This window comes from Ruditapes philippinarum, unplaced genomic scaffold, assembly GCF_026571515.1.
Source record: "Ruditapes philippinarum isolate M1 unplaced genomic scaffold, ASM2657151v2 ctg546_1_1_1_1, whole genome shotgun sequence".
Lineage (NCBI taxonomy): Eukaryota > Metazoa > Mollusca > Bivalvia > Venerida > Veneridae > Ruditapes > Ruditapes philippinarum.
The window spans coordinates 374,225-446,313 of NW_026852301.1; the positions used below are offsets into that span (position 1 = coordinate 374,225).

At 31.6% G+C, this 72,089-nt stretch overlaps 4 protein-coding genes across 6 annotated transcripts in view; 3 read left to right on the plus strand and 1 right to left on the minus strand.

Annotated features, from left to right (window-relative positions):
* Positions 1 to 23,231: 23,231 nt before the first annotated feature.
* On the plus strand, positions 23,232 to 40,202 carry LOC132755600 (macrophage scavenger receptor types I and II-like). Of its 2 annotated transcripts, XM_060746500.1 has the most exons (4): positions 23,236 to 24,017; positions 26,610 to 26,752; positions 29,393 to 29,417; positions 31,110 to 32,433. In XM_060746500.1, the coding sequence occupies exons 1-4, from the start codon at positions 23,414 to 23,416 to the stop codon at positions 31,517 to 31,519; spliced, it is 1,182 nt and encodes a 393-aa protein (XP_060602483.1). In that variant the 5' UTR covers positions 23,236 to 23,413; the 3' UTR covers positions 31,520 to 32,433. The 2 variants fall into 2 exon arrangements, with proteins under 2 accessions (XP_060602475.1, XP_060602483.1); XM_060746492.1 differs by lacking the exons at positions 29,393 to 29,417; positions 31,110 to 32,433 and adding an exon at positions 39,485 to 40,202 and having other exon boundaries at positions 23,232 to 24,017.
* A 2,371-nt stretch (positions 40,203 to 42,573) lies between these two features.
* LOC132755617 (uncharacterized) lies at positions 42,574 to 51,008 on the plus strand. Of its 2 annotated transcripts, XR_009629233.1 has the most exons (3): positions 42,574 to 42,788; positions 44,300 to 48,172; positions 50,244 to 51,008. XR_009629233.1 is itself a non-coding variant. In XM_060746516.1 (2 exons), exons 1-2 carry the CDS (start codon positions 48,140 to 48,142, stop codon positions 50,901 to 50,903), a joined length of 693 nt encoding a protein of 230 aa, XP_060602499.1. In that variant the 5' UTR covers positions 47,934 to 48,139; the 3' UTR covers positions 50,904 to 51,008. The 2 variants fall into 2 exon arrangements, 1 of the variants encoding a protein (XP_060602499.1); XM_060746516.1 differs by lacking the exon at positions 42,574 to 42,788 and having other exon boundaries at positions 47,934 to 48,172.
* Positions 51,009 to 54,300: 3,292 nt separating this feature from the next.
* LOC132755523 (uncharacterized) lies at positions 54,301 to 57,738 on the plus strand. The gene is made up of 2 exons (XM_060746402.1): positions 54,301 to 55,216; positions 56,870 to 57,738. The coding sequence occupies exons 1-2, from the start codon at positions 55,166 to 55,168 to the stop codon at positions 57,530 to 57,532; spliced, it is 714 nt and encodes a 237-aa protein (XP_060602385.1). The 5' UTR covers positions 54,301 to 55,165; the 3' UTR covers positions 57,533 to 57,738.
* A 1,586-nt stretch (positions 57,739 to 59,324) lies between these two features.
* LOC132755630 (glutamate--cysteine ligase regulatory subunit-like) overlaps positions 59,325 to 72,089 on the minus strand; it is a 16,290-nt gene continuing 3,525 nt past the window's right edge. Inside the window, exons 2-7 of the mRNA XM_060746526.1 lie at positions 70,027 to 70,092; positions 69,014 to 69,095; positions 68,286 to 68,351; positions 66,176 to 66,375; positions 64,129 to 64,243; positions 59,325 to 62,232 (exon numbers count right to left, since the gene is read on the minus strand). Of these exons, the coding sequence (XP_060602509.1) occupies positions 62,054 to 62,232; positions 64,129 to 64,243; positions 66,176 to 66,375; positions 68,286 to 68,351; positions 69,014 to 69,095; positions 70,027 to 70,092 (708 nt within the window). The 3' untranslated portion in view covers positions 59,325 to 62,053. The remainder of the gene's footprint in view (positions 62,233 to 64,128; positions 64,244 to 66,175; positions 66,376 to 68,285; positions 68,352 to 69,013; positions 69,096 to 70,026; positions 70,093 to 72,089) is intronic.

Here is a 72,089-nt window from a genome sequence, read left to right on the forward strand (position 1 = left end):
ATTTTTGTTGTTGTTGTTGTTGTTGATAAATATTGTGTGTTCCTTACCGACAATAAGGTACGAACCGGAACAGCCTAATAACAAAATCGGCAGCGGAAATAATTTCCAATTGAACAGATAGCCTGTAAGTTTGTGATGTTCTTTATTTAGTCTTGTTATCATCAAAGTAATCACGGTCTGATCTGTGTTGATAGCCTACGCATCAAAGATTCAAACAACTTTACCACTGAGACCGATATTATTTCTGATATGGATAAAACACGTGGCGTTCGTGTATGCGTGGTATTTTTTAGCATCACATGACAAGAAACCATTATAAGAGCTAATAACATCAATTAAAACGTTATGTTTGTTGCTTTAAAAGGCTTTGTGGATCATGGATTGGAAAATAAATCAGCTGGATAAAAATTAAGTCCCTAACCAGTGTTTGATGACAGTTTAACACCGTTCTTTTCTTCTTTAAGTATAGTGACAAAACCAGGAGGCATGTTAGAATATTAGTTTGACGCTCATATTTAACAACACGATTTGAACACATACAACTTGAAAATGTGTATATTAATGGACGACTGTAGCTGCTTAAAACGTTGAGTCTTTTTAATCATTAATTTAAATGTCTTCGTAACCCATCACCTCACGTGCTTATGTGTCAAACATTTTGAGGACATTTACATAAATTAATTACATCTTTCGGAAAAATGCTTGAATTTCATGCATGTTTCTAGTCAATTTCCTATTATGAAATTGAGTAGTCTGGCCACTACACATTAAATAAGTCGTGAGAATCTTATTGTAAGATAGTGAGCAGAAATATTCCACACAATGAAAGTTGACAAAAAATAAGTTTATTTACTCATTGTATCTTTATGATTAAATAAGACATTTGTTGTTGCTTATAAGTGGCGAAAAATGCGCATATCGTCCTGATCCAAACATCATTTCAAAAGAAGTATGCGGTTCACGATTTATGGTGTTAAGTGTTCTTATTCCAGTGAATTATTTTGAATATTGGGGAGTCCGTGGCCAAGAGGTTCAGGTCGTTGACTTCAAACCACTTGTTCCAAATCGCTGTGGGTGTAGAGATTCAGGATCAAGCTAGCTTACGGAACGTGAAAAGTTGTGCACCTTACGTCTTTCTCCACCAGTAAAGCTGGAAAGTCGCCACATGACCTTTACAGTGTTATTGCGACGTTAAACACAACTAAAATGGCATTTGTAGTCATGGTGTACATGTCTGGAGAAATCAATTGTTTGTTTAGGTCCATACTACAGGTGTACTTAAAAAAACAACATGGAATGGGGCACCTTTTAGAGGGTTTCTGCCTTTTTCCCTTATGTTTCCCATTATTGTACAATGCGACATAATCATTCAACACAAAATTAAACGTACATAAACAGATCAAATGATTTCTTTAATGTTAATATTGTAGAATTTCTCTTTGCAGAACTTTAAAAATACAAATAGAGAGTTTCATGTTTTCTATGTATACATGTAAAACAACATGTTTACTTTAATGCTGAATAATGTGTGCAATACTGTTACGGGTATAACAATATGATTACGATATGGAATATTTATTATAAAAATGTGTATTAAGGGAAACAACTCAAACACATACATGCTATGCTTGTTTTGTTTAAACAACATGCATCATAATATTGCTTTTTTAAGATAGTTCTCCTGTTACACCTGGTACTATAAGTAATATAAACACATACCATACAAGTCACATCATATTTAAGATGTTTAATACAATACATCAATAAACATGACAAATAGATAAAAGAAATGCATATTTTATTGCATATCAACACTATCATTTCTCTTCTTCAAATCCGGAAAAAAACATTTTTGCAAGTTTTAATAGAACTGTTCTTTTGGGTGTTGTCATAAGCTTATTGAGTATATATTATGCCATATATATAAGATAAATGTAATTCTCTATTTAAAAGACACATTAACGAAAAAATGATACTCTGATTCAATTGATTAATTGTGTTACATCTTCTATACAGTTTCTCGCTTCTATTAATATTCCTATACCGATCTTCTTCAATCTCTTAGTTATGTGATTCACATGTAAAAGACTATTCCTGCTCAAACTGGCGTACTTATAACGATTAATTGGCTGCTAATGTTTGATAATCCCAATATTGACATTATTCACAAACTATGATAGATAATGAGGACACTCTTTTCCTATTACACTAAACATAAATGAATAAAATATTTCACTTAAATCATGCTTCATTTTCTTCTGTCAGTTCTCTTCATAAATTTTTTGCTGTTCAAATTGAAATGCTTTTTTGTACAGCAATGCAGAACAGAAATATTTCATTATAAATAGGTCTAAATATATTTTATTGCTAATTCATACATGTAGATGTACACAAACACAAGTTTTCGACATAAGAAGCAGCAAAAGGGTTGGGTTCAAGTTCTTACAAAATTAGCGATCGTCCGTCTCCCAATAATTCATTACACAATATGACTTGAACAGTTTCATGTGATCACATATAAACAGCATATAGTATGCAGCCAAAGTGAAAATTCGAAACATACAAATAATCTATTCATTCTATCAGTTATTTAATATATTTCTCATATTTTCCTTTTTGATATTAAAATAACTAAATGAGTCGGAATTTCACGGTTAGTTCAAGCAATAACCGGACACTGACAATAAATTAATAATGAATTCGACACGAGTGAATAGGTAAACAATCCTAACGCGATCTACTTTTTAAATCAGAAAATTGTCGCAAATGAAATTTTTAAATGTATTAAAAATTTAAATAATGGAAAGACAGCAAGCCCCTCCTTCGATAATAATTTACTCCAGACCTATCATTGCCTTGATACATACAACTTTTCAATGTTATTTTAGATACTGGTTTATCCCTAACTCTTGGTTAGAAGGATATATTATACCAATTAAAAACATAAGAGCGATTCTAAATGTTCTCAGAAGCCTGAATACTACCGCCTAATAACAATTATATGTACTCTTGAAAAATTATTAACTTCCGTATTGAAACATAGGATAACATAATATTTAGAAACCAGCTGTAATCTCCAGTCACACTATTAAAAAAAATGCGACTTTCATATTAAGTAAACCTTTTCAGTAATTTTGAGAGCAGATATTAGCAAATTTGGGTATTCTTCTGGTAGTCATCCGCCTCACTTTCAACTGATTCTTCAGAATCGTATGAGTTGACCCTTTTGATTTCCCTGCGATATGAGCTATCTTGGTAAGTGGAAGTTTGACATCTATGTCCATGATAAGCCTGACATAATGAATTTTTGCCAATAACTATGGAGCGTTTCCTATCAGACTTACTGGCGACTTTAATAGTCTCGTGCACAATGCACCTCGAAACAGTTGCATAAAGATGCCAGAAATATAACAAATGCACGAACTTTTATGTATGCAATTTTAAAAATCGTTTTCAACCCATATTTACATGAAGTTACTAATGTAAGGTATATGTATAATTAAATGTTAATAAAATTCTAAACCGGGTGACTACATATATGATTTTGGTACCCTTTGAATGCAGACGCTTTGAAGCACTGCAAAGAGTAAACAAACACAAGAATCACGAGTTAAATTAGAGAATAAACTTCATATTGTATTACATATTTACTCACCCTCGGAGTTGTGTTCTGTTATATACAACAGTCAAAAGGTTATTATCGCCATCTGCATTCACATGATGGAATCACGTGTCCAATATAACTTTTACCTTATATATATTGACGTCAATTCTACATAATTATATAGATATAAATAATAGACAAAGCGTCTGAGAGGACATTAGATCATTTTTATCTTTTTCTGTCTTTATTTATTTTATAAGTTTATATTACAAATCTTAGTGGAATACACCGGAAATTGTAAGTATTTGTTAGACTTTGTTAAAATATTCTTCAGTTATAACGTAATTATGAATTTATATATGATGAATAACCTTTTTCAAAAAGATTATTTCCTAATCCAATTCTTTTGCAACATACATGTAAGTCAAGAGTTCATAATGGAAGTAGTTCATTCATATAGTCGTAATTTTCTTTAAAGATCAAACAATATATAAATAGAATAATAAATAAGTTGTTAATTAAAGTAAATAATAAATAAGTATACTTAAGTAACTTTCAAGCAAAAAGTAAAAAAAAAACAGAACGAAACAGAAACTTAATCTTTAACGTGTAAAATATATATCGTCTTACAAATACATGTATAAAAATGACAATGAATGAATTTATAAATAAATCACAATAATCAAATGTAAACAGGATATTTTCACTTTGTCTGATATAAAGGTTAATTAAAGTGACACTATGCTTATATTTTCATAGTCAAATTGAGCTGAATTGACTTTATATTGTTAAAATGGTGTTTTATTAGAAAATGTTCAGGATAAAATTATAAGTCTGCCTAAATATAAAAAGACTACCCCACTCTTTTTATAAATCGAGCGTTATAGGTAAATTCTTATAGTTATTTAAAAAAATATTTGGAGTTTTGCATTATTTATTGTTTATGGGAAGTAAATTATTAAATTAAAAGGAATTATGGCAAAATGAAAAGTTATTTTGATATTCACCTGTTCACTCACTATATACCCTTGGATTGGCATAATGTCACTTTATTACAAAGATCATCGAAACACATCCTGTCGTCACAATTTGAAAACCCAGAAAAATGCAGCCAATCAGCGAGCATGCTTTATTTCTTCGAATCCGGACAGACAGTGTTGTAACTGGATTGCAGGTAACTATACCTGCATTCCAGTAAAAGCACTATGCATTTATTGCGTAACAATTTAACAATTTTATACGATTTTCAATAGAAATATTTCCAAACTATGATACAAATTATTAATATTGTAATGTTGACTTGATAACATCTAACGAATTGCTATGTTACTGTAAGTAACAAAGCATCTATTAATATATAACAGTTTATAAACGAGCGTATGACAACGTTTACCTGATGGTTAATGGGGAACACATTTATCACAAAAAATGTCACTGTTCAAACTTCAATGTATCATTATATGTATTTTTATAATTAAGTCATTTCTACAGTCAATTCTTGAATTCCAATCTCTAATTAAGTACGTCATACCTTAAATGTCAAAATTATAGATTATATAATCTCAAAGAGGTAAACAGTATATACTTCATACGCTGCATACGCTGGTTAACCTGCACACCATATGAACAATATATGTATACTTCTTTCTTTTACATTTTAAACGATTTAACAAGTTTAAGCCAATGATTGTATAATTTGCTTTTGAACAATGCTGATAATGCTAATACTACATTGTAAATAATCCACGTAACACCCCCACTCTATCTTTTGGCTCTTCTGTGTTTGAAATTTCTGTGAAAAACATGCTTTATGAAACAGGAAATATCAATATTGTTGGTTTAGTTGTCCAGGTCCAGAATAATAATGTCATACATTGTATTTGATAATAGTAACGTCGAATTCATTATAACCTTTATTTTTAATTTCCGTTAAAGAATTTATATCTCATTCGATCAAATTCAATTTATATCCCCGACGCTTTCTTACTTACGATCAATTTAAGGAATGTCATACGACAGCCAAGATTTTCTGCCTTGCTTCCATAATTTTCGGCAGATGTTCTCCTGTTGATCACATCTTCGGAAATTTGATCTAACATAGCGATTTTTACCCCTAAAGGCACCGCCTGGTTTCATAACTAGTTATCTCTTTTTAAACAAAAGCAAAATTCCAAGACATGCGTTTCTGCTATGATCCCTAATTTTGTGACTCTTTCAAATTACAAATCAGCGACAAAATCGCTGGAAATATTCATTTCGTCTGTGATAAAACTTCTGACTAGTTTCTCACAATCTACATTATTTCCTGTTGTGGCCTCGTCTATATAAATAAATATAAGGTTATTCCTCATTGATTTCATTTTTTTTTGGCATTATTTTGTTTTTTTTATTTTCAAGATCTGTTGTAATGGACAAAACAAAACCAGCATTAAAGTAATTGATTTCAAGCTTTTTTAAGACGATAGTTAATCTTGTGATTATATAGTCATTTGGATCCTTGATAATAATTAAATAATCATTTTTGTATTGAAAATTGTCGTTGTTAAAGTGTAATAGTGCTTAGTTATAATACTTTATTATCAAAGAAAAAATACACATTCTTAAGATTACAACAAATACAACCAAATCACGATATTTGTTATACAATACACAGATATTAACTTTTCGGGATTTTGCAGTTTTAAGACATTGCGGAAAAATACGATCGCGTTGCAACAAAAAAAGGTTTTCTCAATCACGTTTTCATACATTGTTAGAATGTTTATTGTCATATACGTATCAAATATTATAAAAAAACGTGTGCATTATTGACAAAAGACCTTTAATTATACATGTCACAGATCCTTGCAAATTACTGTCATCTTTTACTTAAATATAAAAGCATTTCTTGGGCATAGTGGTTCTAAATATAAGTTTCCATTTATCATTTGTGATATTGTGATCTGTTTATATGAATGAAAATCTATTTAATCTACATCATTATTACATGAACAAATGATCCCTTTCCTTCAACAGAAACAGATTATATGTTATTATTATAATTATTATTATCATATTATAAGTTCATATGAGAAACACGATCTAAAAAGGTGAAAGATTTAAAAATAAGTAATGACCAACAGAAAACGTATTTGGATTGTCATTTTTGTATTTCTAGGGAGTAAAGCAATCCAGGCATACTCGGATTAAAGACCACCTTGTGTACATGATGAATCATACAGAAGAATTTATGATAAACGTTTCGGTTTCCAATAACACCATAGCCATTTATGAGTCCTTGTATGAGAAGAAGCAATCTAATGTTTATACAATTACAATACAAACATTTATACCTGTATTATCAATTGTTATAATGATATGTGAAGTAATAGCCATTCGTTTATTGAGTCAGTGTAAAACAATGCCATACCAATGTTTGAAATTATCAATTAGTTACCTGCTGAGCGATATTATTGGTGCCTTATTTTACGTCATCCATTTTCTTTTCATTCATGTATTCAATTTCAAGACGGATCTTGTACAGAATTCACAGATTATTATTGTGTCAATATTGAACAACATTTCATCTGCGTCATTATCAGCAATCATTTTAGAGAGGGTTATTGCCTTAAATGCAAATCTTGATTATACATTGACATCGAAGCGTGTCAAAATTAATATAATTATCACAATCGTATGGTTTTTGCATTCGGCTATACCTTTGGGGGCCTTGACGGTAAGTTTTAGCCATCAATGCAACTTTCATATGCAGTTTTGTGATATTTGGCAAGTTAGCCGACCCGCTAAATTAATTTGTATTGCAATTCTGATTGTTTACGACATAGTTTTGATTACAGCAAACGCTTTTGTCTACAATATTGCAAAAATGCATGCTGCACAAATAGACTCTATGCAACATTTGTCTTTTAATGCAAACAGTAGAAAGGCAACACCAGTAAGTGAACGGCAATATGCCTCAATGAAAATATGTGTACAACTTGTTACGGTTTATGTTCTTTTGCAAATGCCAATGGTTATTTTGATGTTAATTAGTATGACATTGACAAACATAGCTGATGAGACTTTCATGAGGGTTCTTCGTTCCGTAGCATATATTTTAATCAAAGTAAACTCGGTGATCAATTTGTACTTATATGTTTGGAAATTTCAGGAATGCAAACTGTTTTGTTACTTATGGCTGGCAAAATACTTTAAAAAATATGGAAATATTGCGAATGAAAAACGCATTGAAGTGTATAATATAGTAGTTGTTTTCGATAGGAACGACAAAGTATCAAATAACACTAAATTTCGAGGAGAAACTGTGGAATCGCCTGCATAAGAACTGTTAACTACTATTATGCAACATTTAGTAAAACTATAAAGACGAAGAAGACAAATTAGGAGATTACAAGGAGATCAACTTGCTTCATTCAGACACGGAATTACTATAAAATAATCGATGATAAACTTTCAAATCACTTGTATTGGACTAAATATTGTAAATTATTTTAAAGGAAAAGTAAAATTATCACTTGTAACCTGATACCATGCCAAACACAAGAGCAGAAACTTATTTAGGAATTCTATTTCTGTAGCCATCGCTACGGTTCATGGGAAAATCAACTAGAAACTGAGATTTTCAACTTCAATATTATAATTAGCAAAACGTGATGAAATATTTTCGTATGAATGTTTCCTTTTGTTGTTGTGTTAAACAGCGTGGTTTTGTGAACAATGAATTTTGATTCGTATACTTAATGATGATATGCCTCGTATTGTTTCATTTTCTTTTAATTTATTTTTTATTTTTATTTCTTGTTGTTGTTGTTTTCTATGCTCGTGTTTATAATCAACTGCATTCGTTGATATTGAAATATAACAGGAAACTTGGAGACTCAGACTGATCATTTGAATGCATATATATGAAAGTAATTTGCTCAAACGAAAATAAATTATTTTCTCTTTAAAAGGTATTGAGCATAATTAACAACGAGACAAATTAAGGATAGGAAAATTGTATTGCTTTAATTATGCTGAAAAGAACTTGTAATAATATAAAGCAAAAATGATGCCAAAATGACGTCATATTAACAAAGGTAGGCTTCGAAGAATGATTAATCACACAATACAATCCAGTCTGACACGTTAGTTAAAATTGTCAACAAAAAAAAGATAAAATAATTATTGAATAATAAGGTTAAACTTTGTTTCTCATTATAACAGCGACAGGAGGGTGCGAAACAGAACAGCCTTATACGAATATCGGCAGCGGAAATAATTTCCGCTTGTGCAAATTGCCTTAGTGATTTTCCATATTTTGTCTTGTAAGAATCGAAATAATCACAGTTTGTGTAGTGTTTATCGGCTACGGTCTTCCTTGTTCATTCCTTCACATCAAAACTCTAAACCACTGTACATCGATATTATTAAGTTTTCTTAATTTTATCAACTGATATGGATCAAATTCGTGGCGTTCGTATATGTGTGGTGTCATTTTAGCATCATAAGACAAGAAAACATATAAGAGCTAAAATATTAACAAAATGCGTTATTAGTGTTGTCTTAAAATGCTTTTTAACCATTGATTGCGAAATAACAACCGCATATACATGTAGTCCCTAACCAGTGTTTGATAGCAGTTTAACATCTTTTTTCTTCTTTAATCAGGAGGCATGTTAGAATATTAGTTTGACGCTAATTTTAAAAAACACGATTTGAATATAAACAACTAGATAATGTGTATGTTAATGGACGACTGTAGCTGATTAAAATATTAAGACTTTTTAACCTTGCATTTAATGTCGTGTCTACGTAGGCCAGTCCCTCGCGTGCCTGTCAGCAGTGAAAGTCAATGAAAAAAATGTATTTCTCGTTGAAGACGAGACCATTTTATTTACCAACATTTCGTGGACATTCACATTAATCAATTGCACCTTCCGGATAAATGCTTAATATTTATGTGTGTTTTTGTCGATTTCCTATTATAGAGTAGACTGGTCACTACATGAAATAATTCGTGAGAAACTTTAAGTTAGAGAGAAGAATTATTGCACACAAAACAGTTTAGCTTATTTACTCATTGTATATGTACGTTTAAATAAGAAATTTGTTGTTATTGAACAATGACGAGAAATAAGGGATCAAAGTTGATTTATAATATTGATTTCATTGTTCCATAATATTTGATGTGTCTAACTCAGTATTGGCTATAAGGTATAAAGCTTAAAAGCAAGCTAAGAAAAAAAGAAAGGTCATGGAGATTGAGGTTATTTTATGTAGCTGTATTCAGAAATAAAACTAACAAAGTACCACGAACCGACAGACATGACTTGAAACTAATTTGGTTTGTTCAGAAAATGGTATTCAATGTGGATTAAGAAAATAATTAATAAAAATAATACATTAAATAATGCCCAGATATTCTGCAGAGAAAATCTGATTACTTAAATGAATATCAACATTATTCTTATTATTTAACAAATTATTAACTTCTTCCACATTACTCAAATACTAATAGCAAAACAAATATTGGTTCACATAAATGTCGTTACCGGTTAGTTACATGACAAAACTGACACGCACATACAAACATAGATAAATATTAGAAGTGCGGTGTCGATCAAAGTTTGATGTATTTTTAACAATCTGTCACATAACATTTACTGATGGCTATTTGCCACAAAAAGGCCTTGCATAATTAAATAAGGTGTTTTCTTATTTCAACAATATCAATCGCAATTAACTACAAATTGCTTAGCATAACAAAAGCTGAAAGTGCGGTCAATGACAAATATCATAAAACATATTGCCAGCTGTCTGATTTTTCTAACACCGTCTTACTTTACCTTTCGAATTGCATTGTCAGAATAATGCGGATATGTATATATAGTTACAGTTATACCATACGAGAATTGTGTCTGATAAAAGAAGATTTGCAACTGTCATTTTTACATTTTTTTACTTGCCCCCTCCCCTTGATTTATACCGGTGAAAATTTCAACACAATGGCAGTGACGCATATGACAGCACCATTGTTAATACTATGTATTCATGCAATGTTAAAGCCCCTGATCCCAAGCCCTCCCTTGCTTTTAGAACAGTTTCTTAAACAAATACACACATCGTGTTGATCCTAAATTTATTTCAAAAGCTGTATGCGGTTCATGATTTATGGTGTTTTGTGTTCTTATTTCAATGAATTGTTTTGAAAATTAGGGCGTCCGTGGCTAAGAGGTTCGTTGACTTCATACCATTTGTTACTCACCGCTGTTTGTGTAAAGACTCGGGATCTAGCTAGCTTACGGAACGTCAGTGGTTCTACTCAGGTGCCCGTTTGTTCACCTTACGTCTTTCTCCGCCAGTCAAGCTGGAAAGTCGCAATATGACCTTTACAGTGTTGATGCGACGTTAAACCCAACTGAAATGACATTTGAAGTCATTGTATACATGTCTGGAGCCATTAATTGTTTGTTAAGGTCTATCCTTAAGGTGTTCTTAAAATACAATTGTTTGGATTGTTTCTGTTTTTTTTTCTTTCTTTTTTCTATAATGTGTACAATGCGACTCATAATCATTCAACACGTAATTAAACATGTATAGACAAATCAAATTCTTTCTAATTTGTTTATATTGTAGAATTAAAATGTCAATGTGATTACAAACCGAAATTAGTTAATGTTTTGCTTCACCAGGATTGTCTTACAAATGTGCGTTATAACAGAGGATACAGTTTGAGCTGAAGAGGTAAAATTTAAGAAGGAATATATAGTAGTTTTGGAAATAAAAATTAATGACATAATTAAAAGTCATACAAGCTATTCATTAAAAATTTTTAAGTGGAAATAAATGAACATAATGTAATCGCAAGTTTATTTTCAAAGAAGGTATCTTCAACAATGAACTACATGTATACAATCATGTATATAGCTCCACTAATATTTAAAATTTTAATCGGCATATCTGACAAGAATGGAGCAACATTTGTCTTTGCAGGTCTCAAACAATAGATATATAGTCCATATGTATACATGTAAAACAATAACCTTTAATGCTGAAAAAGGAATGCAAAACTTTAACTGGTATAACTATACGTTTACGTTATGAAATCAATTAGTATTAAGGGAAACAACTCTAATACAGTACATGCTATGCTTGTTTTGGTTATATACCATGCATCATATATACAAGATACTACTCCAGTTACAACAGGTATCTGGTTTACAGTTTAAACCAGTAAAGACATCATTATAATGACGAGAACTTGCAATGTCATGTGGAATTCATTGATGCATATGTTCAAGATAGTTTTGTGGATTTGGTGTGATAAAGAGTTTTAACTTGCTTACTGACGGAACTGCTCGATTGTTACATGTTTACATTAATTAAACATTTCTATAATATCGCAAGTGAGAATTTAAAAGGTTCTCTTTTTGTTGCATTGCAGTAACCAATGGTTACAGAACATATATTTATATATATTTATATATTTAGTATTTCTTTGGAAATATGCCAGTACTAAGGTAAACATTTCTAATATTGTCGAAAAAGTACAGTTATCTAACGACGAATTTAAAATATTGAAGGATATGTTAGATAATAAATTGAAATGGAAATAATTCAAAATTGAAAGCATTTCTGCATTTGAAGCTTAAAATATTATGGATAAACTAGATGCAAATAAAGTCACTGGACTAGATGAACTTAAATAATAAAATCGTGTGGTGACTTTGTGACCCCAATGATTGCTAGCATAATTAATAACAGTATTAGAGAAGGAAAAATTTCCCGATGAATTAAAAAATGCCCGAGTTATTCCAATTTTCAAATCTGGACTGAAAGATGATCCGAGCAACTATCGACTTATTTCTATCTTGCCTACAATATCTAAGATTTTTTAAAGTTATATTCCTGGTTAAATTCATCAAAACAAATTGTCAAATTAACACCTTATTGTAATCAAATGCATTATTTAACTAGTATTGACAAAGTTTTCCAACTTAGAAACGCTCTCCGTAGCATTTCTGACCATTCTAAAAAATGCATTTTCTTATTTGACTGGGTTAGTCAAATAAGATTTATATTTTGGCGGGAAGCCCTTCGATTATTTTCGTAACTGTTCGGATCGGAGTCACGTGATTGATATATGAATAATTATCAAACCAAAATAATGGCGGACAATAGAGCGATAACAGTCAGTGAAGAGTTTCTTCCCTTACCGGATGTGACGTAAATGGGGGATAAAACTATGCATGCCGCATAGAAAGTAAGCTTATTGAAAAGTTAAATGCGTAAATACTAATCGTTCAATTATGATTATAACATGTAAAAATTTACGCATGCATACATAAATTCAATATCAAGACAATAGAAAAAAATACAAAAACAAAGATTGAGATTAATTCTCGCTACCACAGATTTATAAATCCGTGTCGCCTCGGAGTGAAGCAACGAAATTTCAAAGCGAATATATTTCTTAGATCTAGATTTTCTCAAATGCCAGGATAAAAATGTAGTAACTAAATCAAATTTTAATATTTTATAAACACCCATTTACACTGAAATTGCCTTTTATAAATTAAAATGGCCATTTTCTAGTTTTCTGTGTTATTTTCTGTCATTTAGAAAATTCCGGCGTATAAATATGTGACAAACTTGAAAATAAGATTGCCAATGTCTTTAAATGATTGTTTTTCAAGCTTTAATACGAGGGTTGATCAATATATTCATGGACACTATTAATAACTTAATAATTAATCAAGATATTAAAAAGATTTTTGCTCGTAGAACAATAACAGAATGCATTATGTCAATACTTACTGATTCATGATTTTTCATTATGCCGTATAAAAAATATTTCAAAGAACCAGTGAAGGATATAATTTTTAATCTATTCTTTAAAGACCTTTTCCCAGTAATTTATTTCATAGATAAATAGATGTGTATATATAAGCGCCACTGGGCCGTAACATATTAATTAACAGGGTACATATGTTGTATATACAAGCGGCACTTGGCTGTGATATCATAAATCACCAGGGTGCATTTTTTAGAGTTATAACATTACATCAGATTACGTCACTTTTGTTAGTTGTCAAAATATTTATGGTCCGAATTTTGTTATGGATCATCCTAGGGACTTTATTGGTCATGCCTTACTGATTTGATACTCGATCCAGAGTCCTACCAACTGGCACAGTCAAAAATACGTAAAATTATAATTCAGTTAATAACGAATTTCTGTGAACGTGTTTCACAACTTGTTTTTTTGTTTTTTTTTGTGATTTTTTTAAATATTTGATAAGCAGAGTATGAATTAAAAAGTATCAAGTTGAAAATATTACTTTACCAGCTTAAATATATTGGTGTGATGTACGATTTTTTGAGAGTGCATTTTTTGCCGACACAAATAGTATACAGTCATGTACATTCAAAAGAATTTTTACTTTTTATGCCTTTACATTTTTTTTTTGAAATTACATAGATTTATATTGTTGTTTTTCTTTGTCTTAGTAATGCTTAAATCAAAATGATTTTTAATAAACCAGTATCTTGCAATTAATTATTACGCAGCCGTTTTTTTTTTTTTTTTTTGAAACTACAGAATTCTTACTTTTTTGAAACTCAAAATGTCTTTTGGGTATTGTATATTAGCAGAGACATAGATACATTATCTATATCTCTGGTATTAGCAAGTTAGAACGATTTAACTGTCTGGTAAAATTTTCATTATTAAGAATCTAACGAAAATGGTAATCATGATCAGTTACCCAGAATTATGGTCTACTATTAAAACAAATCGTTAACCATATTATATAGTAAACATATTTATTCATTTCATCATCCTTTTTATGTAACATCTTATTCAATTACACAAAATTTTGGCAATTTCAATCTGCCAATCTTAAAAGAGAAAGGATTAAGATCTTTATATCCCTCTATTATTGTACTTAATCGTATCGGCATTGTCCACCGTATCCTCCAATGACGTCATCCAAGGGCGACAACTTGAATACGGTCTTAAATGAAAGGGTCTATACGTATGGTGTGAACTGTATACGAGAAAGAAAGTTTCAGATTCGGAAAGGAAAAGGCTAAAAGTGGATAGAAACCATGATTTAATTCAATCAAGGATAAACTTTGGCAGTGATTCAAGGCGATGAAAAGTTCTAAAAAGGGTAATTAAAGCCAAAAGCGACCGTGAAGTTGTTACCAGTTAATTGACAGGTGATTGGTCATCATTTCTGTTTGCGTTTTATTTTTTCTTGGTCTTAGATCTAATTATAAAAATAATTTCACCTATGAATATTTAAATATAGATATTGTGTTATAGTTCTTAGGATGGTATTGACTAAAGATAAAGTAATTAAGCTTGCAGATCCACGTCTGTGTGTTAAGTTTTGGTTCACTGTAATTTTCGTACCAATAAACTGTTAAACTTTTAAAAGGTCGACTGAGTCTGATCTATTATAAATAATTAATTTATGGCGCATGTTATAATCATTGTAATATCGTTGAAGATAGCCAATCACTATCTTTAAAGAATTATTTAATAAACAACATAAAATTATATTTTGAATAAATTTTATTTTCCAATCACATATAACAGAGTATAATTATTGTTTTGTACTGTTAGCTGTACAACTGGCATAGTAACTACACTGCTGCGTAGCTACATGTGTCTCAAAAAGAGTTAGAACTATTGACCAGCAGAACAGGCATTTCTTCAAAGCATGTTCAACTATCCAGGGTAGTCCTATAAAATAAATGTGACATTACTTTGATTTTGAGTTTGAGATATCACCTGAGATATTTTTGCTTTTGCGCAAGCTTGACCGACATAAACAATAACAAGCCCATAAGTCTGATATATTGATATACTATGCAGGGTTGTCAAATCTTCACAGAAAAAAGTAGAAAAAAGTCGACAGGAAAATCGCACAAAAATCAATAGTTTTGTCTCATTTGAATCATTTCCAGTTTCAGTTTCAGTTTTTATTAAACCAAGGCATATAATATGCAACTGGTTATAACAACAAACAAACAGAAAAATAACAGTCAAAAATCACTAGTATCACAATATAAAAATACAAATATGACTAGCTTAATAAACAAAAAGGAGATCATATTGTTCATTTCAAGTTCTGAATTCAATACAACATGTATTTTATATTGTAACAAATGAGAACGGAGAATGAGAAGTATTACTTATCTAAATTTTAACATAATGTTTTTACAAAATAAAGATAATTTTAGAAGAATATTTTTATCACAACTATTCATTAATGTGTCAAGTTTAAAAATATTGGGATGAGTGTAAAACCTGGGATGAAGAGATTTACGTCTTATGTCATTAAAGTACGAACATTCAAATAAGTAGTGAAATTCATCACCAATAGCTTGATACGGACATAAGGAACAGACCCTATTATTATGATCAATTGCCAAGTGTCTGCCTTTTTCGATTGGTAATAGGTGATTCATTGTTCTAAATTTACATAAATATTTGCCTATGTCAAAAGGAAGTACATCTAGATATTTTTCAAAACAATGAGTATTTTTATATGTACGATACACTAAACACTTAGAGGATGTATCAATAGTACTATGCCAATCTTGTAAAAATTGATCTTGTAGTCTAAGCTTCACAACATTTTTAAAGTGATTAATATTATCTACCTTCTGTAAATGAAAATATTCTGACATGCCAAGATTACTAAGTGTTTCTTTCACAAAATTTATCCATTTAGAATTAACAATATTCCTAGAGGACAAAGACAACATTGTTTTATAAAGAAGTTTACATATCTTATTTTCCTTAGCATTTATAATTTTACTCCAGAAACACAAAACTCTTGCTTTCACTTGTAAGGCTAATGGGAATATGCCTAACTCACCATAAACCATACAATTAGGTGTAGAAGCTTTTAAATTCAAAATAAATTTACAAAAATACAACTGAAATTTCTCTAGAATTTGAACTTGTTCGAATCCCCAAACTTCACTTCCATAAAGAAGAATAGGTACAACCATAGAGTTAAATAAATGTAGTTGCAAAGAAATTGGTAAACACAATTTACGTGACTTTTGGATCACAGAAAACATTGCTCTTCTAGCATTATCAACAAGAATTTTCTTTGATTTCAAAAATTTACCATTATAATTAAAAAGTACTCCAAGGTAAGTAAAGTTATCTACCAAATCAAGCTTTTTACCATTGTACATGAAATCAAAGTCATCCTTAGGTTTTGACTTACAAAAAACCACTACTTTAGTCTTAGCTTCATTTACAACAAGATTCCACATATTACAGTACTCACTCATAGCATTTAAGGCATCTTGCAAATCAGTTTTGCTTTCTGCTAAAAGCACTGTATCATCAGCATATAACAGAAGAAACAATTTAACATAAACATCAATGACATCGTCACTAAGACATTCCCGAGTTGCGTTAGAGATATTTACAAGTCCTGTATATTTATTAGATACAAATTCTGACAAATCGTTCAAAAAGATAGAAAACAAAATTGGTGAAAGATTTTCACCTTGACGTACACCGGTATAACTACTAAAGAAACTAGTCAACTCACAGTTTACTTTAACACAAGATTTAGCCTTACTGTACATATTGTGGATTATACCAAGACACTTACCATCAATATTATGTGACAAAAGTTTGTGCCATAAATGAAGTCGATTAACAGAATCAAATGCCTTCCTATAGTCAACAAATGCACAGTAAAGCTTTTTATTACAACTTAAATAATAATCAATTAACATCTTTAAGGAAAACATATGATCAGTAGTACCATATTGTGACCTGAACCCAGCTTGTTCTTCGTTAAGTAAATTGTGGCATTCCAAATACTCATTCAGTCTCTTATTTAGTATGTTGGTAAATAATTTGCCAAAACAACTTAAAATGGTAATCCCACTATAATTGTTGGGGTCAGATTTGTCACCCTTATTTTTATATATAGGATTAATAATACCCTGACTCCAAATATCAGGAAAAATACCTGAATCCAAAATAACATTAAACAATAAACAAATAACATTTAAAACAGATTCATTATTTACATTTTTTAGATATTCATTTAATATATTATCAAACACAGAAGGACTTTTATTATTTTTTAATTTTTTTACAACTTTTTTAATTTCCTCAATAGTTCAAAGTAAAATTGCAGAATTTTACCATTTTGAGTTTAACAATAATCATGGACAATAACCGTTATTGTGCTGTAAACGTTAAATGATTCTTAATGACAACCCTTCTTCCAAATAAGCAGTGCTGCAATTCACTTATTGTGCCCCCACTTTAGTGGCGGGCATTTAGATTTACCCTTGTCCGTCCGTCCGTCCGAGCAAACATTTTGGGTTTAGGGGCAGCAAACATTTTGGGTTTAGGGGCTATATAACAGTAAAGAGAAAAAAAGAGAACAATAGGTTCATTCCGTGATCAAAGGGTTTAGGGGCTAGTAGCCCTTAAGAAAACAAAGAAAATAATGGGGTTTGCTTGTGGATTTATTCAGTATTTGTAAAGTTCTTGCCCTTTACTTAGTAAAAGATCTCTAGTTTTCAAAAAATATTTGACCGAGAGTCATAAGATTGACAGAACATTGGCGCGGTGGGGGCACCCGTGTCCTATGGACACATTTCTAGTTTGATTTGATTTGAATAGTAAAGATTTTAGGCCATGGTACTAGTATGCTATATTTCCAATTACAGAAATAGATAAAATTCATCATCATCATGTGTTGCAAAACCAGGGACATCAAAGATGACCTCGACTTCAATGCAAATGCAGGGGAGAGTAATTACACTATTTTTGTCGGAAGTGTCTGGGAAGGAGTTAAGTGATCACAGGTTATAATTTACCCAATACCTTTCAAAATTATTATAAATATATAGGGGTTATAATTTTATGAATCATTTGGTTTGAAGAATCTTTGAGAATATCATTGGTTTGTATTACAGAAATGTATATCGCATCTGAAGCTGTCAAGTATTTTGCACAAGTAAAGCAATTATGATCATGAAATTCTGAAGGTTGAACTTATATGGCTAAACATTTCAACACATTTACTTTAATATCCTGAATTATATAAAAACTGATTAAGTTTAAATACTGCTGAATTCATGTTTTTTATTAGTATATTGAACTAATTAATGGATATACAAGTCAACATGTGATCCATGTATATCATGATCAGATATTCATACTATTAAACAATAATGAAATTTGTTTAAGTGTCATATAATACTCTATTAGAAGAAGAAGAAAAAACATACATTACATGGTTAATTAAGTTCAATTGAAAGTTTTTGGTGTCATCTTAAATGATGAATTTGATATTTGTATGATTCCATAATATAGGTAACTGTTCACTGAGGTGAGAAAAATAATAGAGGGTCATTATAGGTCTTTTATCCACTTGTGAATATGTATATATATGGTTTGGACAGGATTCTGTTATGTAGTCAGACCATACATTAGTATAAAACAAGATACATGAAGTTACAGTTTCCTCAAAAGTGGAGTATACTTTCTTAATTACAATCATGTTCATGAATTACTAATTTCTAGCTTGTCTGTTTCAAAGCTATTACATTCTATGCCAGATTGCTATGTCAGCGCACAAATGCTTTATTCAAATATTTTAAAATGTATCAACACGAAACTTGAAAGACTTGCTTATCAGGACAAGGTGTAATTGTTAAACAGGGGAGCAAAAGTTATACCCCTTTCAAACTAAGAATTTTTAACAGACAAGTGTTATCATTGCATGCAATGCTGCTGTATTTGTTGTTAATAACAAGGGCTGATTCGTGTCATTTTCTTTTATCTTGGTGAAGACTGAAAATATACAATTCTTATGTAGAATATTTTTGGCTAAAATGAAAAGGAATTTCACAATTGTTATTTTCTAAATCTTAAGCAAGTTATGGTTTAATCTTCAGGTAGCATTAAAGAAAGCCAATACAATCCTTTTGGAATAGAATTGAGACACAGCAATTCATTTCTGGTTTAGTTGTAAAACTGCCACAAACTATTAACTAGTCATGGTAAGTGAACAGTTATTATATATTTGATTTTGTTTGAATTTTGATATTTTTATATGATTATTCTGTTGCTCAATAATATTTAGATAAAATTCTAGATAGCAATACATAATTGTCATTTGTTGCAAGAAAATTAATGCATGCAAGATGTTTTGATGCATAATGTGGAATACTTCATAGGTTTATGGTAAGCATTTTATATGTAAAATAAATGTGAAATAATCAACACTTTCCTGTTAAAAGTTTTAAAATAAAATGCCTTTATATACATTTTATTTACGTAGAACTAATTAAAGTGAATTATACAATATGTTTAATATAATCTATTTTGGTATATTTGTAAATTTATGATGCTTCAAATAAATATAATCATATAGAGTTTATTGCTTCAAATTTGTTCTTTAGTAAATAAAATGCATCTACTTAGTTGTATAATTTTTACAGATTGGAGACGTATGACAGAAATTTAGACTTAAAGGGAGAAGTCATTCTGCTACCGGGCCATTAGCTCAGTTTTACATACTTTATTACATGTATAAAGGCAAGATGTACTTGTATGTGCATTAAAACGTGACATAATCATGATAATGTGTGTCTGAAATAATAAAATCTTCACATTATATATCTGTCTTTATTGTTAATGAGTATCAACTACGTATTGTATGATTCATGATATTCCATTCTAGTATGTCAAATCACTTTAATATTTTCTACAATCAAGCCAGTTTGTCAACAATTTAGAATCATGAAATATGTGACCCCTGTTTAATTATAGCTGCAGGAAGTTCTGATTTCAGAATTTTCAATTGCTTTGCAAATCCTATTACCCATTCCACATGTATCAGTTTTGATGCTATGCACCTGTCTCTGACTACAGGCAACAAGAAAATTACTATTACTATATAAAATATATATTATATAGTAAACGGGTGCTGGATAGTAATTTTGTTCTTGATAATCAAGGGGTGATTATTATTATTAATTATTATGACAATTTGATCATTTTTGCATGGCAAATGTGTGTGATCATAATTTCATTTTCTTTACTACTACTGTTCTTTAATATTTTGTCTTGTGGAAAATGAAACGCTCCAAACCCATTACAAAGTGGAACACAACAGTAATTTACCATTTCTAAGACTGCAGTGTTAATCAGTTTATTTTGAAATATAAACTTTAGCTTATTAATTAGATGAGTTGATTACATACTCTGCATTTTCCCATTGAAATTCAATGTAAACCAGCTATACACAGAGATAGCCAACATACAGGTGTATACCTCTTATTTGTCAGGGGCGCTGCAGAGATAACTCCTGCTGGATTATCCAGAAACTCTCCCAATGCCGATTTCAAATAACCACAGCAACCAGCATTTGTAATTTTATCAGAATGTTTATCTTCTTGTTTACAATACAGTGCAGTAACTCAGACTTTGTTCTTTTCCCAATTGTTTCGTAACGCGTAGTAGACAAAAACTAAAGATTGCAAAAGCATTAAATTTGAAAATTAACGACTCAACTCTTGTCAATGTAGAATCACAAAAACTGCTTAGTATTTATGTTGAAAGTACACGCAATTGGCACTGTCAGGTAAATGATGTGTGTAAAAAATTGAACTCTAAAGTTAATTTTTTTAGGCGTATAAAGTTCTTTTTAAATAAGGAATCTCTCATGCTTTTTTATAATGCATACCTTCTTCCTATTTTTGATTATTGTTGTAATATATGGGGGAAAGAAAGCAAAAAAATATATGCCAAATATACAAAATACAACACGAATTTGCAAAATTATTCTAGACCTTCTAATGAGAAAAAAATTTATACAAAAGATGAAAAATATTGCCTTTCAAGAAAAGAAGTATTTTTCACACCGGTGTCCAAGTATATAAAGCACTGAATAATATGTCCCCTCAATATATTCGAGACTTACTTACCATATCAAATAATCAAAAGTATAATGTAAGATCGATATCTCACGGAAATTTAATTTCGTCTTACAAACCACGTACTAATTATTTTAATGACATATTCCAAATTTAATGCCATTGTTATTTGGAATTCCATACCACTGACTATAAGAAGAAAAACAAAATTGTCAATATTTAAGAATAGTTTCAAGAAATACTTATTTAATCAACTTTAGCACGGTCCGTGTGTATTATATATACAAGATACGCTCTTTATATTCATACATGTGTTTTTATTATTATGTTTTCTAACAATGGGTGTCTCTCTTAGTTTCAAGTTTTTGACTGTGTAAATTTTGTAAGTTATTTTCACTTTTTAAATTGCAGATTGAAATGATGCACTGATGAAAGTATTATGTTTAATGATAAATAAAATGAATTGTATGAATGTTGAGGATATGTGTTAAGATATATGTTAAAATTGTGATAACCATTTAATCATTTCTTTTACATGTTATATTTTCTTTGAGTGATATGCGTTCTTTTGAGTGTGTGTTTTTGTGTTTTATTTTTTTTTTATTTTGGAAGGCCGCATTGTAAATAAGATGTTGCAATCTGTATATGTCTTTATGTGTTACCTTCGGTAAATAAAGTTATTATTATGATTATTATTATTATTATTATTATCATTATGATGGTACGTGAAAGAATGAGCGCTAAACTTTTTGTACTTAAGTTAAAAAGACCTTCTTTACGTGAAAGACTTGTCGGTAATACGGAATATGTTCTCTGACAGTCTCTTACAGGGAAGATAGAACCTCATTTATTTATTTATTTTTTTTTTTTATTTATTTATTATTTTTATTTTCTTTTTTTTGTCAACGTCTACCAACCGGTCGTTGTTTTGGAAATTTAAAAGAAACCAAGATACTCAAGACGCACGACATTGGATGACATACATATCAGCCCTACTTAATCACGAGATTGAAATGTAATCAGGTAAGGACGTTAATTGCTTTACAGTACGTGTCGTGTCCGAAATGAATATCGTACCGGGTATTTTGAATTTTCAAATTTTTATTGCGAATGCAAATTGCAGGTTTACTTAGAACTAAGACGATTTGTTTGTCTTTTATGTATAAGCGCTTTAGTGATATATATATATAAAAAAACGTTGCACCGATCTTGATGATAAAAGACTGTTACACGCTTCCATAAGAATAAAAGAAACTATTGCAGCTGCAAGAATTTATATTTATTCTGTGTGCACTCGTATTTTGTACTGTTTATCATCTGAAAATCATTACCTTTTTATCATATCATATTCCGCCATGTACGTTTTCTTTGAAACATTCTCAATAAAATGTGTGAAAATTTTCCAGGAATTGTAACTGAAAATGTTAACCAAGACTCTATCGAGTACTGTATACGTTTTACAAAGTTTGCTTATATAACTTCAAGAGGCACTCCAAGGGATTACAATTTATAGCATAGGCGTAATAAATGCTCTATATACTCTATAATACGAGTACGTAAAGCTTTACAAAATCTTAAAGTCCCTCATGCGATGATATATCTCTATTACATGATTGCGCACGGTGTAAAGCAGTCTAGGTAAAACAAAGATTTGTTTTTGTTTTTCTTGGAAATAGTGCTGCAAATATAGGTCAAGGTAATTTGATTTGTATAAAATGACTGCATTTCGGTGTATTTCGCAGTTTCGTATATGAAGCATTTTGGTTATCATGAATGGATTTATGAATTTCCAGTTTCACAACACAGGAAAGTTAAAAGTAAAAGAATACTAGATCGCTTTCTAGATACATATTCACACTTTTATTTCAAGCAAATAAAATTAACATGGAAAACAAGTTTTTGGTTTTATTTTTGTGTGTAGCTATTGCATGTTTTTGTTCAGCTGAATTCTCGGCTGATACGGTTTATGAAATTCTTACCAGTAAAATGGATATACTTTTCTTTAATATAAAGAATATGAAAAGTGACATTGATGAAATTAATGAAAAAGCAAGAAAAACAGGACGTGAACAATGTAAAGAGACGTGTTTGGAAGTAAAGCAAATGTTTGAGTCATACAAGGTAGAAATGAATGAGAAATTTACAAGTCTTGAAGAGAAAGTAACGGAAAGGGTAGATGAACTGGTTCAAGAAGTGCTTGTGTCGTTAACTGGCACAATAAACGGAAAACTCTCTGAGGCAGATAATGAAAGAAGCAAGGAAAGTAAACGACTAAAAACAAATATGCGCAGATTTGTGTCATCAGAAAAACGGGCATTAAGAATTTTAAATAACAATCTTGAAAATGATATCCGTAAGAATATAAAAAATATTTCAGAAAAGTCCGAGATTCGAATTCAAAATGCAGAACAAAGTGTTGCACTGTTCACAAAAAATTCTGCAATTCGAATGAAAGAGGTTGAAAACAAAATGTTCGCTTTCGAAAACGGTGAGTTAACTATGTACTATTTCAATTTAATGTATTGTCTTACGTTATATAAATTAATACTCATAATAATGATATTCAAAAAATAATTTTGGTATTTACAATATTGCCTGCAATCACATATGTGTACAAATAAGAAACAAGAAACATTTACGCATTTTAATTCTGAAATTCGAATGTAAGAGACTGAAAACAAAATTTTCACTTCCCTAAACGGTGAGTAAATTCGTGTGTGTTTACATACATATTGCAAATAAATACACTTCTTAATTAAAAAGAAACAAAAATTTGTACATATATATAATAAGCAGAAATCATTTAAATTGACAAACGAATGCAGTCATCAGATTTATTTAAAATTTAATTATAATGATAATTATTATTATTATTTATCTTTTTATATGTTTCTTAAATTGCATGAAGGGACTGGGAATCTTTTATAAGTAGATGTAAATCATTCAAAACTTGCATTGTTTTGAACATTAAAGTTCTTTTATTATAATAATATTTTTTTAGATATCATGTTTCTCTAAATACATAAGATTCATTTTCGAGAACACAAGGACATCTTAAATATTAGTATAAGACATCCTTGTATAGATTTAAAGACTTTTATTTTCTTTTTCGCTTTGTTTAAAGCAAAATAGATCATTTAATATCTTAGAAGTGTTATGAGACCTATAGTATAAAGAACATAAAAATGGGATGAAGCCATCGCAGAGTTTCAATATCATTTCCGCATCAAAAGAAACTATAACTTCATCTCTGCAGAAACTTAACCTCTTTAACTTTAGCCTGTAAAATAAACTATGACCTTATTATTATATATTATTATCTACGCGTTTCGATATCTACAATGAGCAACAACCCAGAAGCTTTACTGCCAATAAAGATAAAAAAAATTGCTTTTTCTAACATACAAATACAATAATTATATTTGCTTATCTAATAATAAATAGATATTTGCTAGTTTATGGCAAAACAAATTTTCTAACACTTACAACGGTGAAAGGGTTTTGTGGGTGGTCAGGACAAAACGATGCGAAATTCTCGAGTGGCGTATCTATCTGCCTTTCAATAACATGTGCGCTTTAAGGTCAGTGAGCACGAAAAATGTTCGTGTTAAACTATGACAAGTATGGGTAAGAGTTCGTATTAAGACGACCGTAGGGAGTCTTATCGGACTCTTACCCATATAACTGCAAATCGGCTCTTACAACTCGATATCAGATAAAAATATAGAAAGTGTCACCTCTTTAATTAAGCATAACATTATTTTTCCCCAGCAGTCACGTACAAACAAGGATGGGGTCCAATTACTTAATCTGGCATGTAAAACAATGAGTTTTCAACAATACCTAGTATTTTTGATGCAATTCATTCCTGTCATATGAAACAAAATAATGTTTTGCTTACTTTTTCTAGAAAATATAAAACAGTCAGCAATTAATAATTGACATTTTTCATAGAGTTTAAAGGATATCAAAAAGTTACTGTGTTCACATTTGTCTCTGCGAGCTGAGCTCCACGTGCATTATCTATGTAATAAATTTGAATGTATCCTCACATTGCTACAGTGTTATCAGCCTTTTTAGAAACACCTGACCTGGCTAATTAGAATATGCCAATCACAATTTTCAATATCAGCACTGGTTTCTTCATGAAATAGCGGCTACACTAATTACTGCCGAGTAAGAGCCGATTTGCAGTTATTTTAATTTAAGCATACAACTATAACTCTTAAACAACAATAAATATATACGTGCATCTATAATTAAAAAAAAAAGTTAACCAGAAATAATTCTAAACATTTTTTATTGGTTTACAAAATATAATTTATCTGTGTAGTGTGTTTCTGTTATACATTTACTATAAAAATCACTTTATTCACAGGTACATCCTATAAAACAACATTTTAAAGAAAATAAACATTTCTATCATTTCAGCTGTTTTGAAGTATGATAAAAGTTTGATTTTTTTTACTTTTAATTTTCTTCTATCTAACATTTTAAACTACCTTCAACATTCATAAGGCCTAAAAAAATGTTTCTTTCCGGTGTCCCTACCTACCCTTTTTTTGGCCACCGACTCTAAACTTTTTGAGGGAAAACAGGCCACATTTTTTGTTTGACGCTGCATAATAAACTTTGTGCCGCATATTCATATTTCCATCGCATACACTTGATATAAAAAATATTTAAAAAAAAATGCCTACGTACCCTATTTTTTAAAACGATGTCACTGGAAACAAACATTTTTTGTTAGGCCTAAGCGTAGTTGTTCAATGTGTTTTACATCAACGTGGGGAGCTTTAACTAAGTCAGATAATATAATCTTTGTAACACGTTTCTAAAATGCATTCACTGTTTTAATTCATTTTAATTACAATTACTCCATGGTATTAAAAACACTAATCGGAAAAAGATAAACTATATCGTTGTTAAACCTTTCTACCATTTAAGATGTTTAAAAGTACGATAAAAGTAGGATATAAGTTTTAAGAGGACAATTTTGTTTTAATATTCCTTCTATCTTAAACATTTTAAATTTCTTAAAAATTCTTTGGCTTAACTCTTCTTCTTTGTTCTTTTACAGCATCATGGAAAGGGGAACGTGGTGATATCGGTCCGACTGGTCCGAAGGGTGAACGAGGTATAAAAGGCGAACAGGGTTACGCTGGTGTTAAAGGAATTAAAGGCGAGATAGGTGTAGGAATCATAGGTCAAAAGGGAGAAAGGGTAAGTGATAGTTACTGGTCAACATTTTATGTGTTTTGAATAATGACACTGTCTTCAAGTGGTCAAATTTATAGGACAACAATAAAGGTGATAGAGCTTAAATGTTTTCTGATTTAATATCATTGGTGTTGATCAATGTATGTATTATCCATTGCACTGTCATATAAATGACCATTTTGTTGATTTGTATTTTTTCATTTTGTTGTATAAGATTCAAATCCATCCTTCCTTTCTTAATTCATTCTTCATTATTTTTCTTTTTGAACGATATTTTTGTTGCACATACAAAGTAGAGGTCATATGGCGACTTTTCAGGTTACTCGTGGCAGACCTTAGGTTTCCCTCGATGTATTATTTCAGACACAAATGGGTAAAATAACCGACGTTCTGAAAGCTAGTTCAATAGCTTCCACACATGATAGAATCCAAATTCGATGTCGGGATTTGAACCGAGGGCCACGAGGGGCAATTGGTTTGAAGTAAACGACCTTAATAAAACGGCCATACATTCATACTTTCACTCACTCACTCACTCACTCATCAACTCACTCACTCACCAACTCACTCACTCACTCATTCACTCACTCACTTCAGCACACTCATTAATTCTTATAAGAATATATCGACAGTCTATGTCTGATTATATATTGACTTTTCTGTTTAAAACGGTTTTTATTATAACATAGAAAAATAATGAATTATTTTTACTAGAAAGTCATAATTTACCCAATATAATCAAATAAATGATATTTATTATTTTGAATGTCCGCGTAATTGCCAATACGATGTATAATGTAATTAAAGACAGTTGCATTTACGTACATTTGGACTTAATGATATCTCATTGTTTTACTCAAGGCAAAAACGGTCAGGATGAAAAAATACAATTTGATAGCATTATGTTTAAAGCTATAGAGAATGCAATCGCCAGTGGCGGATTCAGGCCCGGGCTTCAGGGCTGCAGCCAGCCCAAAGATACGTTTACCAGCTGGACTGGATTATATTTTTGGCAGTTTTAAACTTTAATGGCTGTTGTGTACTCCCTTATCAAAACAGTGATTGCTGTCATCCAGTTGTTAATCTTCTGCTTGGGGGCTTGGCAGAGATCTTTATCTATCAACATGCTTCAATGACTTCAATGTTTAAACTTCTTAATTGATTGGTTTTAAAATGTGGTAGCTCTGTAAAATTAAATAGACTTGCAATTTTCTGTATTAAAGCTTTTAAGCAAAGGCAAAATAACCTTAATTATTTGTATTAGTAAACGTACATTTTATGTGCAAATATCTATAGTATAAACGAATATGTTAAAGTAAATGATTATACACCTAAATATGTATGCTGATATTCTCTGTTTTGGTACTGCATTTGTACACATGTATATATGATGTGTAAAGTAAATGATTGATAATATTATATTCACTCTCGCTATATTACATGCATGTACTTGTATATGTGAATGACGATGAACCGATGTGTTCAAGTCAATTTTGTTGAAAAAACTTCTGTTCTGTTCTGTTCTGTTCTGTTTATTACTTTGAAAGGGTCTAATAAAATTTATAGTCACAGTTAGTGGCAAATAGATGTGTTGTATTGTACATCATATTTTACTATATTTGTTTTTCCATTTCCTATAATTAAGAAAATAAAAAAAATTGAAAATTATTATTTGTAAATTAAAAAGATGGCAAGTTTTTTTTAAAGATAATAATAGATGAAATCGCGTTTTAATAACGTGTTTTACTAAGATTTTTATTAAGATGAAATAATTGGTTATATGCTTTTAATAATTTTTTGTGGCAGTTATATTTTCAAATAAATTTAAATTGTCCTGACCTCTTTAGTATCTAAAATGGATTCATTGATGGAAAAAATTCTAATTTGAATACTAGTGTTTGAAATTATTTTTGTTTGTACATTAGGAAGGTAGTATTTTAATACCACTTTACTTTGGAAAATCGTCTATTATTCACATGAGTAAATTGATCAAGTGTTTGAATTTATTTTTATCAACAGTTGTGCATACATTTATTAGTGTGCTGTTATTTAGTAAATACTCACTACTAAACACCAGGGGGAATTCTATTTGAAAGACCCTAGCCTGTAAACACTAACCTATACAAAATGCAGTGTTTTGTAAAACCATCCAAAGGTACCATAAACAACACTAGAAAGTCAAGGAAATAACACCATTTTCAACCTCATATTTCAAAATTTTCTCGGTCTATGGGAGGAGACACCCCTCTCAGGCCCACCCTAATTACATATATAGTTTTCTTAATTTCGTATCAACCAAATATTTACAAGAACATTAGTATACACATGTTTAAGCAAAGTACATTGCCGATCATAAGATGAGCTATTAACACATCAATTACATTTTTTGTTAAATGAACAAGATGCTGGCCCAATCTTCAATTTTCGCCCGTTGCATTTTTTTGTCAATTTCTCCCACCTATATGTCAGCCCCCCCCCCCAGGAAATCATGTTCTGTATCCGCCCCTGATCACAGTTTTGAAGTGTAATACATAATTGAAACACTTTTGAATTTCTACATTTTCTGATCACTGGTAAATTAAAAATATCATTATAAGGATTCGACTTGTTATAAATACGAATAACCTTTTTTTTATTGAATAGGGATATCCTGGGCAAGCCGAGTCACGTAAGTATAAAACGATTTCATATTCAAGACTTCAAGAGTCTTTTTCAAGAATTTGGCTGCTTAAGATAACTTATTAAGACACAATTATATGTTTGTCAATTAATTCTACATCGATTTATTTTATATTTTTGGAAATCATTTTCACATCTTCTCCGTTCACCTATTGGAAGATGCCTTTAATAAATTTCATATAAACAGAGATAGGGATATTTCATTAATAAATTGTGTTTCATAATGACTCTAGATCTTATTTTGGTGCAGAGACAACCAAAATGAGTTTATAAGCATAAAAATCTGCAAACTCATTAAATTGTGGCGAAATCGGAAGTACAAATTCTGTTTGCATGCCTTCGTACACAATTCGAATTCGCTATTCCTTTCATTATCTGTTTACATCAATATTAACATACAGGGGTGTCGGTAATTCTTATATAAAAGGATGCTATTTATAGCCTAAATCTTTGATCACCTGAACAATTACTCATATGTTATCAGTTCAGCGTAGTGGTTGGGTGTGGTTCGATTCCTGGAAAAAACATTTTTTTCTTTTATTATAGTTTTGTTGTTTTTAGATATTTTTAGTTGCTCGTGATTTTTTTTTCACACAATACTATTAGAGAACATTTAGTTTTACACACATTCGCTTTTAGCATGTTAAGTTAGAAACAACATAGTACGTCGTAATTGGAGTGATAACTGAGGAATGGAAGAAAATTAAATTACAAAAAAAATGTATATAAATATACAAATGAGCCGAAATTGTCAAAAATGTCGCAAATTAAATTCAGAGTTTTAAATATAATTAAATTGACATTACTATTCAGTCTGTTCAATGACTGTTAAATTCAAGTATATTCAATATTTCTAAACCGTTATATGTTTAACTTTAAATTGTACAAAATATGAAATAAATCACAACGTAAAAACCATACAGACACAACAAATATTGCATAATTGCAGATTTGAACTCGAAAAATAAATGATTTTCTTAAACATTAACTTTTTAAAATCTGAACTCTCTAACCACTACGCTTCTCGGATTTGCGTGCCGATAACCACTTTTATTTACTATATTAGAATAAAAATGCAAAATGTAATAACTGAATAACTTGCACAACCTATCATAATGGTACGACCGATTAATGTTAACGTTATCGTGTTCGACAATAAATCAACAAACATGGCTGGTTTTAAGTAGCAGTCTTGATTTAACAGTATATTTCAGTTTTGTAACGGATGTTTTCATACAAATAAAATATTTTTATGTGATGATTACTTTTCTGAACGCCAGGCCTAATGTACCATGAAGCTAAAACGGTTAAAGTGTGTTTGCACTTATATTTCATGTGTTCCGGATACCAACTATTACGCTGTGACATCGCATACACGAACTGATTATAGTCTTCATTTGCATGTTAAAATTCGTGCACGAACTTTAGTGTTACCATGGTGTTTTCCGTTTAAAATCGTCATTTATGAACAATATTTGATGAGATTTACAACAATATTGTTACAAATGTTAATGAAACTGGAGAATGCTTGGTTTTTAGGCCGACGGCAAAATATTTTTACATATTAATTTAATGCATCTTTAAAGTTTGCATCTAAAAGCTTTCCAATATTCTATTTTCAACGGATGTGCACGGTATGTGATGTTTTAATATACTTCATGTGATGACTTATACATTACAGGTCATTCAGTGTACTTTGCCGTTACTGTAGGAACCGGATCAACGACACTCACTGAAAACACTATTGTAAAATTTGAAACGTTCTATTCAAACCAAGGTGACGGATACAATACATCAACTGGAAAATTTACGGCACCATACAGCGGTGTTTATCTTTTTCTTTTCTTCGTTAGGCCGGGAACCAATGAAAATGACATTGCATATTTCAAACTTTATATCGATGGTAGATTTATGGCATACACATTGCAAGAAAGTTTACAAAATTATAACAATAATATGGGTGGACAAGCCTATGTGGAGCATATGAATAAAGGTGAGACAGCATGGATACAAACGGGAGAAATAAAGGGTCGAGATTATCATACTATTAAAACATATGGAACAACATTCACAGGAGTCCTTATTAACTGAATAGATAATTTTCTGTTCCATTTGTTCACTGATTGAAGAATAGTTGACAGTACAATCAGTATACAAACCACCTGGACAGTCACCAACATCGAACAAATCTCAGCCTTAGAACCGACCTGTCAGCCTATAAACTTGTAACAGACCGAAGTCAGAGGATATTCCAAGTGTTGAGTTCTATTCTTGACATAATAAAGGAAGCTTCGTTGAGCTATAATGGAAACAAACAACTATAAGAAATTATGTTGAAAATTTTGATTGATTTATGTCATTAAAAAGCAACACTGTTTGGCAAATCGTAGAAGCCCTTGGAAAAATATTATGTCAGATATCATTTTATTATTTTAGTTAAAAGGCTGCTCCGCATTTGTGGAACGGATTTTTATGTTATTAACGGCTCTTTAGTGGGCTCTTCATTTGTATATTTGGCGCTCGCAATGAATACACTTTTTCAACAAAGAACAGTCGTAAACATCTATATTAAAACTTTGAATAGCCGAATCAAATTATTGGCACATTATGCCTCAGAAATCAATATTTTTTAATTCTTTAGTAATAGGAAACATTTTGTTATATATTTTAAATATCGGATAAAGGGGATGTTAGATGTTTTTATAACTGAAAAAGTAGCGCTGAACATTCAGTTATGTGTGGTAAAGATAGCAAAATGTTAACAAAGTATTATTTTGACTTCCATCACTTTAATTATGCCAATTGTCAACATAACTATAGACGCAAAATATAGTCCATGTTTATAGCAAATGAGTATATTTTTGGAGCTATAATAAGATACCAACAATAGAAAGGTTTTGAGATAAAAATGATAGCATAATCTGAGGCATAATAGGTCTTTAAATTGATTTACATGTTTACTGTTTACATAAGTCTTTGGCCATGATGTTATTTAAAACTATGTATGCAATGAAACTATCACACTCATCACCAAAAAGCAGTTTTATTTACATTTGTAGCGTAACTGTTTACACAAGCCTGTCATGTTGTATAAAGTATATATATTGCAATAAAATCATCATCATTCTTATGTATATCTACATAAACAACATCGCCGTTGATGTTGTCGTCGTCTTGATTTACCTCAACATCCTTGCCTGATTAAATTATTGTGTAAAAAAGATATTCTGGTTATGAATTTTGATAATATCAACTTGATATTATTTCAGTGGTTCTATTAATAGTTTGGATTAGTACCAAAACTGATATCCGAGTCTCTAATTTTTCAGCTTTACTGGTGGAACGAGGCAATAGTTGCCCTTTTGTGCTTTATTTCAGGCACAAGTGGACACCTAAGTAGAACTGTGTATTGGTATTATTGTTTTGCCTCATTCTATCGTGTATAATACGAAATGTGTGGAAATAGAAAAAAAGAATCTTATTCTCATTTCTAATTATATTGATCTAAATATTTTAAGGTTATACGTCGAAGTGGTATTTTTCCGTGTTTTGTTTTTTTCTTCGACGAACGCGCCTTCAGGCTCGTATGGAGCTATGCAATGACTACAGACAACCGAGAATGTAGACGGTCTCGACCAAATAACTCCCAAACAAAAAGTACAAGATTAAATCATAAAAATCACACATTATGACGGAATATGTTGAAAGTGTTCATGTTCAACTTTATTTACAAAGGACGTTAGTTATCTGAATGATAAAATAAACTTCATGATTTACGACAAAGCATCGAATAAAGATAAAATATGACAAATCATCGTAATAATTGATACATTTTTCGAAGTAAAGCCAAACATGGCTTTTATGAATCAAAGCCATGAGTATAGAAAAAAGTAGAACGACATAGCGAACATAAAATCGGAGTAACAATTTTAAATATTATAAAGAATGCAAGTAAAAACATAAGAAAATAACTTTATATCGTTAATGTGCTAAAACATCTTGGATGATTGAAATCATTTCCAAAATAACGATTCCTATGCGTAGAAGCACTATTTTTATTAATAAGTTTATAGTTTATTATTTTCTGACATAGTTCATCGATTATCAGGCCAACAATCTGAACTGCGACATTTTCATGTTAGATATTTGCTAGATGATTGTGATTTAATTGATTGATTAAGCGAGACTTACGTGAGAGATGTTGCACTTATTCATTATCTTTCATGTACAGACTCAATCAAACCGAGTCTGCAATTCTTATGTAATTTTGTTGTGATTAATGCTTCCGAGGGATCACTTTGTTTCCAGAATTTTACCTTTGGAAAAGGGAAGGCGAAGGTTGATCATAATGTTATCCGACACAAAACTCCCTTAGGGCTCATACAGACTACGGACGCAGCTAGCAGCGATTAGGGTTTATTCATACTTTAAAGACATAATATCACAATATCGATAAGAAATTAAAAAGCACGGGATGGCTGTGGATGGATGTGTGAGCCCTAAGGGAGTTTTGTGTCGGATAAAATTATGATCAACCTTCGCCTTCCCTTTTCCAAAGGTAAGTCTCGCTTAATCAATCAATTTTATCCAACACATAAACTCCCTTATGGGCCCCACAGATTATTCAGAGTATATTTCTTGTCATATATTGTGAACAAAAAAATTAAACAATGCATAAATTTCTGAAATATATTGTTTCTCAATAGTAATATATTTTGACAATCCAAAAAATATAAAAACATGTTTAAATATGATAATAATTATAATGTTCATAAGTCTATTGGTTAATCCGCAAGGTAGCTCTCTAGAACATTGTTCTGAAATGTATTTGCCTCCCTGTTTATCAATGGCTTATTATAAAATTTTGCAAATACCGATACACTACTCCATCCTGCATATTTTATAATATCTGTCAATATTATTCCTTTTCGAAATGCACAGGAAGACGAGGCAGCTCTAGTACTATGAGGTTTAAATTGATTTGGAATGCCTGCTCTAAGCATTGTCAATTTTATCCACCGTGACAGAGTTTGTTTTGAAACCGATTTTTAAGGTGGAATCGTAGATATCAATAATCTCTCACTATTTCTCAACGTTTTTGTACGTTCTATGTATTGTCTGATAGATTCAACGATGCATAATTTTTTATTTTTGTACATTTGAAGTTTCATAGGTTCAATATGTACACCTGGTCGTGTTTGTTTTATAAGCTGAGAAACGTTGATAACAACACAGTTTTCAGTGAAGCAAATAATCACTTAACTTACATGTAGAGTTTGAGAGCGTTGAGCAGTTACCAATAAAAATAACATACACAATTTACAGGTTAAAGCCATTTATCGAATAACTGTACAGTATCTCGGACATTTTCTAAACACGAACGATACGTATCTGCATGTAGCCATGAGTCATCAATACAATATGTGCTCGCGTGACCAATTGACCTCAGATAAGAGAAAACTGGTTTATATTCTAGGGGAGCACGAATAACTCATTACTAATGCGGAGAATTGGTACTTAACGTCATTAAATAGACACAGGAAATATTTTCGATCAGTTTCTTTGATTTTTATAGAGTAGTAAGCATCTGCAATATCAATTGAAGCCATAACCCCATTTTTTCTAATGATTGTCAATGCTGATTCCATTTTAAAATGACTTTTTTCTATAAATTGCTCCTTGAACTTTTTTAGATTAAGTATTATTCGAATGCGACCGTCTTTCTTAGGACGTGTAAAAATATTTGATATAAATTCATCAGGTTCGGAAAAGGGTACTTTCTCAATGATACCATTTTCTAACAATTTATTTATTAACGTTTGTATTTTCGCATTCTCGTCTGCTGTAAAAGAAAAATGGAATAGGAATATGTTGTTGCCTAGGTATCTGTGACACTTCAATTGTACAGCTTTTAACTGTGTTTAAAATCCATTGTCTGATGTTATAGTTTCCCACATTGATATTTTATCCGCCGTTTTCCCCGATTTAAATTTTTCTACGGTGTTTTCCAGTGCTAAAATAATTCCACTTACATTTATGACTTTTTGTCCTTGTTCATTGATCGTTGGTTTCGAAATTTTAAAATTAAGTGTGTACTGTGTAGAAGAATGTACTATGTTAAATCATACGGCCGAGTTACTTTCCTTCGGAGATTTGCTACATTACACAAATTGTCAACAACAAAAATCAAAGGGCTGCAAGCTCTGTGGTATTTTCTGATCTTTGCAATCTAAATCATACTGACTATCTGTATGTATTTTCCAGTATAAGTTTATTTTTATATATATACTATAATTCATCTTACGCAGCGACTGCGTTTAGATTTTTTTCTGTAACAGTTTGAGATTGATACATATGGAATTTTGCATGACTAGAGTTGCATCAAAAATCATTTTTCATTTTTTATGACAGCCACACTCTATCCTTGCATATCGTGGCTACTTCCTTAAAAAAGACACTTCAAAAAAAAAAGTTGCCTCGACTAGGATTTGAACCTTAGGCCTATCACATTCTAAACGAGCGCGCTACCTCTGCACCACGGTGAAGTAATACGTATATACCTTGAATAAAACAAATACATTGTAATTCTAAATTGAGATTTGTAATCCTTATTAATTTCGAGGTATTTTATTCACGATAAACCTATTGTTTAACACTGATGAAAATAATTTAGCGAAAATCTTCTCGCCAAAACAGTCCGACATGTATAATATTCCACTACTCGACAGTCAGATTTATTTGTGTACTACGCTCTGGAGTATTCGGTAATCGACATAGCTAAAAATAGCATTTTCATTGATTTAAATGATATTCATCCGCGAAATTTGTGATTGTAACCTCATATTTCTATTGACTAATCTAAACTTTTAATGCACTGTAATTCGTTAAATGCCTACATTAAAAATTATTCTTTCTTTTAAATTGCTGGTTTTAAGCAGTTTTGAGTGAGAATTACTTTGCGTTGTTAGGTCTGTTAGGAAATTTTGTGTTAGACCGTGGATGTTAGCTTTGTATTTACTGATCTTGCGATCAGAAAATACAAAAACTGCAATGGAGCAATGGATCCGGACTGGTAGACGAAACAGTCTTAGTTCATGGTTTTACGGGCGGCATGATTAACTAGCTCAAACAACTTTATAACACATATATATATAACATTATTCAGCACACGAAAACAATCGAGTGACCACACACCTTTAAACTATAACAAATACCACCTGTACAACAGCATTGAAACCGAGTATTATTTATTTTTATCACTTCAAACCGATTGAATAATATTTAAGAAACCATTATTAACGAACGAAAAACTCGGCATTTGTTTTTTTCGGCACATGAATTAAGCTTTTGTGAACATATTGAAGGCATTTACTTTAATCTTATTACATGAATACATAATCATTCTAATTTTCATGAAAATTATAAAAATGTATTTTAAAGTAAAATATTGTGAATAAAACAGAGTAATAGTTTACTTATTGCACACAACACTCGTATCCACTGAAATACAACAAAATCAGGTCTTTATCTCACATATTAACATGTATGTTGTATTATGTTTTCTTATACATGTATTTCTTTACTTTTCTTAAAATTTATAAAACTTTTTTCTCAAGTTTAATTTTCGTCATCAACCGGTAAAGGTTTTTATTCTGTTTTTAACCCTGGCGGCCAGGGTAAACAATGAATAAACTGTTTAACATTTAGTACTTTATATAACAATAACGGGGATTCATAGAGCCGTTTGATATATGTAAATTACTTTTAGTTTCAAAATTTTCAGGAAAATTAGCTTTAATCTGCAGGTATTCTGCTTTAAACTAGGGAATCGACAGCCTTTTGTATAACTATACAGTTTGCAATCATGTTCATCTTAATATATGTAGTTGTAAAGTTCATAGTTATGTACGAATAAATTATTTATTTTAGGCTGATAAAGTCAATTAAAGTAATATTATTTTTGGTAAAGTCGGGTATTACAACACATAATAACACAAGCACTGAAGAGATTTTTAAACCGACATATGAACTGCATTACATCATAACAACATATAAGTAATATAAAGAGCTTTTAAACACAAGGGTATCTGACTTGAACGAGGGGGGTTTATAGCCCCGGGAATAAATCAAATTGTCGAGTGTTTAAGTGTTCTTTTTCTTGTGTATCATATGCAAAATAAAAACACGTTACCGTCGTCACAATAACTTTTCTTTCGTTATCTCTTTCCCTGTCGTCGCAATAAGTAAACCCCATAAAAATAAGCCCTCAACGATTATGCTATAGACAAACACACAAGCATCAATTGGTAAACGATTTATTTACCTCTGACATGTTTCAATAGTTAAGTCTCCAAAGTATGATACAACACATGTACATATAAAATTCGGGACATACGCTGTAATAATTCATAAATATAAATATTTTAAGAAACAAAAGTAAATGTAGATTTAACATGTGAGATAAGAAATGCCGATATTTATTAATATAGACTTAGCTAGGTAATTAAAAATTAAAAACAAAACAACATGAAACAATAAGTGAATAAATATAATTATGAAGAAATAAAGTGAAATTCAGCAAGAAAATAAAAATACTACATGTATACATAAACAAATATAAAATAAGATAAGAAGATAAAAAAAAACATAATCTACTCTTCAGGCAGTCTTTGCTGATGATATATATGCACTTAAGTTGCATCTTTGTATTTCTCTTAAATACATACCTTCAATACATACATGTCCTGTTAGACCCACCACGACACACACATAACTCGAAACAACGAAAACACGAAAATGCGATGGTGAAAAGTCAAAAATAACGACAACCACGATGGTGAAAAAGTCGAAGTCGTATTTGTCTTCAATACCTTTAATACATGTGCATCAATTTTCTTTATCTGTGTAGTTATGATAGTCGTTATCAGTTGACCTTTTCGGAAATAAACGATACAGTTAAATCCAAATTTTATGTTGACACGTGAACATAAACTTTATATGAGCCATGTCACGACAAAACCAACATAGTGAGTTTGCGATCAGCATGGATCCAGACTAGCCTGCACATCCGTGCAGTCTGATCAGGATCCATGCTGTTCGCTTACAAACCCTATAACAAGTAGAGAAACTGATAGCGAACAGCATGGATCCTGATCAGACTGCGCGGATGCGCAGGCTGGTCTGGACCTATGCTGGTCGCAAACTCACTATGTTGGTTTTATCGTGACACGGCTCATATACAAAATGTACTTTATTATGATGAGAAAAGGCAGAAATTCCACATTATATTTTAAAAAAAAACATAATCCTCATATTTGTCATTCGGGAAAAAATATTTTTGTATCGAATCAGGGAAACCGATGAAAATTTAAAACAAAAAGATAATGCGTTCCGTATATATGAAATGATAAAAATAACGTTCTAAATTAAATCAATAATTATTGTAAAATGACTGAGCAAATGAAAGAATAATAGAAGCAAGGCCGGTGACACGAAAGCATGGTATTGTATTTGATTTCTAGTGCGTAAGGCCACATCAAGCTCGAGCAGAATATAGTTATCCGAAGTTAAATCTGAAAATCTGCTAAATTTTGACTGGCATATTTTATATGATTATGATTAATGGTACATATTCACAGCGTGTTACTGTATTTTTGTAATAGGCATGTCCTACTTTTTTTCGAATGTAAAATGTTTAAGTTTAAACAAGGTCATGAAACGTCCTCGACAAAGTGTACACAAATGGGATAAAAATGGATGCACAAAAATTGCAGTCACTGTCGGATTTGACAAAATGCGACATAGATGAAGTAAAAACTTTATATAATTTTTATCTTTTTTTATTTTTACATATTTATTAAATAGTTATTTAAGCATAGTAAAAACTCATGGTACTTGGTATTTATTTAGACGGTTTTTCTTTTACTATGGATCATTATATAATTCAAAACACCACATTTGTTACAATTCGACGATAGACAAATTAATTTTCAACCTTTTACAAATAAAAGGCTTTTTAAAAATATATATTATTATGTGTCTCTTTCCAATTAAAAGGCATTCAAGAAAACGGTTGATCAAGTAAAACTTCCAGCTGGCATCAGATTGGCTCTAGTCACCGAGGATATGTACAAGAAAATCCTTGATATTCCAAAAGAATGTTTTATAAATGATGAACCGACCGGAAAATCCATTGGGCTTGAGTGGAGTGACGAGCTTGAAAATTTTTGGCTGTCTACTTTCAAGGCAAATCTATCAATCGTCCTAATTAAAGAAGACGACGGTGATATTATAGGATTTAGGGCAACAAAACTGATAAAGAAGGAAGCCAAAATTGACATCAGCACAATCAAAGATGAAAAATTAAAAACAATTGTAGAGTTTATGTCAAAAGGGGTTACAGAGTTTTTCGACAAATATGGTATCAAAGAGGCGTTCCATTTCCTAGGACTAGGCGTGGCAAAGAAATATAGAAGGCGTGGTCTAGGAACTATTTTAATGCAAACAGCTATAATTTTTCTAGGACATTTAGGAATTAGTCCGTATTTTGTCAAAGGAGAAGGTACGTCAAATTTCTCAAAGAGAATATATGAGAATTGTGGGTTTGATATAGTGGAGGATTTTCCATATGAACAATATAAGAAAAATGATAAAGTTGTTTTTGATAATACAGGTGAGCATAAATCAATGAGAATATATGGAATAAGGAAACAAACACTCCAGTAAACTATTAGAATAGTTCTCTTCATGTTTTGTGTGAAACGAAAATTGAATAAAAAGATTATGAGATTGTTTTATTTATGTGCAATTCCTTTAGCTAAATCACCATATAGACTGCAAGATGAATTCTTTCATATCATCATTCTTATCATCATCATTTATGTCATCATCATTCTTATCATCATCATTCTTATCATTATAATCATGATCACTATCATTATCATCTGCATATTGTTCATCATCATCCTCATCATCATCATCTTCATCATTGTTGTTATCATCATCGTCATCATCATCGTCGTCATCATCATCATCATCATCATCATTGTTATCATCATCATTGCTATCATCATCATCATTATTATTCACACCGAATATTTTCAGTGATGTCAAAACAACGCTTGGTTGGGTGTAAGATGGGCTGCTTGTAAGTTTCCTGTTATTATATATTATATTATATATTACATTATTATGTATTTAGTAAAATAGATAACAATATTAATTAATACACTAAACTTGCAAATAAATTGAAACTAACAAAATGAAAGACAATGCATCAAATTACTCAATGAGATGTAAAATGTATCCATATGTTTAGTCTGGATCATGTTTTTTGTTTGAGTATTCATAAAATAATCGTTTCTGCGTATTCAAATGGCGGATAGTTAAGCGCTTTCCTTTGACGTCACGTGTATTTCAACGCGTAATAATATTTAGATGCCTTAGTCTGTCGAGAAAAATCATTTTGTTTCGTTTAAATTTATAGGTATTTCACTGAAAGTATATGTACATGTGTATGTAACAGATGGAAAATTACACGCTTGTGCTATTCTGATTGATTGTTTTGCTCTCTTTTCTTTGCTTTAAAGGCCCAACAACCTTCAGAAATGCTCTTAATTTTATTTCTTAAAAGCTTTTGAATTTTGGTGTACTATTATTGTATCAAAAAGTTACTCATTGGCAAATTACCTAAGCCATCTTTTTCAGCTGTACACTTATAGTTAGTACACTTATAGTTAATAAGCATTTTGCTATCTTTAAGAAAATATTATATAATACTTAACACTACATTCTACTGCTGTAGCAAGCATCTAACATTTCTCAAAAACCATTATTTAAACATTATGAAAAAAATTATATGCAAAATAAATAAACTTCAACTATAAAATTCATGTTTGCCCTTTATAAAGAAGTAAACATTTATTGGTTTCTAAGGCTTAATGTGACTTTAACTCGTGAAAATACAATTTTATACAAACAACTCAAGCGATATATTGCATGAGAAAAGCACACATTCATGCAACATGTCTTATGTATCACTCATTACTTCAGTTTTACTACCAAAGATAAAATCTGTTTACGCCGCAACACAAGTTTTGCGACGATTTTATTTTTACTTGGTTGAATTTGAATGTTCATTTTAGATCTATGAATAATGATTTATGCATATACTCGGGAGTATAATTAAAAATGTATGTAATTCTGATGAACAAATTAGCCCTTTACAGATAGGTTTATCAAAATGGCACTTTGAATGTACGTTTTTGTGGTGTTTTTACCCTCTCTTTCTTCATGCAAACTCTATGCAAAATATGTATCTTTATATACTGTGGCTGATTAAATATATCATATGCTCAAATTTGATATTTCAAAATATTGATAACTGCTTCGCAGTCTGTGTTTAAATATAAAATAAACATGTTTCGAATGAACAAGAAGTAGATAAGAACAAGAAGTTATATTTAAAACTCTACACACTATGGGTTATCACAATATGAAAACAGTGTCACTAAAAACTGGCAGTTTTATAAGAAATGACGAACTTTACTTTACTTTTAATAGGGAACACAACTTCCCATACTTAGTTTTTTTATTCTTTTATTCAAATAAGGCATATTCAGGAAGAATTTAATAGATTTGATCAATTTCTTTGACCCCGTAATTACCGTGAAATGACATATAACAAAAGTTTAATAAATATGCGCACTTGTAAAAAAAGATGCTGAGAAACAGAATTGCGAAAAGGTGAAAACCCAACATTTCGACTACGCAACAATCTAAACAAAAGTACAATTGCATTGGATGAAAAACGTCAAAATAGGAAAAGGGAATATGCAAACATTTAAATACACGACAAATAAGAGGAGAACATACGACAAATTTTACGTATTGTTCTTTTTGCATAAATTAGCCGTTTTTCACCTCAAGAATGCGATAATGCGAAGGCACGAAGATTTATAACAAAGTCAAACTTTGAAGTAGTTTTGTGTTTTCGCATTTTCGTTTCGATAATACGACTTGGCGTAAATCACCCACCATAATTAATTGACATAAATTTGATATAATCATGTTTCAGCACTTGATTGTAGGGATAGAAAACCTTACGCAAGTGCAACATATATATTCAAAATAGCGTACGACTGGCCATTTAACTCATAAGACTGATTATTTACAATCTTAAAAGGTAACAATTTCGAAACGAGGTTATAAAATAGCAGAGCTTGGTGTGATGATTTACAATTTTAAACGATAACAATTTCGAAATGCTCGAGGTCATAAAATAGAAGAGCTCTTAGATACTTCAGTGTAATAATATGCTAGAAGAAACATGGACGATATAACGGAGCAGGATATCTTTAAGGTAAAGTAGCACTTGTTTTGTTTCATTATGTGTTTTGAGTTTGTTCTTTTGTTAATATAACAACCTTTGTTTATGATATGTCGAGACAGATTGTAGTCAAACAGTTACGGAGAGATTCATGATAAGTGACCTAGTTAAGTTATATTTTTATTCGCATATATTTAGACAGCCGTGCTTGCATGCAAGAAACACTTATATCTGATACTTATCAAATATGCACATAAAGATGCATGCCTGAAGGAGAGCACAATATTTCAAGAAAATTATACTTAACAAAAATGAGATGTTATGAAGTGTTTAAAAAGTTCAAGTATTGGTTTTCATTTTATGTGCGATTGGTGACTAATTTTGCAGTACATTGTATTTGTCGGAGTATTTCAAATTTCTAATTACACAGTAGCGGCTACTTTAAAATGTGCATATTTTGATCTGTTTTTTTGTTTTTTTTTTTTTTGTTTTTTTGTTTTTTTTGTTAATTTTTGTCGGTTGTGATTATTATTTGCATTTTTTATGTGGAAATTCCTCATTTTGCCATTCACAATACTTCGCTTAAAAACATTTTCAAATTTTTCATGATATTAGCATGAACCTGGAAGCATGCTGCTTTAATGGGTAAACTGCAATCTCACGTTCATAAATCAAATTGAGTTAATTGTTGTTGTTTTCTCTATTTCATAGCATTTATTTTATATTGTTAAAGCAGCGATAATGTAAAAAGAAATTATTCACTAGCTAACAATCAAAAACAAAAATAAATAAATAAAATACCCACACAAACAGAGAAATGTTGAATTTAAATACTAACAATATTGAATTCAAACACTGGCAGTGTTTAATTCAATTAATAGTAATGTTTAACCTCAATTACTAACAATTTTTAATTCAAATAGAAGCAATGTTGAATCCAAAATACTAGAAATTTTGAATTCAAGGAACAACAAAGTTGAAAGTCAAATACTATTTAATTAAATGTTGGATTCAAATACTTACAATGTTGATTTAAATACAAGCAATGTTAAACAATATAATACTAACAATGTTTTAACAATGTTTTGGTTAAAGTTAGATGCAAATAAGAAAAGACAAGGAGTGACAATGGGGGATGTATCTGTTTGGTGCGATATGCAATCATTTGTACTCGTACGCCTCATGTAAAAAAATCAAAGTAACTTTGTTTTATATGTCCATTTTAAATTTATAGTCTTCGTAGTTCTGTCATTGCTGGTAATAGTAAGCATATATTCATTAGTTTGTGTCTAGTCATACAATTTACATGAATTGTATTGAATTGAATTTCTTTACACCTAACCTATGAAAGTGTTAGCACTTATTTCCAGTAGCTAGGGTCCTTACTTTTTCAGACTCTAGAGACAGCTATGAGATACAAGGGAATCCGGGAACCAGTCCCTAGCTCTAATTGAATAGACTCCTTGGTTCTTATACATGCCCAGAGTATAGCACTGACATGTACGTGTATGTTAATCGTAGATTTTTTTTTCTTTTGTGTGTAGGCTTTCAAGAAAACTCAAGAAGAGTTTCGTTTTCCAGGAGGTAAACTAGAACTTCTAACTGAAGAACGTTTTCCAGAAATATTTGATGTCATTAAAAAGTGTTTCCTGACCGACGAACCGCTTGAAAAGTCATTAAAACTGGAATGGAGTTCGGAAGTGGAAGAGATGTGGATGTCTGCACTTACGTCCAAACTTTCCTTAATGATAGTTGATGAGAATACCAAGAAGATCATAGGCATGCGAGCGATACGTGTCACCAAGAAATCAGATCATACGGACGTTAGTCTAATAAAAGATGAGTCAGTTAAGAAGTTGTTGGAATTTTTCGAATTCACTTCAGAACATTCGAATGTATTTGAAAAATATGGCATTACCGAATACTTTGAATTTTTCGGCCTTGCTGTTTTACCAGAGTATAGACAACGAGGAATAGGGACTGTTCTGATGCAAGCCGGAGTAAATTTCCTAGGTCATCTTAAAAGACCTTCATACCTCAAAGGAACGTGTTCGTCCAACTTCTCTAAGAAAATATACGATAAGTTTGATTTTGAGGCAGTAGGAGATTATGCATTTGAAGATTATAAAGTTGATGGCAAAGTTGTTTTTGATAACACTGGTGAACATAAGTCCATGAAATTGTATGTTATGTTTCTACAATAGAAATCAAATGTCATCAATTTTACGCCATGTCTTTGATGTTACGTCATATTTTGATTTTGTTATACACATGTATAAAACAAAATGTAAAATAAAAGAGTTTGTGTTTCTAAATGATCTGTGTCGTCTGCATTATAGTAATGTCATGGTTGTATAGTTATGGGTGAAATAGTTTGCCTTAATTTACTTTTCATCATTGTATCTAATTACGTCCTACAAAATAGTGTTGATCTACCTGTAAATAACTTAAATGGGTCATAGTATCTTGAGGTAATCAGGCCGAATTCTGTTAAATATGTTTACACGATCATGTATAACTTGAAACACGACATACATGTACATGTAAATAGTTATCATTGTTCCTTAACTTTATCTTATTTTATCCAATTATATGTTCATATTTGTTATTATTTTATTCCCAAAGAGGATGGTATTATGTCTTGCCCATGGGGTTCTGCTGTTCGTCCGTATGATGAGAGCACATTGAGTTGTGTTTAGGTATTCATTCTGTAATCAATATTGTCTATCTGAATACCCTTAATGGAATTTTTCATAAAATAAATAAGGCCTTTGATACAGTCTGGCATGAAGGAATGTTATATAAACTTTTAACAGAAACCTGTATTGATTCAACTACATTTTTAGCGCTCAAATCTATGTATACCAACATGCTGAGTTGTGTAAAATATCAGGGTAAATTCTCAGAATGGTTCAGAGTACTACAAGGCACAAGACAAGGGGGTAAAACCTCCCCGATGTTGTATCTTCTATACATAAATGGGCTTATAGATGAGCTAGAGAAAAGTGTATTTGGTATCTGTGTTTGTAATGTTAGAGTTAGCTCCCCTACCGTAGCAAACGATATGCTCTTAGTGTCTTATTCTGTAAATGGACTAAATGGTATGCTTGATATATGTAGTGAATACTCAAAGCGGTGGCGCTAAAGTTATAATGCAGAAAAATGCGCTGTATTGGTTTTTAATGAACGTACAAATAATGGTCGTGACAGAGACTTCTATCTTGGTAATACAAAAATCTGTGAAACATCGAACTATGTACATCTTGGTATCAACTGTGATCCGTTTCTGACAACAAGATAAATGGTTGAGGACGCATGTACTAAACTTAGAGGTACCTACCTCAGTATAATTAATAGTAGAATCAGTCCACAGTGTTTAAATAGAAAATATACGATGCAACAATTATCCCAAAAGCGCTATACGGTAGCGAGTTGTGGTCTTCTATCACTTCTACTGATATTATGCAACTCGAAAGGTCTCATAGATTTTGTATTAAAAACATGCAGTCATTTCCAAATGGTACATCAACTGAATTTGCATTGAGTGCATTAGACGCCGTTCCTATTGACATTATCGTTGAACATAGAAAATTGCAATTCCTTGGACAATGTAGACTTTCTGATGTATATCTTGCTAAACATATTTTCAACAGTCGCCTTGTTTGTTACCTTAATTATGATAAGCAGTCTTCTGGTTTTATTCCTACTATATGTGCAATTCTACAAAAGTACGGATTATATGATGTTATTAATACATACATAAGGGAAGGTACATTTCCGTCCAAAATAGCTTGGAAGTGGATTCTTAATCAACAAGTTTTAAGCCAAGGAAGGGTCAATGTGAGTTTGAATGCAATGCCCTTGATGTCGTTATTACAACAGGGGGCGCAACCTTGTATTATATGGACTCTATCGAAAAGAAAACCACGATTATCGCGCCTATGTTTCAAACTGATGAATATTTTAGCGCGGTACTTGTCCAGAAAATACATTTGTAGATGCTTTAAGTGTGATCGGTTGACTGAAGACATTGTACAACATTTGATTTGTTATTGTGAGGTTAATTCACATATACGTGAACGTTTGTGGAATTTGATGATAGAAATTAATGGTCACTGTGATTACATGTCATTCGTTTTGTTAACACCGTCTGAACAGTGTGATTATTTGCTAAGGTTAGCTGTTACAATTGATGGGGACATGTTTAAACATATACATTATACTATATGTGTTTGCAAAATGTTCGATTAGTGTGATATAGAACAAACTCACTTTATATCAGATACTTTGAAATATTCAAATTACATATGTAATGTAGCTATGTATTTTCGTCATGGTTTCTATTTATAGCTTTATAACTTAATTATACTTAAATATGCGTGAACAAATTCCATTGTAAATTGACTAGCCTCTCGTTTTCGTATCTAGTTAATTTTGAACCAGTGGACATTGTTTTTGTCAGTTGTTTATACTTAATAATTGTTACTATGAATAACGCTTTTGTCTGACATTTTCGATCTTCATTTCTTCATTAAGACAACTGTGAGATTCTTAAGGACGCATATACTATTTTTGATTCTGATTGATTTGTACATATATCTCTATTTACTGTCTGTAAAATATTATTAATTTGTTACATGTATTATGCTCTTCAATATTGGAGGAATAAAAGATATTATTATTATTATCTTACCGTGTTAACGGAGATATGTACTTATAATTGGTTTAATTGTTTAAAATTATCTTTCCGTGATAACTGAGATATGTACTTATAATTGGTTTTATTGTTAACAAATATTTTATCGTGATAACGGAGATATGTACTTATAATTGGTTTAATTGTTTACAAGTATTTTATCGTGATAACGGAGATATGTACTTATAATGGGAAAAGGGAATATGCATAAATTTAAAGACACGACAAATAAGAGTATAAAATATGACACATTTAATAAAAGTATTGTTCTTTTTTTGCATGATTTCGCCGTTCTTTCACCTAAAGAATGCAATAATGCGAAGGCACAAAAATATCACAAAACCAAACTTTGAAGTAGTTTTGTGTTTTCGCATTTTCGTTGCGATTATGTGTCTTGGCGTAAATCATCCACCATAATTGATTGACATAAATTTGATATAATCATGTTTCAGCACTTGATTGTAGGCACAAGTACAGCGTATATATTTGAAATAGCGTTCGACTGGCTATTCAGCTCAAAACTCTGATTATTTACAATCTTAAAAGATAACAATTTCGAAACTAGGTTATAAAATAGAAGAGCGTGGTGTGATGATTTACAATTTAAACGATACAATTTCGAAATGTTCGAGGTCATAAAATAGATGAGCTCTTAGATACTTCAGTGTAATAATATGCTAGAAGAAATATGGACGATATAACGGAGCAGGATATCTTTAAGGTAAAGTAGCACTTGTTTTGTTCCATTGTGTGTTTTGAGTTTGTTCTTTTGTTAAAATACCATTTTTTATTATATGTCGAGACAGACTGTAGTCAAACAGTTACGGGGAGATTCATGATAAGTGACCTAGTTAAATTATACTTTAATGTACGTTTATTTAGACAGCCGTGCTTGCATGCAAGAAGCACTTATATCTGATACTTAACAAATATGCACCTAAAGCAGCATGCCTGAAGAAGAGCAAACTATTTCAAGAAATCTATCTGAAGAAAAAATGTGCTAAGGTGTTCTGAAGTGTTTAAAAGATTCAAGTATTGATTTTCATTTTATGTGCGATTGATGACTAATTTTGCAGTATTTGTCGCCGTACTTCTACTTACACAGTATAACGGCTACTTTAAAATGTGCATATTTTGAGATGCTTTTTTTTGGTAATTTTCGTAGCTTGTGACTATTATTTGCAATTTTTATATGTAAATCACTTTCTTTATTCCATTCACAATATTTCGCTTTAAAAACATTTTCAATGTTTCATATATAAGCATGGAGTGAGACTAAAAAAGGATTGGAGCACCAAGCTAAATAGTAAATACCATATTCCGGTATATACCGAACAAGGCGCTTGAATTATAATATGCTAAAATCTTGCCTTTTTACCCAACGGAATGAACTTTAAAAGGTCTAATTCATCTTTTCACACCGATTTATGTATGATAATGAATGAAAACTGTAATAATCGGCGAAAAAAAAACGATATTTGTCTATTTTGTGATCATGATTTCTGCTGGCGTCTAGAGGTACTGCTCCAATTCTGTACAGTAATGACTTAAATCAATAAGCATGAACCTGGAAGCATCTGCTTTAATGCAATCTCATGTTCATAAATCAAATTGAGTTATTTGTTGTTTTTTTCTCTATTTCATAGAATTTATTTTATACATGTATTGTTAAAGCAGGGATAATATAAAAAGAAATTATTCACTAGCTAACAATCAAAAACCAAAAATAGATAAATGAAATACCCACACAATCAGAGCAATGTTGAATTTAAATACTAACATTATTGAATTCAAACAATGTTTATTTCAACTACTAACAATGTAGTATTCAAATAAAAGTAATGTTTAAAGTCAATTACAAACAATTTTGAATTCAAATAAAAGCAATGTTGAATTCAATAACTAGGATTGTTGAAAACGTTGAATACAAATAACAACAATGTTGAAAGTCAAATTCTATTTAATTAAATGCTGAATTCAAATATTTGCAATGTTGACTTCAAATACTAGCAATGTTGCATTAATATACTAGCATATTGAATTCAAATATTGGCAATGCTGATTTCAAATACATGTACTAATAATGTTGAATTCAAATACTAACCATGTTTGACATGATGAATTCAAATTCTTACAATGTTTACTTTAAATACTAGCCATGTTGAGTTCAAGTACTAGTAATGTTGAACTCAATACTAACAATGTTGGACAACATAAAACTAAAATTGTTGAATTCAAATTCTAATAATGTTAAACAACATAATACTAACTATGTTATGGTAAAAGTTAGGTGCAAATAATAAAAAAATATTCAAACAGCTCAAAGGGAATGATATTGGAGGAATGTAGCTGTTTGTGCGACATGCAATCCTATCATTTGTACTTGGATCTACGCGTCATGTAAAAAGAGTCAAAGTCTCTTGTTTAATATGACAATTTGCATACATTTCAAATTTGTAGTCTTCATTGTTCTGTCATTGTTGGTAATATAGTAAGCATATATTCATCATTTTGTGTCTAGTCATACAATTTACATGAATTGCATTGAAAAGAATTTCTTTAGACCGAGCGGTCACGGATAACCTACGAAAGTGCAAGCACTTTTTTTCCAGTAGGGTCCTTACTTCAGCAGACTCCAAATACAGCTATGAGATACAAGGGAATCCGGGAACCAGTCCCTAGATCTTGTGAATACATGAAGATCCCTTCGTTTTTATACATACCCAGTGTATAGCACTGGTACCTACGTGTATGTTAATCTTATAATAGAATATATTTTCTTTTGTGTGTAGGCTTTCAAGAAAACTCAAGGAGAGCTAAGTTTCCCGGGCGGTAAATTAGAACTTCCAACTGAAGAACGTTTTCCAGAAATATTTGATGTCATTAAAAAGTGTTTCCTGACCGACGAACCGCTTGAAAAATCATTACAGCTTGAGTGGAGTTCGGAGGTGGAAGAGATTTGGATGTCTGCACTGAGGTCCAAACTTTCCTTAATAATAGTTGATGAGAACACCAAGAAGATCATAGGCATGCGAGCGATACGTGTCACCAAAAAATCAGATCATACGGACGTTAGTCTAATTAAAGATGAGTCAGTTAAGAAGTTGTTGGAATTTTTCGAATACACTTCAGAACATCCAAATGTATTTGAAAAATATGGCATTACAGAACACTTTGAATTTTTCGGCCTTGCTGTTTTACCAGAGTATAGACAACGAGGAATGGGAACAGTTCTGATGCAAGCCGGAGTAAGTTTCCTAGGTCATCTTAAAAGACCTTCATACATCAAAGGATCGGCTTCGTCCAACTTCTCTAAGAAAATATACGATAAGTTTGATTTTGAGGCAATAGGAGATTATGTATTTGAAGATTATAAAGTTGACGGCAAAGTTGTTTTTGATAACACTGGTGAACATAAGTCCATGAAATTGTATGTTATGTTTCTACAATAGAAATCAAACGTCATCAATTTTACGTCATGCCATCAATGTTACGTCATATTTTGATTTTTTTTTATTGAAAACAAAATGTAAAATAAAAGAGTTTGTGTTTATTAATGATCTTTGTTGTCTGTATTATGGTAATGTCATGGTTGTATAGTTATGGGTGAAATAGTTTGCCTTAATTTACTTTTCATCATTGTATCTAATTTTGTCTTACAACATAGTGTTGATCAACCTGTACCTGTAAATAACTTTAATAGGTCATAGTATCTGAATTTTATTCATAACGCTATCTTGAGGTAATCAGGGCGAATTCTGTTTAATATGTATACACGATCATGTATAAATTGAAACACGACATACATGTACAAGTAAATAGCTATCATTGTCCCTTTACTTTATCTAATTTTATCCAATTATATGTTCATATTTGTTACTATTTTATTCCAAAAGAGGATGGTATTATGCCTTGCCCATAGGGTTCAGCTGTTCGTCCGTATGATAAGAGCACATGCATTGAGTTGTGTTTAGCTATTCATTCTGTAATCAATATTGTCTACTAGCTGAATGCCCTTAATGGATTTTTTTTAATAAAATAAGTTACACACATTGTAGGCGCCCAGTTCAAGATAAATATGAACCCGTAAATTTGTGTCCCTTCTTTTAATTTTGAATGTTCTTGTATTAACAATTTTGGTAAAATTGTTTAAAAGTATCTTACCGTGTAAACGGAGATATGTACTTATATAATTGGTTTAATTGTTTACCAGTATCTTATCGTGATAAAGGAGATATGTACTTATAATTTGTTTAATTGTTAAGAAGTATTTTATCGTGATAACGAATTATGTACTTATAATTGGTTTAATTGTTAACAAGTATTTTATCGTGATAACGGAGATATATACTTATAATTGGTTTAATTGTTAACAAGTATTTTATAGTGATAACGGAAGTATGTACTTATAATTGGTTTAATTGTTAACAAGTATTTTATAGTGATAACGGAAGTATGTACTTATAATTGGTTTAATTGTTTACTAGTATCTTATCGTGATAGATAGTCTTATACTTTGTACAAATCTTTGTTAATATCTTTTCTTTTTTGTGTGATGAAGAACAGATTTTCTAATATTTGGTTTAATCATTTTAAATTTTCTTAAACTTTTTTCAATTTTTTAAAAATATCTTATTGTGATCACGCACAGATGTACTTATATTTGGCTTAATTGTTTACTAATATTACTGACAGACGTTCGTATACTTGGTAAATTGTTTACTAATATATTATTGTGATTACGGAGAGAATTAATAATTCTATGTGTAACCCAGAAATTTCTTTTGCTCTGCCTAAGTGACCTTTTTAATACATAGGTCAAATGTAAAACTCTCACAGATACTCTGTATAATGCATTGATCCTGATTGGTTGGTTGTTTCTGTTTTGTTGGTCCATCGATCGGTCTTGTCCACTAATTTTGCTCAATGGAGAGAGCATCGGATCTGTAATCCAGGGGTGGCTGGTTCGATTCCCGGGCGGTGCAAAATTTCTCCGAGACCCGAGGGACCGTCACACCATTATGTTCTGGTGAGCGTTCTATCACGTATGATGAAACGTTGGTAGTCTCCCATTGTTGCTGGAATAGCGCCAGAAGAACGAACGTTGTTTGAACGCCAGTGAACGTCGGTAATCGCCGGGAAAAAGGATTTGAACATGCACCAAAGTTCTCACTCAGACCAGCGTTCTTCACCGTTTAATTTCCTAACGCTAAAGAACGTTCATGGAGCGTTTTACTAACTTTCACCGAGCGTTGCACACGTTCGGCTTTCGTAAGTCAGCCGTTACTCAATCGCTTCTTGGTTGTTGCTAATCGTTTACTTTGCAGTGAACGACTCATCGGCGACCTGTCAACGACCGCTGAACGGATTTCAATTGCACAAAACGTGTGACTAAAATGAAACGAACGTCCTTTAGACGTTCATTGAGCGTCATTTGAGCGTTGCACAAACCTCCATGCATATGTAAAAAGCAAGGTTCATTTAATTTTGGACTACCGTACAGAACATCTATTATAGAAGATCCTGAAAAATGAAGTAAGCTATATATTCTTGCTATAGCCAAGCAACAAGTAGATGTACTGAACTTAAACATAGCTAAAAACATCGAGGGAATTCACCCGCAGAGAAGAAGACCCAAACAAAGACGACTACATTGTAGACCTTAATGATTAATATAAAAATGTCAAGGGTTTATCAGTAGCTAGTAGAAAAATCCCACATCCCACATTTGTTTTGTCTTGCCGTCATGATGCTGACAAATCAAACTCACAAGAACAACTAAATTCACTATGGAATTTCGAGGACAGCGTATTGTATCCGTGCGGCCGTAAAAAATAACACGCAAGCAAGACGCTATTATGTCGTTATTCAGACGCTAGTTACACGCTAACAAGCTAACAACGTTCGTCTGACGTTGACAAATAGTTCGTCCCGCGCCAGTGGCACATTAGCACACGCTTATGGGTTTCAGGGGTATCTAACTTTGTCAATGTTACACGCTTCTCGTGCGTTAGACATACGCTATTTAAGCGTTAAACACACATGTGTCAACCTCATTCTAGAACGCTCAAAAATTGAACGCTTGAAAAATTCAGAGAGCGTTGACCAGAACGTCATAGAGTGACGGCCCCACCATCCAGGAAAATATGTAGGCGGACCGACCGCCAAGATGTGACCAAAACATCGGCGTACAAATAAAAAAACTAACATAGATTTACCCTGCTTTAATCAGTTATTTATCAGCTCTTATTAACCACTTGAAGGATATAAGTATGATTCATCTTAGTTAGCTGTGATATTGAACTGGCTTTTCGGGTACTCATTGCCAGGTCAAGGTCATATAGTTACCTGTTCGTCGTTTATCTCAAACTGACTCACATACATGTTTCACGCAAACATATTTCAATAAAAATGAATGGACTTTTCTGCCTATTGAAATGTCATGTTTCTCCTAAACATGCATTTAGTATTACGAGTTCCATTGTTTTCATTCAACACTATATTAAAAGGTCTGCGTTGCTTCAAGTCTTAGTTTATACAAATTTATTTTTAGTTCGATTGTGTTGGAAGCTATAAGCTTATTGAAACACTATCGAATCCGTTCCTGGAACCAACAAGTACTAAGCAATGGATGTAAAGTTTCTTGCTCAAGGAAACAACGGCTTGTCCCTGACAGGGTTTGAACCCACGCGGTCAGCAATCCTTAGGTTACTAGTCCGACGCGTTAACACGCGCCACGCTTCAAGTCTTGGCAGTATACCGAGATAATTGTTGTTTTTATTGTGCTGTGCTGTGCTGTGTGCTGTGCTGTGCTGTGCTGTTCTGTACTATGCTCTGCTTTGCTGTGCTGTGTTGCGCTGTGCTGCGTTATGCTGTGCTGAGTTTATTTGTGTGTTTATTTGTCTGTCTTATCTATGTGTTTGTTTGTATGTTTGTTTCTTTTATTGAAATCTGAAGGTTTTCGACATTTCTTAAACACACACTTAACTATATTTAGCATAAACGCAAATAATATCGAACCGTCAAATCTGTCTATACTGTGGCGTACGTAGAGTTGAATAAATATCTCAAACATTTTTTGTACATGTTCATAATCACATTTAAACCAGATTAAAAAACATAATTACGGATAAGGAGATTTTTAAATAGTTTGCGTTATACTTCAAGGAAAAAGCTTCGTACCTATGATTCAGACGAATTGCTAAAACAAACAAATATACCATGCGAATTATTTGGTAGGGTTTAAATAGAATAGGACAAATATCTGCCATCAATTTATTTATTTTTATTCTTAATTCATTTACATGTACATGTAAATTCATAAATGTAAATGACTCATATATAGCCTGTCAATCTCGTTATTATCTATATTTAAACTATTTACGTTAAAAGCTGTTAGTCGATGCGATCCAATGTCGCTTTTTATCATTTAGATGAAATTTTATAATTATATGACGGAAAGTGGCGACAAATATCGGAAATTTACGAACAAGAGTTGGTTGTTTTTTCGCTAATGTCGTGCCAAATGAACTTGCTTTAATCAGATTAATGTTATGTTAATATTTAAAAACATTATTTGTTAAAGAAGTATTTATTTTCAGTATACTATAAATACTAGGATTGGTCAGATTTTCTTTTCAAACATACACCAGGATTGTTTGAATCTATAAAAATAACAATTTCATTTCATAAAAATATATACAGGAATCTAACAATGAATCCGGAGGAAAGGCTAAAAAACATTTCACAATCCGATATTCGAAAGGTTTGTATAACTTTCTTTTCTCACGCTTAATTTGAAATATGAGCCGCGTCACGACAAAACCAACATAATGCGTTTGCGACCAGCATGGATCCAGACCAGTGTGCGCATCCGCGAAGTCTGATCAGGATCCATGCTATTCGCTTACAAACCCTTTAACAAGTAGAGAAACTGATAGCGATCAACATGGATCCTGATCAGACTGCGCGGATGCGCAGGCTGGTCTGGATCCATGCTGGTCGCAAACCCATTATGTTGGTTTTGTCGTCGCGCGGCTCATATGTTTATTAGCTCATTATTTTTCATGTGCTGATAATGAGAAGAGATATAGGGCAAAGTTGTGATCGTCACTTGTTGATCATGCACATTTGCACGTTCGTATTTTACCAACTCGTTACAGATTTAAATCAATCTTGTTTATAAATTTGTAATGTCATACATTTTATGCTCGTTTTTTTTTGCCTTACCTTGACTTATAAAATAGCTTGTCTAACTATGCGCAGTCTACTTCTGTTGCAAATTAGTTAAGATCTTCAATTTTGGAGATGACATAACAAATTCACATACATTTTACTGAGCATTACATTTACCATTAGCGAAAATGATAACGAAACATTTTCAAAATGCTTTTACAAGTAAAATGAAACAAAATGGACGGGCTTTTCATTACATACACGGTTTGAAAGAGCTGTTTGAAAGGAAGATGAAAAAAATGAAAATAAACGTTCCAGATGCGTGTAAAGATACACATTCACTTGCGAGAGTTTACGCGAGTACGTGGATCTCTCGGAAGCGTTTCTTTAATCAATCTGCAACTCTTCTTAAACATTCAGAGAATGTTTCGTTAATTTTGTTGGCGTCTGATGCGAGTTTGATTTTTTTTCAGTATGAAATTAGTAAGAGAAATTTGTAAATAACCTTGACTTATTTTAACGGGAAATTATGATGATTATCATGAATATGCCTTTAAAGCTGTATGCTTCATGCTAAATAGTTCAAGCATACTGATTTTGAGAAAAAATATACTAGATTTTAACAGAGACATGTAAATACAGGGATAAGCAAAAATGTAAAAAGGTAATAACTAAAATACGCTACGCGCAATAAATGACTGATCATAATTTTACAGCATTTATCACCATATTGCTACTGCATAAGTAAAGTAGTAATTAAGTGTTATTTTCCTATATTTTGACCTACTTTGTAATTTACGTGGATTGTATGTGCCGTTTGCTTTTTTTTTTTTTTTTGTTCACATTACAATATTTCACTTTTACATCCATTTTCGAAAATTTCATGAAAATTAGCATGAATCTGGAAGCATGCTGCTTTAAAAAGTATTTATACTAAACCAGAAAGACTTAACCAGTAAACAAAAGATATAAGTATAACGTGTTTACATATATCTACATTATAATAGTGTTTATTATACATAAAAACAAGTCAACAACCAACAGTGTCAGGGGCGTGAGGGGTGTTGCACTTTTTCATAATCCCTCATGTACAGGCTCAATTAAACCGAGTCTGCAATTTTCATGTAATTTTGTTGTAATTGATGCTTCCGATGGATCACCCTTCTTCCTCAATTTTAAAAGTGTAATTGATTTGAATATTACGATTGAAATATTTAACAATGATCTTGGTTATGATTTTCAGGCATTTGACAAAACATGCGAGGATATAGGTCTTACAGAAACAAAGTTAGAACTTGTCACTGAAGATCGTTATCCAGAGGTACTTGAAATACTGAGGGATTGTTTTATCAATGACGAACCATTAGAGAAATCTTTACAACTACAATGGAGTTCGGAAATGGCAGGCGTATGGCTAAATGCGCTACAACATAACATGTCTATCCTGCTTGTAAATAACGAAAATAATGAAATTATTGGCGTTCGTGTAATTCGGGTGACCCGTAAAACTGACCAGTTTGAAAAAGACAAATGCAAAGACGAGCAAGTATTAAAGCTTCTCAATTTCTTTGACTACACGACGGACACATTTGATTTTTTCAGGAAGTACAACGTTTCAGAAATATTCGAATTCTTTGGTTTAGGCGTAGTTTCGAAATACAGGAGACGTGGCTATGGGACGTTACTTATGGAAGCTGGTGTTAAATTAATAAACAACCTTGAGATTAAACCTTGCTTTATAAGAGGGTCTGCTTCGTCGAATTTTGCAAAGACTATATTTGAAAAGTGTGAATTCGAAACTGTGGCTGACTTTCCGTACTGTGACTATAATGTAGAAGATTGTATCGTGTTTGATGACACGGGGGAACATAAATCTATGACAGTCTACTCTAAATGTCTGGAGTAAATAAAAGGGGGTGTGAGATATTTGTTGTAATGGTGAAATAATAGCCAAACATTGTATGTGTATAATAAAATCCGTTCTATATGATTTCGTTTTGTATTAGGATATTTCGTCAATCCATATATCAAACACTTTGCAAACTTCAAGTGCCAAGTGCTGAGTGGCAAATATCTGGGGTATAATTTTGATCCCAGCAAATATAATAAATTATAAAGTTGCCCAAAACTTCACTTCTGTGTTATTATTTTTCTGATCCATCGGAATTATCGAGTGTTAAAAATTAAATTCAGCATATTGCAAGAGGACGTGAGGGATATTGCACTTTTAAATTATATTTCTCATTAACTGACTCTCAATCAACCAAGCAGAGTCTGTCGTATTCAGTGACATACAATATTGTTATATTATCAGCCTTTTCCAGATGTTCATAACTTTCAAACATTAATATTCATTTTGGAGTATTGTTATAACAAAATAAAGCACAAACAAACAACCTTAAGCTTTGTGTATATTGGTCATTCATATACGTTAGTCGCTCTGTTATAAAGTGCAGATTGTTGTTATTGCGCAGTCTAACAGCCGAAGAAAACACGATTGTAAATAGCATACACCGTTCGTTTCCTTCACTTTTGTATGGAGAAAGTACTAGCTATACATGTACTATTTTTAAAGAAGTATTCCAATGGTGTCCCCTCTATAACTAATAAGTAGGATTTTTTTCTCACTATAAAAGCGATGCGAATACGAGATTGTATAAACGTTTTAGCTTGTAAAATTAATACGTTTCAGAGAAAGGATACGATATAAACCCATTTTAGAGAGGGGTTTAGAGATAAAAACCATTATAGATTAAGAGATATAATCGTTTTGAGAGGAGTTTAGAGATAAAACCGTTATAGATATATAACCATTTTAGAGAGGGATTTAGAGATAAAACCATTATAGATTTAGAGATATAATCGTTTTAGAGAGGAATTTTAAGGTGTTACCGTTTTAGAGAGGGAATCAGAGATATAAACGTTACAGAGACTTTTAGAGATATGACCGTTTTAGAGAGGGAATCAGAGATACAACAGTTTTAGAGAGGTGGGAATGATTACTTAAAATTCTAAGAAAATTCGTCATATTATTTACATTTATTTATAGGTTTCTTGTTATTGAATTATAAATCTATATTTGAACTTTTATGCAGATCCCTTGTTGTTTTTTACTACAATTTGGGGAAGTAAATTCCAAAAATCGACCTCGACCAACAAGGTGACTCTTACTAATATACTTTGTTAACAAAGTATATTATTCAAGAATAGGTAGAGCGTTTGACTAAAAATCCTGCGACCCTGGTTTGATTCCCGGACTGCGCAGGTCACTTTCGTTGTGATTGATCATGAAATCCTATCTACGATTATTCGTACTGTACCTCTGCTCTGGCATGTACAGAAGTTATCAGTTCCTTGAGAAAGTAAAGGCACCTAGTACTGGTAAACTGCTTGACAGTATGCCTAAGAACGATGCAGTGGCTGAACTGTGCTCTGGTAAATTCAATGTGGCTTACTGCAGTGATCGGAGTGAAAACTTCCAACACTACCACCACCAACAGGTAATGGGTTAAACACAAAACATTAGGACAAACAACTTAACATTTTAGCGATTGCAATAATTAAAAATAGGCCCTACCATCAGGCCAAGGTCAATATAGCCGACACATCTTCTGAGTGACTCAGATGTGTCAGGTGCTAAACATTATGAGCAAGTGTATTTATAATTAATATCTGAATAAACATAACTAAGACACATCTAGTTCCTTTATAGCTGTATATGTTTATTGCAAATACAATTCAGAAGTAACAAAATTTAAAGTGACATTATGCCCATTTTTTTCATAGTCAAGTTGAGTTGAATTGACTATATATTTCAAAAGATTGACTGTTATAATGGTGATTGACCAACAGTTGATATTGGAAAATGTTTTAAGATTAAACATAAATCTATCTTATATATATATATATATAAAAGATTATAGCCATATTTTTTATAAAATTAACATTAAAGGTAAATTTCGGTGAATTTACAGAATTTTTTTTTGATCATCTGATTTTATTTATCCTTCCTGCAAAGTAAATTATAAAATTATGTCAAAATGTAAACTTATTTTGACTTTCACCTGTTTATTTACTATATACCCTTGGATGGGCATAATGTCACTTAAATAAAGGAGGAAAATTATCCCTAAAATCATATAATGGGCTGTACATATTTCTCTAAGATTTTTTTTATACATAATTATGTTTCTAGAACAAAACAAAACTAAAAAATAGAAAAATTAATATGACCACTATACAAAACCTTGAACCTGCTAAATAAGTTAAATGGACTTATCCAAATTGCATTTATTAACCATTAAAAATCTATTTTAGAACTTTTCATTATCTTTTTTGGTGGATTTTGATGAAAATTTAAGATACATGTATCTGCCATCAGCTGTTGTCCAGAAACAGTATAAAGCCTGATCAGATTAAACAGATTATCACCTTAGTGCAATAACTGATTAACTCCTTATGGATTTAGTAGGACCACGGATTTGTAATATAAATCCGTGGTAGGACTTACTCCATTACTGCACTAAGGTAGGCCTGGCTTGGCTCTATACTGGTTGCAATAAGGCTTATCAATTTTGGTTATTGCTGGTTAAATAAGTGTACAAAATGTATCTAAAATCAAAACGATTTTTTTTATTTCAAATATTAATCATTAATAAAACAAGTTAAAGAATACCATTAGAAATAAATTACTTATTCAATCACATGATTTGAAAACAGATGATTGTATAACAGTTATCATTTGGGATATCAATTTAACAGCTAAAATTCATTTACATCATGGGGTAAAAAGGTTATTTTACAAAAGGTAACAAAATTTATGGTCATTTCTGAAATGATTTTTATCAACTTTGTATATTTGTCCACATGCATAAACAATCTTAAGTAAGATGGTATAGAATGAAATTTCACGAAATAAATAAGAAATACAAATGAATCTTTTAATCCTGAAAGAAATACCAGATAAATTTTACTTATACTAAAAACAAGTGCATCAAGTAAAAAAGAAGAGCTGTCGGTAGGACAGTGTACTCAACTTTTCTCAGTGCTTGATAGTAAAACAAGAGCCTGGATAATTTAAGATTTTTTTAAGTTCACAATTGGATTTTTTTTACAAGGGGAATTTTTTTGTCAAAACCCATGTTAAAGTAATGGACAGTGATGTCCTTTTATGCTCTCAAAAAGTGTGTGAAGTTTACACCCATTCGAACTTGCACACAACAAACTTAACCAAAGTGTGACACCAATGTCAGGGCGAGTACAACAGCTCTCCCTATTCATCCAATAGTTGAGCTAAAAACTATAAACAATAACGAGTAAAATCTGCTTACAATCTGTATAACTAACTAAGTAAAATTGTAAATAAAATTTTACAATATATTATTTTAACAACAGCATTGCTGACAACATTAAGCATTTACATGTATCTAGGTGTGAGGTCAGTAAGTTGAGAATAACTGAGAAGAAATGATATAATTTTATTAATATTTTATTAACAATGACGTCATGAACCTGGGATTTTTTGATCACATTTTGCTTCTGGTCCTGTCAAAAAAAATGTTCAATTATGTGTGAATGAAACTTCTGAAATGGATTTTTCCGGTATTTCCGGCCTTTTTCTGTATCAAAAAATATATAAATAAACAAACAGGCACAATTTTAAAAGTTTTATTAAGATTAACTACAGGTCTAGCTTGTAAGATTATAACCTACAATCAAAATGTATCGAATGGAAACCCTTCACTTTTTATTGAAGGTTCATTAAGCCTCAGAAATGCTTTTTTTAAATTTCTCATAACATTTTTAATTTTGGTGTATTTTTTATTTAAATATCCAAAGAGTTACTCGTTGGCCAATTACCTGAACCATCATTTTCATCAGTTACTTTTTGGCAATAAGAACAGTGTAGTGTATAAGTACTTTGTATGGAAGTCAAAATACTACTTTGTTTACATTTTGCTACATTTATGACAAACTGTTTTACATTTATCGCTACCTTTTCATGAAACAATTATCTTACATTTTCGAAAAACCATTATAAAATTCATGCTTGCCGTTTAGTAAAAATATATTTGTTTCTGAGGCATAATACGACTTTCACTCGGTTTATAGAAAATTGATAACTCGGATGCCAGAAATCGATGAAATATAGCCTGGTTAATACGAACCTGAATGTTTAGTAATAACACAATTACATAATTCCTTAAAATTTGTTTTAAAATAATATAATAGTGGCTAACAGTACCCAGTAGAGAATTAATTATGCACTAATTAAAATTATAGAAAGACCTAAACTTTAAAATACATACATTATTATAATACAGCAGTGCAGTTTGCTTCGTATACGTCTCTGACCTTTATAAACCCAGACCCTTTCATATAACCCACGCTTTTATCTATAAATATCACAGTTATACTTTTAAAATGGTCATTTTCGCTTCTTTATATCTCTAGTGGCTTTCAACAGGTATCCTTTAGCTTTAACTATGCCGCGACATTTTACCAGTACTGAATAACGAAGTACCCATAATGCATCCCAGTTCTCACTGTCTTTTTCTGTACTGTTTTCCCGAATCACCCCTTGGAGAGTCTCTGACGAAAATACAGCTAAAATAATAAAACAATATATTTATATTAACGTAGACTTACAATAAAATACTCCTGCCAGCAAAATATTTATATGTATTAATCTTAGCCAGTTACTCTTGTTTTGACTCACACTGTCAGTCTGTCACACTATTAATTTGTATTATGAAATGCAGAATTTTACACACACACCCCCCCCCCCCCCCCCCGGAAAAAAAGAAAGAAAAACAAACTGTGTACATTACATTAATTTGACCATCAAGGTCATTTACAAGTCAAGGTCAAATTGGTCTGACCTGTTTATCTATTTTTGACATTGTCCTTATTATAGATGTGCTACAGTCATTCCATTTATAAATAAAATAAGTTATAACCATTATAACAAGAGGGGCCATGATGGCCCTGAGGTCGCTCACCTGTATATAGCCCCCCCCCCCCCCCCCCCCCCCCCCCGGGCCAATTTTTACCCAAGGGCTATTATTTGTTTATTTGAACAGACTTGGTAGACACCCATAAGAAGATGTTTCATGCTAAACATCTAAGTTCTAGCTCATTGGGTTTTTTTTAAAAGAAGATTTTTTAAGTTTTTACTATACACATATAGTTAAAAACAATGACACCCCTGGGGCAGGGCCAGTTTTGACCCCCGGGCTTTAATTTGTAGATATTTACTTATAGATGTTTCATGCTTAATATCTAAACTAAAGCTATTTGGGTTTTTCAAAGAAGATTTTTAAGTTTTTTGCTATACACATATAAGGAAAATCAATGACCCCCGGGGCGGGGCAGTTTTGACCCCAGGGCTTTTATTTGAACATACTTGGTAGACACCCATTAGAACATGTTTCATGCCAAATATCTTAGCTCTAGCTCTTTGGGTTCTTTAAAAGAAGATTTTTTAAGTTTTTACTATATGCATATAGGGAAAATCAATGACCCCCTGGGGCGGGGCCAATTTTGACCCCAGGGCTTTTATTTGAACAAACTTGGAAGACATTCACAAGAAGATGTTTCATGCCAAATATCTAAACTCTAGCTCTTACGGTTCTTTAAAAGAAATTTTTTAAGTTTTTACTATATGCATATAGGGAAAATCAATGACCCCCCAGGGCGGGGCCAATTTTGACCCCAGGGCTTTTATTTGAACAAACTTGGTAGACACTCACTAGAAGATGTTTCATGCCAAATATCTTAGCTCTAGCTCTTTGGGTTCTTTAAAAGAAGATTTTTTAAGTTTTTACTATATGCATATAGGGAAAATCAATGACCCCCTGGGGCGGGGCCAATTTTGACCCCAGGGCTTTTATTTGAACAAACTTGGTAGACATTCACTAGAAGATGTTTCATGCCAAATATCTAAGCTCTAGCTCTTACAGTTCTTTAAAAGAAGATTTTTTAAGTTTTTACTATATGCATATAGGGAAAATCAATGACCCCCCTGGGCGGGGCCAATTTTGACCCCAGGGCTTTTATTTGAACAAACTTGGTAGACACTCACTAGAAGATGTTTCATGCCAAATATCTAAGCTCTAGCTCTTACAGTTCTTTAAAAGAAGATATTTAAAGATTTTTCTTTCGGTTGCCATGGCAACCAGAGTTCTGCATGGAATTAAATTCTTTGAACAATTTTTAAAGGTGACCACCAAAGGAACATTCCTGTGAAGTTTGGATGAAATTGGCTCAGTGGTTTATGAGGAGATGTCATTTAAAGCAAAAGTTTACGGACGGACGGACGCCGGACGGACGGACGCCGGACGAAAAGCGATCACAAAAGCTCACCCTGTCACTTTGTGACAGGTGAGCTAATAAAAATCAAGCAAAATTCAATGAAGAATTTTTACTTAATAAGGAAATTCATTATCAGTAACCTTATCAACCCAACTAAGAATAAAATTTGAAGAACTATTCAGGACATACTTCTAGGATCATTGTGTGTGAGGAGCTGTATGTCATTAAGTTTGGCATATTCTACAAGGTCTTTTGGCATCACACAGCAGGAATCCAGGTTCACCTGATTGATCACTGGCTTTACCTGAAATTTACATGATATTTATCTGAAATTTACATGAAATTTACATATTTATCTAAAATTTACATGAAATTTACATGAAATTAGATAAACAGAAAATTGGACAAAGAAAGAAAACATTTGTTTCCGCAGTTAATTTCAACTGGCAAATAACAACAAAACTGTTTTAAGTAAATACAAAATTATGAAGATACATATAAACTCCATTGTAAAGGTGACCATAAAAGTTATATTTGGCACATTTACAATCAAAAAAGGATAGTGCTAAGCAAAGACTTCAAATTCAAGATCAAATTATTTTTGATATTGTACTTTGGCACACTTACTTCATGATATGAGCCGCATCACAACAAAACCAACATAGTGGGTTTGCGACCAGCATGGGTCCAGACCAGCCTGCGCATCCGCCCAGTCTGTTCAGGATCCATGCTGTTCGCTATCAGTTTCTTAACTTGTTACAGGGCCTGTAAGCGAACAGCATGGATCCTGAACAGACTGCGCGGATGCGCAGGCTGGTCTGGATCCACGCTGGTCGCAAACCCATTATGTTGGTTTTGTCGTGATGCGGCTCATATCCTGCAGAAAAATAACTCAAATGAGATAAGTATCATTAAATATATAAAATTGTCTATTTATCCATGTAACTGGAAGGATTTGTTAAGAAGTCATGAATACAATAATTTATACCACCTGTGGTTTCCTAACTACAAGACAATATTTTATCAACTTAGTGCAGTAACGGGTTAACTCCTTGTAAAACTTAATAGGAGTCATCCCATTACTGCACTACGGTAACAATTTAAGGTCATATTGACACCTTAGTGCAGTAACTGGTTAACTCCTTTTATAACTTAATCCAAGTTAACTCATTATTGCACTAAGGTAGCGATTTAAATCACAGACAATTTATCATTAAACTAGAGGATGCTTTTGTAAAAAAGCGCATGTCTCCCCCACTGCTGAGAATAACTGTGAATGGAAACAGGAATGGAAATGGAGATAAGATAATGTAAATACCCGGTAGTCACTTCAATGAAGGCTGTCTATGGATGGTTTCTATTGTTAAGGTTGTATGAGAAGATGCTTCCTAAACTGTTTGTTTTTAACCAGGTATTCAATTTTGAAAATCCTGGTTATTCAATCAGCGTATGGCAGGCGGGCGTCAAACGAAATTGCACTTGATGGTCATATCATATATAGTTTCACAAATGAAATTAAATGAAATTGTGTCTGCTCCATAATTCTTCAAACCTTTAAAGGATTTTGATGATACTTGAAACAAACGTTCATATTGTCAGATTTTTTTACACTATTGAAAGACAACTCAAATTACAATGTATGTAAATTGACCAACGGTCACTGTGACCTTGACCTTTGACCTACTGACCCCAAAAACAATAGGGATCATCTGCTCTATAAGACCAATCATCCTATGAAGTTTGAGGGCTGTAGGTCAAAAGGAACTCTAGTTATCATCCGGAAACGAGAAATTGACCAACGGTCACTGTGACCTTGACCTTTGAACTACTGACCCCAAAAACAATAGGGATCATCTGCTCAATAAGACCAATCATCCTATGAAGTTTGAGGTCTGTAGGTCTAAAGGAACTCTAGTTATCATCCGGAAACGAGAAATTGACCAACGGTCAGTGTGACCTTGACCTTTGACCTACTGACCCCAAAAACAATAGGGATCATCAGCTCTATAAGACCAATCATCCTATGAAGTTTGAGGAACTCTAGCTATCGTCCGGAAACGAAGAATGGACGGACGGACTGACGGACTGACGGACGGACGGACGGACTGACGGACGGACAGGGCAAAAACAATATGTCTCCCCCCGAGGTGGGGGAGACATAATAACATCAATTTGTATATTCTACCTTTTGTACAGTACTTAGACAAAAAACTTCAACAAATAATATGACACCTACTTCTGCCCATTCATACAGCTCCTCTAATAAATTCTTATCCAAATCAGCAATGCCAATTGCCCAGACGAGCTCCCTGTGGACTAAACCCTCTAAAACTTTCCAAAATGGTTGAATTATTTCCAGTGTGATGTCCTCATTCTCAATCTCTGGGAATGCAATCAAAGCTGTCTCTATGAACGCTACGTCCAACTCTCCCAGTGCTGCAATATGTAACAGCAAAATAGAAGTATCCTGTCTTGTCAAGATTTTTATTTCATGTATATCAAACCAGTCATCTTCATGTGGTTATCAAACCAGTCATCTTTCATGTGGTTATCAAACCAGTCATATTTTATGTGGTTATCAAACCAGTCATCTTTCATGAGGTATCAAACCAGTCATATTTCATGTGGTTATCAAACCAGTCATCTTTTATGTGGTTATCAAACCAGTCATCTTTCATGTGGTTATCAAACCAGTCATATTTTATGTATATCAAACCAGTCATCTTTCATGTGGTTATCAAACCAGTCATCTTTCATGTGGTTATCAAACCAGTCATCTTTCATGTGGTTATCAAACCAGTCATCTTTCATGTGGTTATCAAACCAGTCATCGTTCATGTGGTTAACAAACCAGTCATCTTTCATGTGGCTATCAAACCAGTCATCTTTCATGTGGTTATCAAACCAGTCATCTTTCATGTGGTTATCAAACCAGTCATATTTCATGTGGTTATCAAACCAGTCATCTTTCATGTGGTTATCAAACAAGTCATCTTTCATGTGGTTATCAAACAAGTCATCTTTCATGTGGTTATTAAACCAGTCATCTTCCATGTGGTTATCAAACCAGTCATCTTCCATGTCGTTATCAAACCAGTCATATTTCATGTGGTTATCAAACCAGTCATATTTCATGTGGTTATCAAACCAGTCATATTTCATGTGGTTTTCAAACCAGTCATATTTCATGTGGTTATCAAACCAATCATTATTATTCAAATTTTGATTAAAGTCACAATACCAGTCTTCGGACATATTAGGTCTATCCTGGTATATTAGAGGAGGAAGACCTTAACAGCTTATCCATGCTTTGCTTCAAGCAAAAAACATGCAACTGACATAATTATGTAGAGCTTGCACTAGAAGCTGACAATGAACAAATTGGCAGCAAAAAATAAATCAAAATGGCAAAGAGAAAAATAACATTGGTGAAAACAATTAAAAAAGAAAATCTTTAAATGGGAATAAGATTTTTACATCAAATTTACATAAAACAGTCTTAACATTTGACCTTCAAGTGTGACTTCGACATTGAGCCTGTATAGTGATGGCATGGGTTCTGCACATCGCCTTGTTGAGATAAAAATTTGAGTAAAGTTATAAAATAATCCTCTGAAGAGTATTAGATTTAACTAGAACTGTGTCCAAAGGACACGGATGCCCCCACTGACAACATATTTATGGTATATAGTGAAAAAATCAACAAAGGGCCATAATTCTTTTAAATTTGGTTGCAGCAAAGATTCCTTCCTTTACTACCATCTACACATTAAGGTTGTTCATCCCTGGAAGTTTAAGCAAAATCTGCCATCCGGTTTAAGAGGAGTTGCGTTCACAAGATTTCGGGACAGACGGACGGACGGAAGCTCTTACCAGAGCTACATTATGGGGTTTTCTTTTGTTATTTCTTTTGTTCTTTTTAACCCCACAATACAGAAAATAACCCCACAAGAGAAACGGAATGAATGACATCAAAGACATCTATTGTTATGAGAACAATAGACCAAACCCCATAATGTAGCTCTGGTTTGTACAGACAGACGTACGGACGGACGGACGGACAAGTGCAACGCTATATGCTCCCACTTTGTGGGGGCATAAAAAGCTGACAGGAAATTGTCTATCACTGACCTTTAAGTGTGACCTTGACCTTGTGCTGGCACAATGTGGAATAGCCACTGCACATCATCCTGGTGACGTCAACATTTAAGCAAAGATTGGAGAAAATCTTTAAAGAATATCACTTATAGAGTGGATACTAAATACTTGGTTGTCAAGGTGACAGCATGAAGTATCTAGTGAAAATGTAAAATATTCATATAAATATTACAATAAATTCGTTTTACCTTTTTCAACTGCCTCTTTGATTGAATCTGGTGACACATGTTGTAGAGAACAAATAAATATCTTCACTGCAAAAAATAAAATCAACTTGATATTAATACAGATATCTAAAAAAGTTTATTATAAGTCACATACTAAAGTTATCAATCATAATTTTCAACATTACATAGACTATCAATAGGTGAGATATTTCCATTATACAAACAGAAAAGATTAAGCTCTCAAAATGACAGTATTGTATTTTTCTGTTGTTGGGTTTTACATTGCACTTAAACAGTATAGGTCATTATGGCGACTTTCCTGCTTTACTGGTGGAGGAAGACCTCATGCGCCTTTCCTTGCTTAATTTCAAGCGTAAATAGGCAACTGAGTAGAACTGGTGATGTTGTATAGTAAAAAAGTTATTCCAAAGATGGAAGATATGACTTACAAGAAATGGAGTCATAGGAGAAAACAATCTTGTGTTAGCAGTAGAAATTGCATTAATGACTTCTCGGGACAGAGGCCCATGCATTATTTTTTGCAGATATTTCCAGACAGAATTACCTTAATTTCAGCACCTGTATGGTAAAGTTGAGAATAATCTTTACATGATGTCATTTTAATATTTCCAGCAACAATGTTTTATCAAGATCCTTACTGTCATCAGAACAAACAACTCCTAATGATGGGCCATCCACTCTTTCAGGCACTGACAGTAACAGACCCCATAACAACAACAACAACATACCTGTAAGTTTTAAATCCCCTCTATCATCTTTAGGAATGGTCTCTTTATATTTTTCATGAACACAACTTAGGTCAGTTACATACTACAATAAACAAACAACTTTCATAGTTAGTCAAATAAACAACACATTATCGCCAACACCAACATTAACAAAAATTATTATTTACTTTTTCAGTTTGACCAGATAGTCCTTGATTTAAGATATTTGAGGAAATAATGTATAAGAGATATAATGGTTAAGAGAAAAATTACAAAGAAAGAAGTAATGGTTCAAATGTGAATGGCTTGATACAGTTAAGAATGTGATAGTTTAAAGGTAACCATGTTACCATAACATTTCGTTTCATCTGGAGGCATGCAGCCGTAAGTTATTTAATAAACAACTTGAAATTTGTAATCAAATTATAAACTATAATATCAGTTATAATTCGCACATAACATGTAAAGCATTTATTCAATTTTTACACTTTTCTTTAAATCTTAGTACAGTTTTCTCAAGTTTGATTTTCTTCAAATGTTTTGGCTAATCCAGAGGGCATGCACCTTTAAAAGCAAAGGGTACAGTCTACATCTTAGATATTAAAGCTGCATGCCTCCAGATGAGCCAAAATATTTCAAGAAATTCAAATTTAAGAATAATGTACTTTAAGTTTAAGAAAAGTGAAAAAAAAATCCAAGACTAAAGTAAAAACTTACATGCTACATGTATGTACGATTAATGACTGATATTGCAGTATTTATCACCATATTTCTACTTCGTAACTAAAGCAGTAAGGTCTATTTTTTCATATTTTGACCTATTTTTGGTAATTACATTGGTAACAAGTGCCGTTTGCAATTTAGAAAGTATTTTCTTTGTTCACTAAATACAATACATGTACATGTATTTTACTTTTTCATACATTTTCAAAATTTTCATGAAAATTAGCAGAAATCTGTGGTGTGCTGCTTTAAAGTCTGGTCAGGATTTACACAGTGTCAAGTCTGAAACTGAAGAAGGAAAACGAACCAACCTGTAATTCATTTTTATCAGCAGACGACAGGAACGACTGTAGGGTTGAACTTACACATTCACTGATCTATAAATAAATCATAATCATATATAATGTAATATACTTTTGTACATTAATACATGTGCATTTATGATCATTTCTTTACTATTATAAGTTTAACTCTAAATTAACTTGCTGGAAAACTTAAAAGTGTTTATATTTTGATATTGAAATCCCTTAAAGGAACTTAACTGAGATCCAAAAACCTAAATAAATATTTCAATTTTAAAATTCTTACATAGATCAGCTGGGTCATTAAAACAGAGCGATAAGCAAATTTCATTGGTAATTTATTTTAAAGAAATGTGCCCAGTAAAAATGGTATTTTTGTGTTATTTTTAGGTCATTTTTCACAGTTAGAAAAATGATTCTGGAAAAACAGTGTGAGCCAGCGAATGATCTGAAAATTTGCTAACTTGTTATTGGTCTAGACCTACATCAAATGGAACATTAATCTCGAAAAATTATGTTCAGTACCTGCATGTCAAAAAACCTAAGTGAAGATCAACACTTTGAACTGTTTCAAAATCAAAGCCTATCAAATTTTCCATTTAATTTACATAAATTCAGTAGCTCAAGGGTTACTTAAAAGGATGCCACTGAGCTTGACTATATTTATGTACCAATTGATGGTGTCCTGGTGGACAAATAACTTGTGTGCAAAATTTCAGATTCAAACACTCTATTTTTCTTTTTTTTTAAACAAACAACTAAATAACAAATATGATTTTCACTTAACTAAATGAAAAGAGTTTATTATATAAATGTTTTTAATTCAAGTTAGCCTAGAAGAATAGCAAGATTTTCTATTTAATTTTGAGTATATATTTCTTCAACAACTTTTGTAAATTTTCTTTTCAAGTGCACTATTTGATCTATATATAGAAAGTGAGAAATGATTTTTTTCATCTTTAGGCTCTTAAACCTCCGTGAGTATTAAAGAAGGCAATAAATCTGGTAGTTTGAAGTACTAGTAATTTAAAATATTACAAGATACATCAACAAGAACTGAAGAAGCAACGATATATCAGAAAAAATAACTCTATGGTATCTCTTTGAAAATGTGATCCATTAGGCAATAATTATTGCTTTATTAAGTACATGTGACCATTCTAACAACTAGAGTGCAACATTTAATTTAACTGTTTTGAAAAGAAACTGATCCAAAGTTACCATTTATAACATCATTCCCAAACACGTATTATAGTTGACAAAGTAATCTATAATCAATCTGTTTACATCTTTTATGTATATTGAAACTTACATAACAATAATACAACTAATTATCCAATGGTTAAGTGATTAGTGACAAAGACATTATTGTTCTCAACATGATGTAAAATTATTACATTATTCAGGGCACTTCATTTTGTTGATACATGTATAAATATATTGTCATAGCATTTATAAATCCATATGAAAACTGCCATTTATTTCACACTGTTAAATAGCTTAATCATTAAAAGGAGGCCTTACACATCAGTAATCTGGTATAATTTTCTAACTTTATTCAATAGCATTAATAATTCTATATAACAATTTAACAATATTACACAACAAAATAGGAATAATTAGAGCACTACTCTTTTACTACATGTATTTAATAAAGCATTTTAACTAACTTAGGCTTGATTGTTGCATCTTATAACAAGTTACAAATTCTAAAGTTTATTCACACACTTCCCATGATATTGTACTTTCAAATACTTCACAACACAACAATTTAGAACATAAAAAACAACAACAACAAAGCCTTATCCATATAGAATACATGTAATTTATCTTGTAACACTGTGACTGCACCATTATTTTCACTAATAACCTTTTGTAGATAAGCATGATTTCTCAAATCTGTTTTAAATATGCTTGACAAAGAGCTTTATGTCAGTGACTATGAGATTTGTGTCTGTGACTATGAGTTTCATGTCAGTGACTGAGATTTATGTCAGTGACTACATGTACGAGTTTTGTCAATGACTACCAGTTTTATGTCAGTGACTACGGGTTTTATGTCCGTGACTATG

Excerpts from the sequence above, each read along its gene's own strand:
- LOC132755600 (XM_060746492.1), top strand. The coding sequence starts at position 23,414 with ATGGAAAACAAGTTTTTGGTTTTATTTTTGTGTGTAGCTATTGCATGT. Across the intron at positions 24,018-26,609 it reads AATGTTCGCTTTCGAAAACG|CATCATGGAAAGGGGAACGT; the intron begins GTGAGTTAACTA and ends GTTCTTTTACAG. Across the intron at positions 26,753-39,484 it reads TAGGTCAAAAGGGAGAAAGG|GCATTCAAGAAAACGGTTGA; the intron begins GTAAGTGATAGT and ends TCCAATTAAAAG.
- LOC132755617 (XM_060746516.1), top strand. The coding sequence starts at position 48,140 with ATGGACGATATAACGGAGCAGGATATCTTTAAG. Across the intron at positions 48,173-50,243 it reads CGGAGCAGGATATCTTTAAG|GCTTTCAAGAAAACTCAAGG; the intron begins GTAAAGTAGCAC and ends TTTTGTGTGTAG.
- LOC132755523 (XM_060746402.1), top strand. The coding sequence starts at position 55,166 with ATGAATCCGGAGGAAAGGCTAAAAAACATTTCACAATCCGATATTCGA. Across the intron at positions 55,217-56,869 it reads CACAATCCGATATTCGAAAG|GCATTTGACAAAACATGCGA; the intron begins GTTTGTATAACT and ends TATGATTTTCAG.